We start from the raw sequence: 72,089 nt of genomic DNA on the forward strand, positions 1-72,089 counted from the left end.
AGACAGAGGTGGGGTTGTTGGGTGGGGTTGCGAGCAGTTCAAGGATTCAAGAGACAAAACAACAACATGGAAAGGTAAACAGTCCAAAAAGGAGGGAAGGGGCGGGGGGGAACCACACACCACAGGGAATCCAGTCAGGCCAGCAAGTGCCATCTGGTTAAGCTACCAGAGCTGAAGGAGCCAGTGAACGATAGCAACTTAGCAACACTGAGGAGGACAACAGGGAGCTATGGAGGCTGACCTTCGCCTTCCTGTCCGATACCTGCCCGGCCAGCAAAGACTGCTCAGGTGCCTCGTCGGGGTGGCAAGCACACCAACAGCCTGTGAAGTCATCGCTGTGTTGTGTGTGTGTTATTCAACAAATAATTGCTTTATACTTTTAGGTTCTGTACATCCCGCTTGCAAAGTGTCTTTGCACCTGGCTGAAGATACCCAAAGAAAGTGGCCCAGAAGAGAAGTGATGATCGCTTACCTGCAGCCTGCTGGTTAAAAAGGTCGCCTGCCCCAAGCCTGGAACTGGGTTTGGGCATGGGCTCGTCATTGTCTTTCAGCAGAAAACCTCTGCATCGTTCAGGTATGGGAGGCACAGCTGAAACCCTCCTGGGCCATCATGATATTTTCACTTCACCATTAGCCAGGCCCCGGCTATGTTTGTCCTGGCATTTCTTGCTGTGTGGAAACAGGGTGTGAGGTTCCTCCACGACTCAGCTGCCTGCCCAAATGCTGATGCTATTGCAGTGCAGGTCCATGAAGTGAAAGTCCTGTGGTTGCCTCGTGGTGCAAGCTGAGGCATTAGCTAAAGGTGGGTGGAGATGACAGGAGCCCCCACACAGCAACAGCACAAGGAGACTGAAGGGCCCCCCACCAGCCTGGGTGCAGTCCCAGATCCCTGTGCAGAAACTTCTGCAGGACAGTTGACCTTGATACTGCCATCAGAGGTGCTCTTAATAAAAACAATAGCAATAACTAATGTGAGCTGCTGGCTGCTTTATATTTTTTCTTAAAAAGGCATATTAAGTTTAACTGCTCATTCTTTTTTATTTTTTAGCATTGGCCAGTAACATTATTTAATTAAATGTGCCTTTAAAATACTGTTCATGAAAACTTATTAAACTTCTGTAGTACCTTGTGGGTGCCTTCCCATTAACATCCCTCAGACTTTCCATAAAGGTGTGATTTACAGCCCCATTCTGCAGCCACCTGTCTGAGGAATTTTGAGTTCGCTGAGACAATCGGCACAAGTAGATGTTACTCACGTATGTTACTGGTTACCAAGTCAGGCAATTAACTTACAGGCTCTTCTCATTTCTTTCATACCACAGCCAGGCACAGTACTAATATCCAGTACTGGGTCTAATAAGTTTTCCATTACGGGGTTAATAATGACCACAGCAGGGGCAAAATCAGAATCACTGTATTAACTATCATTAAATAGGATATCTCAGCATCAGGGTGAATGAAAAGCTAAGGATACATTAAAAAAAAAAAAAGTGTTTGCTTACCTATCTCATTCAAATTCTAACATTAAACCTTGTATTTTAAAATTAGTAGAATAGCAACATGTGAACATAGTGAATTAAACTGAATTCTACTATTTCATGCAATTGCAGAAACTGGCTATGATTGAAAACCATGAGAAAACTTCAGTTCAGAATTTCAAATGAATATTTTAGAATCAATTTTGGTCATTAATCCAAAAAGTTATCTGAATCAATTATTTTAAATCTTGAATCCTCTGAAGAATTTGACATATACCTATTTTGACTTAAACACTGAATCAATATTACATATTAAAATAGTTAAATAAAGTTTAACTGTACTCCTGTGTAATTAAAACATGAGCAGTTATTAAATCAGAGGCACATATTTGTCTGGTCTAGCACAGGGAAGAATGGTAAGCAGGTTCGAGACATGTTGGTTAACTTTAGACACTTAATTTAGGTATTTAGCTAGAGAAGTAGCCTCTTTGGAATCTGTCAAGTCAGCAGAGAGAGACAGATTCCCCAAAACCACCTCACACTGAAGTCACTTCTACAAATGATAAAATGGTAGCAGAATCACATTTGGGGGGAAGAAGAGAAAAAGAAAGAATGTGCCATTTTGTTTAAGAAGGAAAAAAGCATAGGGAAACAAAACAGGAAGGGGGTGAAGACACACAAGGGAATGAAGAAGTCAAGGTAAGGGGAAAAAGAGGAATCGGTGTGAAGTGAAGCTGAGATGCATCACTTTGAGAGCAGGAAGAGATAGAGAAAGGGTTAAAGCAAATCCCCAATCCATAGAGAGGCAATGCAGGCAGAAAGGTTCAATTAAGCTGTCTGGGCTGACGTGCGGTGAATTCTGTGGCATGCCTGGGGTCCTGGCTCCCCACGCACTGAAGCCAATGAGCTTGTCAGAGCATGCTGATAGTCCCACTCAAATTATACCAGGTGAAGTGCAGGAGGACAGAGGCTATCACCTATCAAAGTCTTGTCCCAGCACAGACTCAGGTTGCTAATAAAAGCATGAACTCACAGGTCCCACAGGGTGGACACAGCCCAAATTTCAGCAATTTCTGCATCTCCATATGGCTCTTCCCTGCACTCTTTTCCACGAAAGCTTGATGGTGAAAGAAGAGGCACCACATGAGCACCAATTAACCTCAAAAGGCACAAGCCTGCACAGTTCTGGTCTGAAAGACTTTATGGCTGACCCCAGCTTGGGAAGACCTACTACCTTGTCATGTTACTCTAACAAACCCTGCTCCTATGAATCTGCAGCTGCTCCAGTTCTGAAAGTAATCCTGCTGTTCTTAATTTGAACCACACACCAACACCATAATTAGTACTAGCTGGCATTTATTAGCAGGTCAAGATACAAAGCAGTCCATGTGCTTAGAAAACAAGGCCTCTTAAAGTAGGCCTCTTCAGAAAAAAATTGAAGTAACACAGCTGAGAAACATAATGAGACCTTGCTTGCAGCTTGGTAATCTGCTTTTTCAGGTTGGATCCTCAGGTGAAATAAACGGAGCAATAAAATAAATTTTCCAGGACTAACAATCCAGATGGTCCTTGAATGCTAAACATCTCCTAAAATACACAATTAAAATGAAATAGTTTCATAACTATCACAATTTATCTTCCCACATAAATGAGAGCAAAATTACTTCCAAATAGCTCACAAGCAAATTTTTTCCTCCTTCAGAAAAAAATAGGGCTGAAGACTTTTAAAACAAACAAAAGGAATGACAGCAAACACCTGCAAGTATCTGTAGCCACATGTATTTCTCATTTACATCTTTATTTTTCTCTTTCTTCAAAGTAATTAAAACCTTTCTTTTGGTGGAAGGCCTGCAGGGAATCATCATGGGGAAGCTGTTGTGGGGGATGACTAGGTCCTGAGAGGAATCAGCTTTTTCTGGGTCTTCTCAGTCTGCATCTCCCTCCGTGATACTACTCACCGTGTAACACTCTTGGTAAACCTTTCTTTCTGTGTTGTCCTGGCAGGCATTAGTGATGTGGAAGTGCTCTTTTCCTTGTTTTACATTGATAGGTTATATCTAGCTTTGTGTCTCTGTTCAAGGGTTGACTCATTTTACTTAGTTCCACCCTTGCTGACCTAGCCCTATTTTACCATAAGAGTCAAACTGCACTTTAGGTAAGTGCAGCTAAATTTGGGATGATGATAACTTTATTTCTGCATGTCCTCTCAATTAATATGTTCTTGGACTGTCAGTGATAATAATTCTCCAAGAATTACTGATTAAGTCATACACTTAAAATTGCTTTCTAAAACCTTCTACTTCCATCTGAGAACTTTGACAGTGTTTCTGTCACTACAGCTCGCTGCCCCTCGGCATCGTCATATCCAAAAAGATGGGTTATGCTTTTGCCTGGTTGTTCACAGGGCTATAAATGTAGCGGTACAATTACAACTGCATACTCTACTTCTTATTTGCTAGAACTTTCCTTACCTAATCTTCCCTCTGGAATTCTTGCAAATAAGTATTTCATTATCCTTTTGTGATATTTTCTGTAGTTCCTTCTCATCTCCATTATTACTACTGAAACCAGTCACTGTCTTTCTCCTTTTTCATAAAAAACTTAAATTCCCCAACTCCTCAAAAAATGTTTAAGAGCTTTCACTTCTGCTTTATATCAGATAGGATAAAGCTCTACAGTTTTCTGTTTTGCTTAATCTTAATTAAACTTCTAGCCCACATATTTGTGATGCCTATTACCTTGGCAGCAGCTTTTGCTTTCGACTCATCTAGAAATACTCATTTTCCTATATGTTTTGCACTGAAGGAAGTTGTCTTTAAAGATCAGCAACTTTTCTCTTCAAACACATAATCAGTGAATACCATGCGGGGATGTAATCTTCTTTCATACAGCTTTCAGTGTAACAATCCAGGATGATGCATTTTATACTACCTATGAACCAGGAGGCTATTTAAGACCATTTAACCATGATAAGACATAAATATTCAGATTACAAAATAAGTAAGTGAATTAAGAAGATTAGAAAAGAAAAAACAACAACAACTAGGGAGAAAATTAATCCTAAAGTAAAGCCAGCCAGTTAGACTATATTCTTGCTATACAGTCACCATTAGCCGAGCCCCGCAGTTTCCAGATGTTTATTACAGGATACGCCTGGACAAATCTTCTTTCACGAAAGCTCTTTGACACAGAGATGTTAAACTTTAAGTACTTTAATACAAAGGCAGGCTTTTTAAAGGGGATTTACTTGAACTTTTTATATACAAAAACAGCTGGAAAGGGAATAGAATGACAATGAAGTAAAACAATACTTACAGACAATCAGTTAGTAAATCTCCATCTTCTTCTCATTTAAACACAAAAGCAAACTCCGTACACTGTCAGCACCACACACACAATAGTCCTATTAAACCCAGCACTTCCCAGAAGATTAAGGACCTGATCAAAAGAACAGTGAAATCGCTGGAAATCTTGCCATTCACTCAAACAACTTTGGATCTGGTCCATAGTGACTCCATAAGAATAACAGCTCCTAACAACTCAGTTTAAAGCTATAAGAAACCACTCTGCCTATAACCTCCATAAAAAAGAAAAAGAAAATAAAAAGTAAAACATGCTTTATTTCTATCTGCTTTACTTTCTGCAATTTTTAAAATGGAAACTTCCAGCATTTTGCTCCACAACGTAATCCAATTCATTTGGGCTGAGGAAGCAAAAGGAAAATAAAATGAGACATAGAAGCATGGTTCCTTGTTTTAAGATGTATCACCATTCACAGCGAAACTGATTACTATTTTATCTAGCAGTCTGATTTTGAACCAAAATTTATTTCTCAAATTCCATGGAGTGGGACAACTTTTTCCCTTTAAAATATGCCCTGCATTTTGCTGGTTCTGGTGTCCTGATTCTGTTTTTCCTGCATGTAAGTACTACCTACTGCCTTTTCCTCAGAATTTCAGGTGTTCAGTAAATGCAGGGTCAGACTTCTGTAACTGTACTTCTGTTTGTATGCATGTCTGTGTGTACAGGTACATATATGATAGAGAGAGGCAGAAAAATGAAAATAGCATCAAATGATAAAAATAAGGTATATGATACCAAAACATGTTAACTAAAACATATACAAGTTGGATACCAAGCATTCCTTATTTCAGGCAAAGCTTCTACCATTTGCAGTGCATTTCTGGCCAGAGGGAATAAGTTCCTACTGTTCCTGAATGAGAAAAAAACATGATTAAAGAACTGATGTCCACTGGCTGACAAACACACACAAATTTTCAGGTCAAATGAAGCCCTATCTACAAGCACGATCTCATTGTCTCAAGTGAAAATCAGTGCCAAAAAAACCAGTGATTAAAATGGGAGTAGAACCGCTACCTAAGTTATGTTGTTCTCACAGACAGAAAGGTTAAACCATTTTGTTGATTTTTTTCTACCACTCTCACAAACTGAAGACTTTAATAGCCTAACGTCACATCTGGTGACCAGATGCTACAGAGGAAACCTCTATTCTAATTCTATAGGTGCTTTAATAAACTCAGACTAGGTTTTTTAGAACACTGATAAACAATTATCATCTTCTATACATGAGTGCATGGGTAATATATTTGATATCTGATCATCCAGCAGTAACAAGGTGGATCCAATTCAAGTTAATCATACAAGCACATTTCCAAAAATTAAACAAATCAAGCAATATTGAACATACAGTTCCAAGTCAAGACAGGTGATACTTATCCAGCATCCAGTTATATTGATGTGTACAAACAGTAAATCCTGCCACTACAAAATTAACTTATTTATATATTTTGAAAACATTGGAACAAGCCAAATGTGTTTATATCAGGCTGTATTTTAGCCATGACCACAGCATTTTTGATGTATCACTGAAGCTCTAACACTGAATTTTTTGTACTGCCAAACCATACCAAGTTTCTGTGATAAAGTTCCCAAACTTCTGCTGCTAGGATGCCCAGAGCAGACATCCCCACTTGGGTCTCATTTCACTGGGCGCACTTACGGAGAACACTTCTCAGATATGAATGAAGTCCAATTCCTGCCTAGGACCTTCTCACTCATGTATCTGAAGAAGTTTTTCATAGGGGAGGAATACTACTATCCTCATTATACATACGTAAAGACTGAGGCACAGAAAGATAAAACAGTTCTTCTAAATCACCACCACCACAAAGCAAGGGTACAAGCCTCAGTCTTTTAATTTTAGTAGTACATCAAATGGTTATTTTTGCCATTCCCTAAAAATACATAAACTCTGGAAACTGTTTTATTATAGCAGTAACTTCTAGAACTTTCCAAAGTCAGATTATTACCAAGAGAGGTCACTTCAGCAGGAAAGGGAAAAAAAAAAGGTTAGATGCATATATTTTTTCTAGCCACATTTTTTGTGTTTTTTCAGACTGGAATAACAATCAGGTATTATCCTCCCTCTTCCCACAGAGACCACTACGCAAGGTGGTTAAGAATATTTACTGCTTGCTGAAAATTCTAAAAAGCAGCGTTAAAACTTATCAGTTTTATACATACTGTTCTGTAGATAAAGGACTTTGGTGATGCTAAAGTTTTCTGAATTCTGGTCAAGGATTTTCAGTTAACATTCTAGAATATTGCCTCGTAAGCCTGTTATATTGCAAAATCAATGTATAAAATTATTTTTTTGGTGTTCCTACCTTTGCCTACAATAAGAATAGCATTTCTGAAGCTATTTATTGGCATTTTGGTGATTCCATAAAGGCTGTTTCTTCCCTCCTAATTGTGCCCTGGCTCCTCTCTGTGCTGAGCCAAACATGGCAAAGTGTCAAAAGTATATATACCTTTTTTTACAGCAAAATGAACATTCTAAACTAGTTTCTGACCAACTTTAAATTCTTTTCAGAGACTACAGAGCAGTGGAAACTGTGGGACACAAGTGCTCCCTGAATCCTCACTGCATAATGTTGCAGCATCATGGGAGAGCTGCGGAGGAGTGCTTCCAACGCGTCCTCCCAGAGGAGACTTTCCACTGCTAATGCCAATAGCAGACCACACAAAATGCTCCCACTCTGCTCTTCATCCTACTTTTTGCAGGAAGCACCTGTTCCCTTTCACCAAGTTTCCCCCAACTACAGGGAAATCTCTGATAATCACTGAAAATCAGCATACTCTTGAATGTTTTTCAAAGCTAGGAAAATCCAAGCCTACAAGATTTCTATCAACTTCCCACTCTACCCTAAATCGCATTTACATGACTCATTCTTTCATTTTACATTCTCCATAACTTAAGTCCTTCCTGTGTTATCTTCCTTTTCTCTCCTTTTTCTGAAAATCCCTTTACTTTCATGTTTGGCTCAAGCAGAGTTATCACAGCGCTTGTTTTACCTTTTTCCCCACTTAGGTGGTTACTTCGCTAAGTCAGCTCCCTGCGTCCTGTGGACGGACATTTCTCTTGTGACTGCGTATCAGTACTGACTATTTTGTGGCAATGCATCGCATCACTGCTTTTAATTGTAATAAGCAGAGCTCCTCTCCTTGCATGGGCATTACGTGGAGCTTTGGCGATCCAGCTGCTGCCTCCCCCAGCCGTAAGATAAGCCGGACCATCCATTAAAAGCAGCAGCTGCTATAGATCACAGCTCTGCTGGAGCGCCGAGCACGGCAGGGGTGCCGAGAGGCTGCCTCTCCTGAACGGGCACGCTCACCTCGCACAGTAGCGGGACCTCACGCCGGCGTTTCGTGGCCATGAGGGGCAGCCACCAAGGCCACAGGGCTCCTGTGCCGAGCTCCACCAGGGTGGCGTGTCCCTGCCATCCACAGCGGTAACGTTTTTCAGCCTCGAGTGGCAGAGTTGATTGGCCTCCCCTGAGCTTGGAGTTGCTTTGAATAGGACCTTGTTTCTCATGAGAGGCAGGATCAATCTTGTATTGGCCGTGGCTCCTGCTGGACTCGATTGCATCTGCACCACCCCCCCGCAAGCATGTATTGCAGTACTGTCATTTCTTTTCAAGTTCAACATCAAGGTTCATGTAATTACATATGTGCATATGTATACGATTGTATATGCATGTGTTACTTCAAAAGGATTTGCATCGTAAAGCCTGCAAAATGAGAAAACATGAGTATTAAAGTAAACAGGTGTGATTCAGCTGCTTGTTGTGGGCATGTTACGAGAAAGTCACATGTGACTGCAGACTTCTTTAATGTATATCATGCAAACTTTCAATAAAATTATACTCCTGGGCTCTCCCCATCATACCCAAGTGCTTTAAACGTATTCATCAATTCATGTCAAAATACATGTGGCAATATTATTATACCCCCTCTTAAAACTAAGGAACGGAGGCACATGTTACATACGTTAACACAATAATAGATGGCATTCAACATATTTGCTGTAAGATCATTCTTTGTCTGCCTGGTTTTACCTACCTCATGCAGTGTATACTGTAACAGAGGCTGATGTCCTGCAGGTACTGAACAGCTCTGATTCAACATTGTCAGCGCTGCTCATCGTGTACACTGATCAAGCAGCAAAAGTTTTCTTGGAAAAGATCTTGCCACAGAATAAAAATCTGTTACAGTCCCCCATTCCAACAAGCAAATTGCAGAACTTGGGGACAGAGAAGGATCTTTTAATACAAGATCACCATAAAGTATAGGCACATTAGAAGTAACATCATCAGTTAACTTTTAAATCTAACATTTATTAAGTCTGATTTTGCAGCTTTCATACTTTGTTAATGATTTCTCCACAGTTTTGCTGAGTGACGCATATCATCGCTGTCCCTCATAGCTGCAAGATATTGCTGATAAGAGCAACCTTGCAGCTGCGTGAGGCGCTGGCTGCCGGGCTGGTGCAGCCCCCAGAGAGCCCCGGCTTAGCATGGACAAAGCAACTGGACTGTGGAGACAATCTTTTGTTTTGATTTCTTAATTGAAAACCAGTAATTGTAGCAACACCAGGCCCCAGCTTGCATAATGAGTGGAGTGCGGACCATTGAGATCTATAGCTCCGACTACTGCTACTTCACGTAATTAATAGCCAGCAGTTGTGAGCCTTTTCCACATGCATATGTGAAGCCTGCTGATAAAAGGGTAAGAGGAAGCACTGAGACAGCTTTTTTTATGGGGCTGCAGAAATTTAGGAAGCTGCTGAAAAGTCTGGTAGGGTATTTATTTGTGCGGTTATAGACTGCTTGTGTATATATATATATGGAATCCTCTTTTTTTCATTTTTCTCTCATGCTGTTTTGCTGCACTTCCACATTCTTAGTCATTTCTTTGTACTTTTGTTCTTGTGACCTTCTTTCCTTGCTGTTATACGTTTCTGCATGCATGCTTTTCTTTCTCTCCTTTCTCCTGCTTTCCTACCAGCAGCATGTATACTAAGCGTATGGATAATATAGATTAGAATTTATATCCAGCTCTACAGGGGCCTGCAACACCCTGGAAATAATTATTCTGAGGAAAATAGTGTTCACCCTCCACAGAAATTGTGTGAAACATATGAACTTGTTTAGCTGCTGCCATGCCATCTTGTCACTAAGCAGGAGTTGTGAGAGGATATGCCTAACACAGGTCCTTGAAGGACCCAAATTACAAGTTTCTAAGAGTGTGTGTGCTGATGCTTTTCAGGAACTTATTGCTTTCGTATATCTTCCTGAGAATGGTAAAAAGCACTTTCGAGACCTCCATCTGCTATCTGCTAAAGTCACTCTTCCAAAATGTGGAGGTGGTAAAATTTCTGAATTGAATGTTGTAATATTTTTAGCATTGACAAAATACTTTATTTTCCTTGATTATTGCCCCATAAATAAGTAAGCCACTTTCCAGCTGGAACTTTCTCAAATATTCAAATCAAGATGGCTAACACTATGGAAAAGCTGGCACTTGCTGATTCAAGTTTGAGGGGGAGAAAAAAAACAAGTATCAGTGTATGGTCTTATCATGGGAAGATTCAAATAGGAAAATGCAGTCTGAACTATTGGCAATGAAAGTAGTTCCATCTAGAATAATTATAAAAATACAGATGTGTGCTCTCTTCTCAAGTGACTATATAACATCATTGTCCTCATCTTACTCCTTTTGCTTCCTAGCTATTGTTTCCTGCAATATAGTTAGTGAGATAACTTGTATGATAGAACTAGGCTGAGGATTAAATATGTGAAAAACATGCCCCAAACTACAAATTCTTCTGAGCAAAGAGTCTGGGTATTTTTTGTTGTTGTTGTTGTTCTGTCAAGCATAAATAAAAGTTTTATGTTTTTAACCACTACTTTCAAGCTGACCTCAAAACAAGCTATGCCTTAGTTCAAGGCTTGAACTTGCTGTTGAAAAGAAAATCAACAAAACAATTTTCTTTATCATAAGTAACTACATCTACCTATGGCTTTCAGTGCATAATAAGAAGCTTAACAGCATCTCAAGCAACTGGAGTTTTCCACTGCAGTTTTGTCCTCATTTGCACTAGTAATCATTCAAGCTTAGCAGCATTTGTTAAATTCAGATACAGGTCAATTGTACTTTAAATAAGTTCAAAAAAGTGGGTGCAGTTGGCTGAACCATATCATAAAAAAAAAAAAAAGAAAAAAAGAAAATCATGACTTCATGATGCCTGTCTTGATAAATGTGAAAATACTCTTGCTTCTCACCTGATGAGTACCAGTTTTCTAACTATGGAGTTAAAGATCTTTCTGAAAATTCTACTTACGTAAGTAATTTGCCTTACTAAAAAGCATTTTGTGAAGAAATATCTTGTATTAGGTAAGTGCCATACAGAGATGTCATCTCTCTTCTACAAGTAAACAGATGAACTAAAAGGAATATGTATTTTATTTTGGCTGATGACCTTGCGTAAAGCCATTTCCACTGGTACAGACTGCATCTGTAATGCCACCATAAACAAGTTCAATTTTGTCAGATTTGCCACTAATTAATGAATAGATAAAGATTACAAAGCATGAGGCAAGCTTATAGGAATCTGACCTAATGTACTTTGGTTAGCATTAGCCAGACATGCAGAAGTGAGGGGGGGGTTCTGAATGACTTGGTGCTCTGATGGAGGCACTTTAAAAAAAAAAAACCCAGTTGCTAGAAAATTCTAGTAACTGTGGAAAATCGGAGCTTTTATAATTATCTTGAGGCAGACACAAAAAGACTTGAATCAGCTAAAATCACAAGTCATCAAAATAGACTGGAATTAGGTTTTTTTCTTCTTTTTTTCATAAACATTATGATCAAATCTGCCTGAAAGCTGGAGAAAGTGGCATAACAGCGATGGACTGCGCTCTACTTTCTTTACACTCAGTGGCTTCTTATTGCTTGAGGTGTCTTGATGAAATCTGTGCTAATGTTTAGGGGGCAAGAGAAAGGAGGCATAAGCTGGCCTTCACAATTCCCTAAAGGGCTGTTATCTGCAGTGCGTCCACTGTAATTCTTATTTAGAAAGACTCCCAGCGCCTTCTGGAGAGGCTCCATTGTATTTGATCACTAGTGCAGTACAGGGCACATAACGAAGTAATACTTCATCTTCATTTATTAAAACAGCTGTCTAAGGCCATAAATACAACAAGTTGTTTTTATCACCTGGAATCCTCCCATAAGCATGAGGGTGATGATTAACATCGTATCTCCAACTCTGCTTGCATTTGCAAGCTTGCTGCAGATGCTTGGCTTTGGTGGTGCTTAGAAAGCCAGCAGAAACCGTCCTGGTCGCTGGTGACCTCTGCGAGAACTTTGGTGGCTGCAGTATTGATCCAGCCCGGGGAGCGCTCCTCAGACAAACACAAAGGCAGGCTCTTTTTTATTGATTAGCCAAACGGTCCGGTCTTCCTGTTCTGTCTCCTCATCGGCAATTAAGAACGAAACCCACTGAGGGAGTGGTGGCAGCAAACCTTTCCCTCTGACACAAATAACCTTAATCAGGCCTCTTAGCTAATTCCTGAAATTGTTCTGTTTCGACCTACGTTTGAAGCAGGATTTTCAGCCTATGGCCCTATGAGTAAAACATACCCATTTTCCTGTTAGCAAAGCGGGCTTTTTCTAATGGTGACATCTTTTAGTTCTTATTTACAATCCTAATCACATCATTGATTCCAGTAATCTTTCCTGCGCTAAGAGCTGTTATTAATTCTCTCAGAAGAGGACCTGGGTGGGTTTTGTTTTTGTTTTTAAATCCAGATAATTAAAATTATACCAAGTAATGACAATCTAAGACTTTCCGGGGGGGAGGGAGAGAGAACCAAATCCAAAAATCTAAGCACATTTTTAAAAGCCAAACAATAAAGAGGCTGACCAAGACTGATATCTAAAACAGAACCAGAAGATCATCTTGGCAATTGCATTGAACAATTGGTATTAGCTTTCTACTGCCATAACTATATTTGTCCAGGTTAGAAAAACAATTGTTCAGTCCAAAATGCAGCATTTGGGCATCTTTGACTTCTGTGACTCCTTTTGTGTCTGAACGATGGAAAAGCTTCATTTGGGTAATGAGAAATGAAGTGTTTCTTCACCCCTCGCCAATGCTCGCCAAATTAGCCCCCAGGTGAATACATTAATCCTCTGCCTCCAGCTTCCCCAGCTCTCTTCTGCAACTGTTCATGGAAGGGCTGGTCTTGCTTACCCTTGTTACTGTTCAGTGATAATTTACCCTAGGAACCTTTGAAATAACTGGGACTATTCATAGTTTATGTCACTGTTCTGTGGGCTGTAGGGCAAAACGAGACCGTGGGCACCCTACGCTTTGGGGCCTCCACACCGCACTCTAACACAGGCTGAATCTGGGGTTAAGCCACCTCCCTATCTGACAGCTCTCCCTCCCTTTACACGCACGTACTCACAGGGGGTTTTTTTGTCCTGATTCTCTCTTCTGGTGTGCATGAGTCAAATGCAAAGTCTTTAAGAAAATCAGTGCCATTCAGTAGATGGAAGTGAGAGGAAAGTTCTAGCCAAGCAAGAACATTATTTATCACATGTTCCCCTTGCTATAAAATGCCCGTTCTGGTGGTCACGGTATTTGGGGTGCCAAGGAGACATGTGAGGGTTGTGGCAGGGAGGAAAGGTTGGACTTACCAAGGTGCTACTCCTGTCCGCCTGGTGGATTTATCGAACCTGATGTCATTTATTTACATTTCTAAATCGCAGCATGGAGCGAAATGCAGCGATATGAAAGATTAGTCTTCATTTGGTGAAGCAACTGCCAAATTAAATGATGACAGATGGGAAAACTATGAGCCACGGTGTCAGGGGTCTGACAATTGCCCCTTGCTTTAGCAATAAGTAAATATATAAACCTCAGCTGGTGCCTGCAAAAGATACACGTCCAGTTTAAAGATAGCCCTTGGACTTTTTATTTAATCAATACCCCCTATCGAAGAAAGCCGCGTACAGCATCAGAACTGAAACAGTATTATTAGAAAGTGATATAGTGCACATTAGGATGTATAATTCACGTCGCCTTCATTTGCTCAGACCATCGTGAAAATCCATAAATCATTTTCTCGTTCATGTATTGCCTAAGTGCAATTTGTCACTCCGCATTAGAGGGCTGCCTCACATCGCCGCCGCTTTTAATTCACTGCGGCGGCTTTACCCCGACGCCGGCGCTGCGCGGCTGCGGGGCCGCTCGGGAGCCCGGCGCTGCGCGGGTGTATGCGTCGCGCCCCAGGGCCGCGGGGCTGCTTGCTGAACGCGGGGCAAAACCCGGCTGGCTGCGGCGGCGCCGGTGCCGGTGCCGCCCCCGGCGGGCCCGGGGGGCTCAGCGCCGCTCCCGTCCCACGGCCGCGCCGCAGCGCGCAGCCGCCGCGGCTGCCCGCTCCCGCTGCGCACGCATGTGTGTGTGTGCGTGTCCATACGTGTGTCCATAGGTGTGCGTGTCCATACGCGTGTGCGTAGCCGTGTGCGCACCCCGCGCCCCAGGCTGCCGGCGGGCCCGCGGCCCCCTTACCTGCGGGCGCGGCCCCTCGGCGCGGCGGGTCCCCGCTCCGCCCTGGCGCCCGCCGCTCTCCTCGGCGGCGTGGGCAGCCGCCCGTCCCGCAGCCCGGCGAGCAGGAGGGCTCAGCGCCCGGCTGCCCTGCGGCCGCGCTGCACCGCGGGGAGCGCCGCAGCCCCGAGCGGGGCCGCTTCCAGCCGGCGCGGCGGTAACTCGGCTGCGGCGGCCGCGGAGGGGGGAGGAAGAGCGATCGCGCCTCAAAACGCGAAGGGAACAGAACAAACTGCCGATCCAAATCCGGAAGGGAGAAGCAGCCAGGCTTTTCCGACGAAATCCGTTTTATTGGAAAACACCCGCCGAAATCGACCCGCCGGCTCTACTTAGATCTGCTGTAAGCGCCGGGGGGTGGGCAGGGGTGGGGGTGGCAGGAAAGAGAAAGACGTTATATATAGGGCTGCATTCCGCTGTCTTTAGCACCGAGGGGTGACACTGCCGGCTCGCCCCCTCCCCGAGCTGCCGCTTCCCCGCGACTCCCCCTGCCGCGGCGAGGCAGCGCCGGGCTGCAGCGCTGCCGGCTCCGCAGCGAGCGCCGCCGCTTGCGGACGCAAGCCCGGTTCCCGCGGAGCGGCGGGCGCTGCTGCTGCTGGAGGAAAACCAGCGGGGCGAGAAAGACGCACGCCGTGCGGCCCGCGATAAGCGCAGCACCGCGGCGGCGGGGGGGTGTCTCCCCGCGAGAGGGGCCGGGACGGCGCCTCCCGGGCAGCCCGGGGCGGCGCGGTGCCGCCGGCGGGGCGGGCGGGGGGGCCGCGCGGTGCCGGGGCGGGCGCAGTGCGCCGCTGCCGCCGCCGGGGGGCGCCCGCCGCCCGCGAGTGCTGCCGCCGCCGGGGCGGGCGCGGCGCCGCCCGCTGCTGCCGCCGCCGCGGGGGCGCGCAGCCCCCCTCGCCCCCGGGCGCGCCCCGGCTCGGCGGAGCCCCCGCTCCCGGGCGGGGAGGGAAGCGGGCGCATCGATCCGGTATTACTATTCAGCTAGGCCGTAATCCCTTTGCATCGATCCACAGGTCCTTTTATAAACTGTCGCTCCGGCTCCGGCCCCGGCCCCGGCCCCAGACGTGACGCCGAAATCGTTTTAGCTGCAGCGGCTTTCGCTTGGCTTCGCCCGCTCGTAAATTTACCGCAGCCGGAGCAGGATTAGCCATTTTTGCCGGCAACACGGCGCTCTAGCTGCTCAAAGACGGGACCGGTGCACGGGGAAGCGGCGGGCGGGGGGGAGGAGAGGACAAGAGCAGGCTGCGGCGAGCGGCGGAATGGCCAGACGGATGCAAACATGCATAAATACACAGGTGGTTTTGGTACACGAACAAGTTTAGAAACGGGAAACCCTGTGTTTCCACAGCAGAAAATGCGTCTGGGTATATACTTTGTCGAAATATACCAAAGGGAGCCGCTGTGCAGTGAATGATCAAAGGTGGGGTCACATACCGCTGATCTTTAAAGCAGAACCTGCGCCTACCTACTATGTGATGTTCTGAAGAAACAATAAAATAGCGTTTTGTAAAAAAGCAGAAGTTATGAATATTTCATCCTATTTGAGCCTTTTTTTCTCCTCGTTTTGAAAAGCTACGGACACAGACCTTCAGTTGTAAGAAGTCCAGAGCATAGTATGGGATACTAATATGACTATGGGTTAGACCCGTGAACAACTGTCTCAAAAATTACCCCTCATTTCTAAGCCTCCTAACTTCAGTGCCAGCGTAGGTGCACACTCCAATGCGTTGATCAAAAATGTGTCGAGCACCTGACGTGCTATAGAGGCTATTGGTAGAACTCACTTTGCCTAGCACGGGACTGCCTTTTCACTGTTTAGGGGCAAAGCGGGAGGAAAATGTCCTATTGCTGTATGAGGCATGAGGCTTTCCAACGTGTCTTGCTGAAATGTGCGAGTTTAGAAGTTGCACAGCAGTGTCTCCGTGACTGATACGAATGTCTGCTCTGAACCCTCAGTGTAGTTAAACAGCTGCTGAACGTTTATCAATGTTACCTACGTTGACAGCGTGGAAAACACCGATACAGCAAGCAATGATATTTTGTATCAGAGCATTTCACTTGAAAATAAACAAATCAATGGCTGTGAGCTTCTACTGATTCCGCCTACTTACCACCGCCCCGGTGATGCGCTTCCCTTCCCCCTTCCGCCACGCTAAGGAGTCCGTGACAGCATATACCACCAGTTTCCCTCTCGACTTATGCCTGTTACGTTATTGGAAATTCAAAGAGTGTAAATCAGGGGAAAATTTGGCACAGACTTTTGATACTTTAAATTGGCTGGAGCTGGAAACAATGTACAGGCGTATGGTGGAAAGTCGCACTTTCTCCACAGCCAAACAAACTAATTTGCTAAGGCAGCCCAAGGGGGGGGGGGGGGGGCTGGAAATCAAGTTTCCTTTTGTTTATGCTTTTTCCAAAAACGTCCGTTCCGCTGTGGTGCCAGGTATCGGATAGGAAAGTTAGTAGTGGTGGAAACTCCCTCTCCAAGGAGACGATTATTTATCATTACCCGCGTGCGCGCTGATGACGAGAGGTGCTCCCCCTCCCCAGCTGCGGCGGCAGGGGAATAGTCCCCATCGCAGAGAGGGAGGCAGGGAAGCAGGCGGGCGGGCAGACATCCCCAGCAGCGCCGCGGGAGCTGCAGCACTCGCCTCTCTCGTGCTGCTGCTGCTGCTGCTGCTGCTGCTGCTGCTGCCGCCGCCGCTCGCTAACCAGGCCCCGGCCCTGGCGCCGGCCCTGGCCCCGGAGCCAGCCGGCCGCCCGCCGCTCGCCCCTCTGTGATGCAGCCTGCTTGACGTGCGCCGTGGCCAATCGGGTGCCGCCCCTGGGGGCGTTGCTGCCAGCTGATTGGTTGGCAAGAGCAGAGCGCTGCGCAAAAACAGAAAAGCCGAGCGCTCCGCGGTCAGAAACTGCCGGCAGAGATCACAGGAGCTGGGGCTGGAGCGGGAGCGGGAGCGGGAGCAGGAGCCGGAGCGGGAGGAGAGCAGAGCAGCGGCAGCGGCAAGCAGCGGCAGCAGCAAGCAGAGACAGACAGACAGAGAGAGAGAGAGGGGTTAGACGCAAAAGCAGCGAGGGAGGAAAAAACATAAAACTGATCAGCACATCCACAAAAAGCAGAGTGATGATGATGAACGTAATAATAGCAATAACCGAAGAAAATGAGAGATAATATTAATAGAAGAGAGAAAATCTAAGATCTTTAAATAAAAAGAGGAAATCCCAGAGAAATCAGGGAATGAAAGTTTCGGGTAGCAGAGCTCTTCTCTCTTTTTTGATCTGAAATCTTTCTGCGGCTTTTTTTTTTTTAATTTTGCTGTTTCCTGCCTTTTTCTCGCATCTAAAGAGGGCATGTCCACCGGCTTTTCCAGCAGCATCTACCCCTCCAGCTCCCACCAGGAAGACAAACCGAGGACAATCCTGAAATACAAAAATTTCCTCCTTGGGATTTGCTGCCGCTGCTGCCTCCGCCGCCACTGCTGCTGCCGCGGTGCAGTGCCAAGACTCTCGGAATAAATAAAAGCGGGCTACTGTGTATCTATAGATACATCCAGCTAATAGCTATTATTAGTTGGCCATTTATTTCGAAGATCACAGATGAAGTGGAGACGCCTGTCTTCTTCATTTGGTCAGCGTGTGAAATAATAATACTCGTAACAAAAAGGGAGATGGGGGAGGAAAAAAATCCTAACATGAATCAGAAGAAATAATATCTAGCACCCCCCCAATCAAAACCCCTTCTCCTTCCCCCTCCCCCGATCCCTCTCTATCTGCACACTCGCAGGCGCACGCACACACAGACACACACACACGCACGCACACACTGTACCGTGTATTTTCGGAGGAGGAGGAGGTGGTGGCTTTTGGAAGAGGAGGAAGAGGTGGTGTTGGGGAGGGGGGGATCTCTTTCTCCATTTGGAGATGATTGTGCTATTCCTCTTTGCCTTGCTCTGGATGGTGGAGGGGGCCCTTTGCCAGCTCCATTACACGGTACAGGAAGAGCAGGAGCATGGCACGTTCGTGGGGAATATCGCCGAGGACCTCGGCTTGGACATTACAAAACTTTCGGCTCGCCGTTTCCAGACGGTGCCCAACTCCCGCAGCCCTTACCTGGAGCTCAACCTGGAGACCGGGGTGCTGTACGTGAACGAGAAGATCGACCGCGAGCAGATCTGCAAGCAGAGCCCCTCCTGCCTGCTGCACCTGGAGGTCTTCCTGGAGAACCCCCTGGAGCTGTTCCGGGTGGAGATCGAGGTGCTGGACATCAACGACAACCCGCCCTCCTTCCCGGAGCCCGACCTCACGGTGGAGATCTCGGAGAGCGCCACGCCGGGCACCCGCTTCCCCCTGGAGAGCGCCTTCGACCCCGACGTGGGCACCAACTCGCTGCGCACCTACGAGATCACCCCCAACAGTTACTTCTCGCTCGACGTGCAGACGCAGGGCGATGGCAACCGCTTCGCCGAGCTGGTGCTCGACAAGCCGCTGGACCGGGAGCAGCAGGCGGTGCACCGCTACGTGCTGACCGCGGTGGACGGCGGGCAGCCCCAGCAGCGCACCGGCACCGCCCTGCTCACCATCAGGGTGCTGGACTCCAACGACAACGTCCCCGCCTTCGAGCAACCCGTCTACACCGTGTCGCTGCCGGAGAACTCGCCGCCCGGCACGCTGGTGCTGCAGCTCAACGCCACCGACCCCGACGAGGGCCAGAACGGCGAGGTCATCTACTCCTTCAGCAGCCACATCTCGGCCCGCGCCCGGGAGCTCTTCGGCATCGCGCCGCGCACGGGGCGGCTGGAGGTGAGCGGCGAGCTGGACTACGAGGAGAGCAGCGTGTACCAGGTGTACGTGCAAGCCAAGGACCTGGGGCCCAACGCCGTGCCGGCGCACTGCAAGGTGCTGGTGCGGGTGCTGGACGCCAACGACAACGCGCCCGAGATCAGCTTCTCCACCGTGAAGGAGGCGGTAAGCGAGGCGGCGGCGCCGGGCACCGTGGTGGCCCTCTTCAGCGTCTCGGACCGCGACTCGGAGGAGAACGGGCAAGTGCAGTGCGAGCTGCTGCAGGGCGACGCGCCCTTCCGCCTCAAGAGCTCCTTCAAGAACTACTACACCATCGTCACCGAGGGGCCGCTGGACCGCGAGCAGCCCGGCGGCGACGCCTACACCCTCACCGTGGTGGCGCGGGACCGCGGCGAGCCGCCGCTCAGCACCAGCAAGTCCATCCAGGTGCGGGTGAGCGACGTGAACGACAACGCGCCGCGCTTCAGCCAGCCCGTCTACCAGGTCTACGTGAGCGAGAACAACGTGCCCGGCGCCTACATCTACGCCGTCAGCGCCACCGACCGGGACCAGGGCGCCAACGCCCAGCTCGCCTACTCCATCCTGGAGAGCCAGATCCAGGGCATGTCCGTCTTCACCTACGTCTCCATCAACTCCGAGAACGGCTTCCTCTACGCGCTCCGCTCCTTCGACTACGAGCAGCTCAAGGAGTTCAGCTTCCAGGTGGAGGCCCGCGACGCCGGCGAGGAGCCGCAGCCGCTGGCCGGCAACGCCACCGTCAACATCGTCGTGGTGGACCAGAACGACAACGCGCCCGCCATCGTCAGCCCGCTGCCCGGCCGCAACGGCACGCCGGCGCGGGAGGCGCTGCCGCGGGGCGCCGAGCCGGGCTACCTGGTGAGCCGCGTGGCGGCCGTGGACGCCGACGACGGCGAGAACGCCCGCCTCACCTACAGCATCGCCCGCGGCAACGAGGCCAGCCTCTTCCGCATGGACTGGCGCACCGGCGAGCTGCGCACGGCGCGCAGGGTGCCGGCCAAGCGCGACCCGCAGCGCCCCTACGAGCTGGTGATCGAGGTGCGCGACCACGGGCAGCCGCCGCTCTCCTCCACCGCCGCCATCCAGGTGGTGCTGGTGGACGGCGCGGCCGAGCGGCCCGGCGGCGGCGGCGGCGGCGGCGGCCTGGGCGCGGGGGCGGGCGCGGGGGGCGGCGGCGGCGGCGAGCATCGCCCCAGCCGCTCCGGGGGAGAGACCTCGCTCGACCTCACCCTCATCCTCATCATCGCCCTGGGCTCCGTGTCCTTCATCTTCCTGCTGGCCATGATCGTGCTGGCCGTGCGCTGCCAGAAGGAGAAGAAGCTCAACATCTACACCTGCCTGGCCAGCGACTGCTGCCTGGGCTGCTGCTGCTGCTGCCCCTGCTGCAGCCGCCAGGCGCGGGCCCGCAAGAAGAAGCTCAGCAAGTCGGACATCATGCTGGTGCAGAGCTCCAACGTGCCCAGCAACCCGGCGCAAGTGCCTGTGGAGGAGTCGGGCAGCTTCGGTTCCCACCACCACAACCAGAACTACTGCTACCAGGTCTGCCTCACGCCCGAGTCCGCCAAGACCGACCTGATGTTTCTCAAGCCCTGCAGCCCCTCCCGCAGCACCGACACCGAGCACAACCCCTGCGGGGCCATCGTGACCGGCTACGCCGACCAGCAGCCCGACATAATCTCCAACGGCAGCATTTTGTCCAGCGAGGTAAGCCCCAGCCGCCCCCTCCCCCCCCCGCCCCCGCGCGCGGCGGCCGTTGGGGACCGTTAGGCGACCGTTACCCGCCGGCCGCGCCCCGTCCCGCCCCCCCTCTCTCCCCCAGCGCCGCTCCGCTGCCGCGCCGGCGTCGCTTCTTTGTTTCTAAACTGCTTTTTTAAAACTTGCTTTTAAACAGCCTCCGCGCTGCCCGTTTCCCCCCCGCCAAACAGCGTCAGGGCGCGGAGATCCCCCGCGGCCGTGTGTGGCCTGCGCGTTGCGGGGCGGGGTGCTGCTTTTCGCGGCATGGCAGCAGCTGGCGGTAATGGAGGGACGCGAGGAGTAATCGTGGGGTCTCCCGAAGCTAAGTTTTAAGTCTGTGTGGTTTTCCTTCCTGAAGTCTTTGTGTGTGAAAATAAGGCCTGGGGGGGAGCCCCCCTCTGGGACTGTGAAAATCGCTACAGTTAGCAGGAACTTTAATTAATTTGTGAATTACAGTTTATTAATTGACTCTTTTACTCTGTCTGAACAGCTCTCTATAGCCTAAAGTTGAGTTCGCAAAGAAAAACATCAAGAAAGAATTTTCATGAAATTATATGCAGAGACTTAATGTCCCCTCTTGTTAAATGTGTTGTTTGTATCGTATTTTCTAGTGTGCAGAGAATCCCTGTCAAAGCATATACCATGTCATAATACTCCCCTGTTAATCATTTTCCACTGGGTTAGCTAATACATGCTCTTGGTACCTTTCTGCTTTTATGTACTAATGAAAAAAACCCACATTCTCTCTTTATGTTGAATGCTGAAATCTGAATGCTGTCCGGTCTGGCTGAGGTGGTTTGCATGGTATTTTCTAAAACAGTTTAAGTTTTACAGTAAGATTTTTGATACTGGCTTGTCATGTTGACCTTTCTTCTAGTTCTATGTAAAACTCTATCTTCTCTTGCCTTTTTGAGGGCTAGAGGGTGTCTCAGTGTATTTTTTTCCTTAGGGTTCAATAACTGTACTGTCTCCCCCATTTTATACACTGACTTTAAGAACAGATTGAACACCAGATTACACCAAGTTTTTCTGAGTCAGTAGTATGCAACTCCAGAAATAGTCCTGTTGACTTTTCTGGGTGTCCTTGTGGTGTTTGACAGCAAGCACTGTGAGGGGAAAAAAGTGTCAGAATCTCATCGCAGAGAACTCGGAAGAAATGCCTGATGATTTCACATATGTGTAAATAAGAGTAGATAAGTTTCTTTTTTTTTCCCTTCAAGTCCTAAAAAAAGGTTGTGTAGGCCTAGTTGTAACTAAACATTCCCATTTATAGTCAATCTGGTGAGCTGCTCTAGTGTGTCTTCAGGTGCTGGGTACAAAAATATCAAGAATTCAAATGTTTCCCCAAATTTTCTTTTTTACAGACAAAACATCAGCGTGCCGAACTCAGTTATCTAGTTGATAGACCCCGACGGGTTAACAGGTATGAGCTTCTTACTCTTGTTTTGCTAATGAGTGCTTTAGCAAGTGCGAATGTGATGCAAAAATATGTTTACTGCAGACATAAAATAGTAGCCAAGCAATGGGAAAAATGAATGTATGTAGACTTATTAAATAAAACACTGTCAACTAAGTAAGTTGGAATTATGACTTTTCTGAACCTGCTTCAAAGCCATCTAACAAGAGAGCAAAATCTCGTTTTGTATTACTCTAAAACATGCTTTAATATACTTAGGAATCCTTCTGTAGCCTCTGCCAGATAGTATTGACCTCTCTGAGTGAAAGTTTAGCTAGCCAGCTTAAGTAAGTACTACCAAATTATTCATAACAATTAGATGAAATCCAGGCAGAGTAATAATGGCTACTGCCTGCTTCAGCTGGATTACTAATGTCTGAAAATACAAGTTTTGTTTATGATGGACAGAGTGGCTCTGCAGAAGCAGTGCAGCATGCAGGAGTGGGTGAATGCAGCACCGTGTTTGGCCATGTGATGGCAGAAGAATGTTTTATGAGTTCCTCTTTCATGTTTATTCTAATGTAAAGATGTTTCTGTGTCTAGTTCTGCATTCCAGGAAGCAGACATAGTAAGCTCTAAGGACAGTGGTCATGGAGACAGTGAGCAAGGAGACAGTGATCATGATGCCACTAATCGAGGTCAATCCTCTGGTAAGTCTGATAAAAGAACGGAAATAGTAGATCTTTAAGTAAGGGAACTAGAAAGAGCAGTCACATATAGGAATATAATACAACAGTGGCATAAAATAATGTGAGCATGTTCTATGGAGGGTTGGTTTTTAGGTCAGCTTACTGCTACAGTAACCTGTGCAAGGAGATGATTTTGACCCCTTTTCAAGGGACAGAGTTGATTTTATTCTTTTGGTTTGGGAGTTTTTAGTATGTTATTCTGCATCTTTGGCTGTAGCAAAACTTCTTGCGCAGTGAAACAAAGTTCTTGGTACATTTTATGGTGCATTTTTTTCAACAGCAGATCTGCAGGATTTCAAAGCATTAGGCAACTTTGTTCAGTAGGGACTTTGGCTGGCATGGCAGTGGGGAGTGAAGGGGGAGTTCCCAAGGGAAAGAAAGAACCCAGTGGTTGAATGACAGCCAGACTGTGAGGATTTTTGCTGGGGATCAGTGGAGACTCATTGGGTGCTTTGAATGTGTAATACCTTAGCATTTTTCTGAGGATTGTTTTTTAATTCAAATTAAGGCACTATATGCTATAAGTGATCTCCATGTTAATGAGGGTAAGGTATTCTTAAGTACATTTCTTTCAGTCATAACAAAGGAAAGATACTTTCAAAGTTTTACTTTAAAATCATGATCTTATCACAATTTGAATCGTATAGAAGTGTATCATTTCCAGTGTTATTGCTGTGCGTGGCTTGCTGTCTTTGCTCTCATACTGTCAGTTTTCTTTTGAAAAGGACATTTGTTTAGCGTCCATGCATTACAATTCCTTCTCAATCTCACACTACGTTTTAGCCAGAAGTGCTTTTGTGTTCCTCCCTACCACAGTCTCTGAAGGTTTGGTATGTCTTGATTCAATACAGTGATTTCTTGCCCCGTGTTCTTTCTATGCTCGGTCACGTAGAAGGATTTGCTATGAGAATATGGCACAAAATGATGCCTGAATTTCTCCAGTCCTCCATCCTTTCTTTTCCTGATCCCATCTTAAAAGATGTCAGGGCAAGGGGCTCAGTACTGTCATACCAGAGCTGTCTCACCCACTTGCTCTGTTAATGTCCTCTATTTTCTTGCTGCTATAGTCACTGTCCCCTTAAGGATGGGAAACCCAGGCGGCAGGGGAAAAGGAGGCCGCTACAGGGCGCCTTTATATTGCTGCAAGTCATTAATATGCAGACCTAATGAGACTCGAGAAGAGCCAAGAGTCTCCGGAGCTCCCTGCTTCTTGCAGGGCTTCATGCTAAGTGAACAGAGTGTCTATTTTGTGTCTGGGAACCTGACAACAAACCAGGTCTTGCCAGAAGTTTACATCTGAACACAGAGCCCCTTTCATTTTTGGCCTATATATGGCGTATGATTTATTGTTGTCTTAAAAAGCCATGTATTTAGCCTCCTCCCCACCCATTCTTTTGCACTGTTTCTGATGCAGCAATCAGTGCTACTGAGTTATAAAAAGCTCCCTCTCCTCCTGCCCTCCCTGCATTACATTTTTTTTTCTTTTACACATTTTACTGCAGCAGTCATCTCAGTGAACATTTCAATCAGTTTAGTCCCTCAACATAATGAACCATAATAACCAAACAGGAGAGAAGAGAATAAACATCTGTAGAAGGGGCTGGATTTGACTGATAGTGGAAATATAATCATATAGTTGCACATCAACTGAAATCTATTTTATTTTAGAAGCATCCAGTGCTGTTACTGTTGTGTTTTTCCTTTTTACTCTTTCTCCCCATTTTAAAAGTAGTCTGTCTCAGATATGAACATTGGAACTATTCTCAGACTTAACACTAGTTCTTAGCCGGGTAAATTCTTCATTATTTCTATTTTCTTAAAATAGGAAAAAAAATGTATTCTATTCCATACTTTTAAATAATTTCAAATCATTTAAGAATCTGATGTGATTTATGGACTTCTGTATCTTAAATGGAAATTACATATGAATTAATGAAAGCTGACAGTTATATTTGGTGTACTCATAATTAACAGTTTGAACTGAAACCTCAAACACGCAGGTCTTCCAATTTAATGTACGGTTGCAGTGCTTTGAGAATAATTCGCATGAGCAATTTTTTAAATGCTAGTTTCAAATAGATAATTAAATAGAAATCTCTAAAGAAACTACTCTAATTTTTGGGATACATATAATACATTTTTCCGGTAATTTTTGTGCAGAACCCTGCTGTCATGATGCAAACAATGTGCCTTTTGACCTCAGTGATGACAAGAAAGTGATATTGGTATAAAAACTTCACCCTGTCTATTAGTATTTGGCGATGAATTTTATGAGAAGATGAGAGTAAATCTTGTTTGATCTTGAATGGCTAGAGGAAATGCCTGAGGGAGTGCCTTCTGAGTTTTTCAGTTGTTCCAGTGTTCCATAATCAATTCTATCTGAATAAAGGAAGACACTCTGGTTGATAACATGGCAGAATGCTGGGCTGTTTTTTTCAAGATGTCTCCTGACACCATGCAGCATCGTATTTGTTTTCAAAAGCATTGTATTTGTTTCTGGAATTGTTTAGTGGACAATTCACACTGCAAAATGAAACTTACCCCACACCGGTTATCATCAGCAACATGTTCTGCTTGCAAAACATCTTTTCACTGTTCTGTGCGTGCCTTCTTGTCACCAGCAAATAGTCCTATGGCACACAAATAGCTATTTTACAGTAGTCCATTGTTAGTCAAGCTGACTGTCAAAGTCATGGTGAATTATTAGCTGGGAAGGAAAACATGCAGGATGAAAATTTATTACCGTGTCATAGATTTATCCCGTGCAACCATTTAGGAAGAATTCAGAACTGAGCTGTTGTAGCTACCATAAAATGCATTACTCTGTTTTGAAATAAGAATCTGGTTCCCTTTTTTTTTCCTTTTTTTTTTTTTTTTTTTTTTTACAGAATATACTCAATAGTGATTTAATCAGAGCTTGATAAGTGGTTGAATGTACTGAATGCTTACATGTAAGTGATTCATATTGTTCCCATTAAGGTAGCACCTGAATTCCTCATAATTACCTACCTACTTACCTACCTTAGTATTTGTGAACTAGGAAAGGACTGTCATCTTCATTTGGTGGAGAATGGCAAATAGTGGGATTTCAAAAGTGTTCAGGAGCTTAATTTTCATGGAATGACTAGGCATTTCATTGACTGGGCTAGGAATCTGAACTTTCTGGAAAATGACTTTCCTAAGGTCATACGAGAAGTTTTTGGCAAACAGAGGAAGGGGTTTCTCAAACCCCAGGCGGGTGCCCTACTTACCAGTGCTCTTCTCTGTCTGAAGATTTTGGGGACGAAAGCTGGGGGTTTTTTGTTGTTGTTGTAGAACAGATGCAAATAATACAACTCTACTACCTATTATTAACACACTGTATTTCAACCATGTTCTGTAGAAGTCATTTCTAAGCATGAAGTTAGTTTATTTCCTATGGTTGATTAAATTCTTGGCCTCTCTTCTGAAATTGCCAGCTTGGGTGCCAATTAATACTCTGCATGCGTATATGTTTAAATCGTGTGATCAGACACCTGTCCTTTAAGATTTGGACTCATGCCATCAGCTTCTTTTGTATGGTTAGTCACTAGTTACTCTGCTTTCTCACTCCAAACATATAGAGTTCTCCACAATATTATCTTTGTTTCACCTTTTTCACTGAATTGGCATGATCCCTCAGATATGCTTGAGGAAGGAATATCTTGCACGTGAAGATAAATAAATGTACTGTAATGTATGTACTGTAAAATGCGCCAACCTGTATTACAACCCACTCAGCACAATACTGGGCAGTATGCATCCGTGATAGGCTAAGGTCTAAAATTAGACTTCCTCTCTCTAGTGGGCTTTATGAAGGGAGTTGCAGGGGCCTCATAAAGAGGCACGAGTTGAAACATTACTCCACACCTTTTCATTACAGCTGTAGTAAAAACCAAGACGGTTAGTATACATTAGTGCTGAGATGTATAAGGGCCACAATATTTCGGTGTTCATGAGAAGAAAAATCTGAGAAGTCAAAAGAAGAAATTTTAGTGATAAAGGGACAGAGAAAACCAGTATTCCTTCTGAGCCTGTGCGGAGTGACAGCTAAATCCTATTTTGAAGATCACTTGGGCTAAGAGTCTATCTCAGATAAAATGAGAGTGAACATAAAAATGGCTTAGAAAAGTGCTTTGACTCTAGCCGAGTATTTTTTTTTTCTTTCCTTGGGCTGCATGCTTAAGAATGTTCACATCTCAGTGATCCAGATAGGGCTTTGAAGTGAAGATTTGGAAGAGCTGAATATCGAAGATGTTTAAGTCTTTATTCATGTTCTCATGCAGATGAAGTCTGTTCTATCCGAGGCAGCACACCAATTACTTAGTAAGTAGGAATGATAATAACTCTGTTTCATAGAAAGTCCATTTTCTTCATTAGCTACAGTGTTCTGCAAAGGAGGTTAAAATCATTATCCTCATTTGTAGACAGAAAACATGAATCACAGGGAAATGAGTAACTTGCTCATAGGTAATCTAACCAAATGGATGGTCGATCGGGTAATGGAACTCTGAACAGGAGTCCTGGTTCCCTAAGTCACACTTGTCTCCCATCTAATCCTTAGAAAGCTACCACAGGAGAAATGACAAATGACATTTAATTCTAAACAAAAGTCAAAGTTATGAAGAAATGGCACACACTGGAAAAAAAAATCTCAGTAACAATACTACGGAAATATTTTGTCAACATTTTACTTGTATTTGCACTATTTATTACGTTATTTTTTCAGTAATACATCTGAACATGTTCACTTATTAGTCTAAAGGCTTGGTGTACAGCTCTTCTCCCATAATTAAGTTAAGAAAGAGTAAGTTATTTAAAAAATATTTTAGGCCTGTTTTTCTCTTTGACCCGAGTAGACTTTCAAATCAGTTCATGCACATAGAAATTTTGATATTTCTCCTTTTGAAATATAAAAAGGAAACAAATTAGGAATATGCTTTAGAAATGCAACACTATTAAGCATCTTGTTGAAAACACCTGAATTCAGGAAATTCAGATACAGACATAAAACTTAATCTTTAACTCCTTTCCTAGTTTTTGGTTGGTGGGAGGGAGCAAGGGCTTGTTTTTCTTAAAAATCTGCAAAGTCACATTGCCCACTCGCCTGTCTAGTAGTAAGACTTGAATGAAGCAGGATTAGTAATGTACTGATGGCCTTTGCCATGAGCTTTGGTATGTTTCCTGTGTTTAGAATAGTGCAGTGCTTATCATTCTTCAGCACTTCAGTGCTCTATGCTATCTATTTCTATCTGAGAAGGACATTTGAAATTCATAGTTCAGAGTCACCTTTAAAATCTCAGTTTTTCTGCATGCAAGGTCTAATATGATAACTAAATGAAAAATATAACGCATTTTTCTTTAATGTAGATTTGCAATTATGATGGATAGTTTAATTCAGAAAGACCATATATATAACCAGATTTATGAGGGAGATGAGATGGAAGTGTTATACTGCTGAACCTTTCTTCCGTTATAAATCAAGAATATGATTCTTGGCATATGAAGGAGTCCTGTGCTGGATGTCTTACTTCCTTTACCATCCTTCCTTCTTGGAAAATAGAAAATAGCTTTTTTCCGCTTTTTTGAATGTTCTTTCAATTAAAAACAGAGAATGATGTATCATCGCCCACAGTAAAGAGATGGAGGAGAATAGCCAGCATCTGTATTGTAGTCAATGAAAATACATGTAAGTGCCCAGGGATTCCAAAATCAGGGTGCTAATTTGAATTTATTCTTCTCTCAAGATACTAAGGCCAAGGGCTTGATTCAGCACCCATTAAACTCTTAGGGAATGTTGTGATTGACTCTAGTAGGAGAAAAATACAGCCCAGTCCTCTCTGAACATTCTGTTCTAATCCTAAACAGGCGTGTACATGCTAGCTGTGTGTTCCAGCAGCGGATATTATACTTCAGTTTTTTTAATCTTGTTTTAGAAGCTCCCCTATTTTTCAAAAGAGGAAAAAGTTTGTCATACAAGCTTACATTTTATATCCCCTACTTTCATTACTTTGTTTATGCAAAATCCTGATTTATGGTGGCTATAACTTCTCTTTTATAATAAGCTGTTATATAATACTATTCAATGCACTGCAGTAGAGAAGCAAAATTCAGAAGGGAACTAAAAAATAATATTTAGATAGAGACATTTTGCCGTTTAGCAGCTGATATGAAACCGAAATAGTAAAATAGAGGGTAATATTCCAGGGGAAATAAAAATCCATGAAAAAAAAAAGTTTATCCTTGAATAAATATCTTAAATTCTCCTTCCCCACCGACAAAAGAATACAATTTAATATTTATCTGCAAGTTTTTCTGTGTTTCTCCTGCTCTCTTTGAAGTCAGGAAATGTTAAATGAATATGGCCATTGAAACACTGTTAATGAAATGTAACTGTAATCATTTTCCTATTAAAGATAAGGCTATTGTTTGTTTACATGCAACTTTGCTAGGAAATCTGAGAAGGGTAAAAAATTGTTTTATGTTAACTGTCGCTTAAATTTTCTGAATGGCAAAAATGCTTGATTTATAAAATGTCTTTTCTTACATAAAAGATACTTCTATTCAGACAGTTTTGTACGTGTGACACGCATACGCACACACACGCACACACCATTTTATAGGCATTGCTCTATATTCATTTCATTCTTGGAAGCCTGCATGTAAATCTTTCTTTTCAGCATTTGATCTCCTTTCACCGATAGATACTACCATTGTGGAATTTAAAACTATGCCATTTGTATGTCTTGCATACCGTTCTTCATCTGATTCCTTCATCATATCTGCAGTTCACGTTTGCATTCTTCAACAGTTCACTGATCAGTAATTTATTTCCAGACTTCTGCATACCAATTATCAATGCAAGGTTATAATCGAAACTGGACCTAGCATTGTATATTACTTAATTTAAAATTAAAAAGTCATTATAAAGTGAGATTAATCTGAGATAAGCTTTTTTTTCTTTCATTTTTTTCCTTTTCTGTTTGCCTAAGTGACTGCCTTCAGTTCTTAAGCACTTGTTGATAACTCAGAGAGATTTTCTGCTTGCTGCAGAGATTGTTTTCTGTAGTGTGAGATGACACATAAATATTACTAACATAAATCAAATTATAATTCAGAACAGTGGTAGAATTCTTAATAGTAATCCGCACACTGGAGATCAAGCTAGTCAAGTTCTTTACAGAGTTGGCTGGTGAATGAGCTACATTACATGAATCTTATTACAGATGCTGGATTTTTTTTCTATTTCTCTTGCAAGTTGTGGCTTTTTTTTTTTTTTTTTTTTGTAATTTTAACGCAATGCTTGTGAATAACATAGTTGTAACAGGTTTAGTTCAGTTTTGACATATACCTATTCTAAGACATCCAGTTCTCTTCACAAATACAAGAAAAGGATATTTCTTTACTGTTCTGCTCTTCTGTACACTGTTGAATATCAACTTGGGGATGTTATTATTTATTTTACTCTATGCCAAAGATTTCATACACCATTTCTCTCAAAACAAGTCTAATCCAACGACTTAGTGAATCACAGTCAGGAAATACTCTGTTGGAACGCCGATCTGAAGGTCGTCAATGGAAGTATTGCTTGTCATTTGAAATCTTAATAGCATTAAAGGATTTGTAAGCAAACGGTTTTGTGTTGGCAGGGACAAGTGTGTGCTGATATAGGGGAAGCATTAACAATTTTGTCAATAGTATCCACAGCCATGTTACATCGGACTACAGCTACCTTTGTACCACTAATTACAGTAATTTACCGTAGGATTCTGTCCCATTGTTTGAGTGGCTTGATGATTGTAAGGACTGCTACGGTAGCAATGAAAACTATCTCTGAAAGAATGATGAAACGATTAATTTATTAAGTCATCCTGATCACTTAAAAGCTGTGTTTCTACTTTGTAAGACCTGCTTTTAATGTAGGCTTTATCTGTGTAATAATGTATGCACAGATAGTTCCTTTATAGGAATCACTAATGTTTCATTTTTCATAAATGAAATCTACAATTCCTCCATCAGGGCATTTCATTTCTTTGGTCAGAGATATGTTTAAAATAAAATTCCTTCATGATCTTAAACAATTATTTTCAACTGCTGAACCACAGCCATCACCTGCAAGTTGAATCAATCCTTATTTGAATGGGTTCTAAACAGTAAGCTCTGCAAGAGAGTTTGTGTGATAGAATTATTGATACCCTTCTTGTGATTTTTTTTTTGTATGACATTCAGGCATTTATATGTGTTTATTAGACGGTGTCATTGAATTACGAAGACTGGACAATCAGACATTTTATTGAGGAGATGAAGGTAGTGAAAAAAGTTCGTATGAGATTTCTCTTCCTACTTCTCTTTTCTCTCAGCACAGCCTTTCTTATCTGTCAGCAGCTGTTTATGATGCTGAAGCTTATATCTGTAGTTTCTTTTTTTCTCATGCTTGCAGGCATGGATCTGTTCTCCAATTGCACGGAGGAATGTAAAGCACTGGGCCACTCAGATCGGTGCTGGATGCCTTCCTTTGTTCCATCTGATGGACGCCAAGCTGCAGATTACCGCAGCAATCTGCACGTACCTGGCATGGACTCCGTTCCAGACACTGAAGTGTTTGAAACACCAGAAGCCCAGCCTGGGGCAGAAAGGTCCTTCTCCACCTTTGGCAAAGAGAAGGCCCTTCACAACACTCTGGAGAGGAAGGAGTTGGATGGACTGCTGTCTAATACACGAGCGCCTTACAAACCACCGTATTTGAGTAAGTACTATTCAAAAGGCTGTATGAAAGTGTTCCCTTTGTGGGAATAAAAGTTAGCTCTTTCTACTTTTCATAGCGGGAAAAATACAGACGCAATTTTAGAAGCAATAGGAAAAATGGCTTCCCTTGGATTCAGGCGCCAATGAAGAAGGCATTGTGCAGTGCTTTTAAAAAAAGACAAGACCTTAATTCTTGTTAGTGTGACATGATTGTCAACAAAAGCGTATCAGCTGATAGTATTGGGTGGGGAGGATTTGTTCAGTTTTTTTTCTGAAGCTGGGTTATTTTCAAAGTTTGTTTGGATAGACAGTGTAAACATACACATTGCCAGACTAACAATTTTAAGAATAAAATTAAGTCAAGAAAACTCTTTCTTTCAATTGTCCTAGAAGCTTCTTTATGTTACTGAGCAGCATCTCGTGAATAATCAGTATGTGTATTATATTAAAGTAACTATTTACATAGTTAACATTAAGGATCTGAAAGGAGGAAGAAACTTTTTGCCTTCAGCCTGATCATCTTTCAGTCAGCGCAGTATTGACTTTACTCAGTGCTACTCAGTGCCTTCTGTCTTGTTCCGAAATCTTACCTCTTTCTTTAGTCACCTTTTGACGGTGGCTGGGTGGCACGAAATAGTGTGACAGATCTCAAAAAGACCTTCATAATTCATTTTGCATTCTGAGACAGATGTGGAACCCTTGCATAATACTTCGAGCTAATATGTTTTTCATTCTATTTACTAGCCTTCTGTATTTTCTTAGAGACTTTAATCTCTTTGACTTCAAGAGTTTATGGTGCTTATCTCATCCAAATAAGCCAAGGATGTTAACATTGCAATACTGACCCTTTCTAAAGCAACAATAGTCTTGGGACTCTTAGGACAGAAGAGAAGGAAAAGAAATGAATCACTGTGGGTGATACTTATTTATTTATTTTTAATTTCCAAAACATTTAGTTGTTAAGAAAGGTGATTTTCAGTTATGTTATGAAAGATCATTTTCAGCACAGACCTCTCAGTTATTTCTTCTTAATTAGCTCCGTCCAGGTATTTCAGCCCTTCAGAGGGGTGGTCTTACCATGCCAATCTTTAGATTTGATTTACTGAAAGCTTGTAAATTTTGACAGCACTTATGAGATGTGGAAGCCATTCCTTAAAAAAAAAAAAAAAAAAAAAAAAAAAAGGCTTGAAACAAACAGCTATACTTTGTGTAGGCTAAAATGTCAGGTGTCAATCATCTGGTCATACTCTAAAGACCAAGGTGAAATTTTGATTAGCTAGGTCCTGATGGCTCATGGCTCTGTCTTTCCTTAACTTGTTTCCTATCATTCACCCCTGAGAAATATTCTTTGGTACTAACTCATAATCCAGCAGTACTAATTTCATCTTTGTAACTTCAGTTAAAATTTTTGGGTTTTCGAGTATTGGTGGTCTAGTCACAGGAGTGTTCTGATGCAGTATGTACATTACAATGATGATTATCTGTGGTGTCTAGAACTGCCATTGAAGTAGTTCTGTGGTTTTGTTCTAGGCCTGGCAGTTTTATTTCAAGTAACAAAGAAACATGTATTTATTTTATTTATAGCTTAGGGGTCTTAAATTTTCTTCAGCTAATAGTTTTGTTGAACAATCTCTTTACATATTGGTACCTATTTTATATTTTTCTGATCTAAGAGCATAAAATACTGGAGGTAAAACGCTGGCAGTAGACAAAGTAATATCAATGAGTGGTGTTACATAATCCACACTTGAGAATCCAGATTTAGTTTTGCTTTATTTCTTTGGACCTCAAAGCTAAAACTACCATGCAGCCAAGGGTAATATTTCATTCTTCTATTTTCTCTTACTTAATGTTTCCTTTAGTAAAATTTTAGATTAAATGATATAGTAAATAACAGGAACAAGGAAAAGAAATTGAACACAACACTTGCAGCAATGAGTAAATAATTCCTTATTAATAATGTATTCAGTGAATAGGGCAAGAGGAATACATAGGAGGAAGTGGACTCAGGAAGGGACTTCCGTTGAGCCGCTGAGTTGAGCAACTGTATTAAAATTACATTCAACATTTTAGCAAAAAAGATCTTATCAAAAATAGTATGTCAATAGAACAAAATTTTTGTCAGTGGTTCCAAAAATATGAAACTGAACCTTCATATTTAGCAGAAATGTTGTATAAAAATTGCAGCATGTATGAAAACTGCTGTATGAGAAAGAAAACAGAGTGGCAAAGAAAAGTGTATTGCAGGATGCAGAAGCTATTTGAATTTAGCAGTTCTCTGTTAGAAAAAAGAGAGAGAAAAGGATTTTTAAGTACAACCATCAGAAAAGAGCATAAGATCTAGCAAGTAAACTTCAGGATGGAAATTAAGAGAGATTAGAGGGACTTCTTGGAGCGAATAACCAAAGGCATGAGAATAAATATAGACGTTTTTTAAGCTATCAAATGTAGTAAGCCCCAGAGAGAATTGGTGGGTCTCTTGAGCTGCAATTAGTGAGGACAAGGACATTGCACAGAGGCTAAGCAGTTTCTGTGCATTGGTCTTTACCAAAGAGAGAGATGAGAGAGTGGGGGAAAGAAAGATTTATAGGAAGCTACCTATCCCAGGTGACCTTTTATAAACATGAGAAACTAAGTCACAGAAGAGGATGTTTTTGAATGACTGTCTAAAACAAATAGGACTAAGCCAAGGGACTATGTGTTTCTGTAATTTTTGGTTTTGAAGAAAAGCTAGTGAGCAAAGAACGCCAGAAGTTGTGTTTATCGTTAAAAAGGTACTTTTAGAGACCAGTGAGAGACTTCAGCACAAGGTTTAAAATTATCACTAAAAGGTTTTAGGAACATGCTAGCTGGCATTGGTACTGGAAAATTGAACAGATAGATCTTCAGTCTATTAGAATTCTGATAGAATGGGTAAGAATTAATAGATATTGTGTATTTGAACTGTCAAAAAAGCCTTTGAAGCCACCAACGTAAGCAAGTGTTGACATGGGGTAAAGCATTACCAGATTCTGAGTGTCTGAGACAGAAAAAATCATAAGGATAAATGTAGCATTTTAGCAGAAGCAGAGCTCCCTGAGATTCTATGTGAAGACCAACAGAGTTTAGAACATTAATTATCCAGAAAAGGAAATGAAAACAAAGGGGCAGTATTTGCAGATGACATAAAACTATTTAGCTCAATCAAGTCTGTAATAGACTATGTAGCTCCACATTGTGCAGTGAAGTATGGTCCTGAAAACCCAGTCCGCTTTTGACCTAGCTTATTCTGGAATTGCAAGCAGTGTCAACACAGTGAAATCGCTGGGAGAACTTCGTACTTCAAACAGTGCCATTGGAGTTGCAGTTATGAATGACATTGGTAGCTTTATGTGGAGCTTTTACTATGCTATGTGAGTGTATCTGCTCAAGTCTGTGCCTACTTGGTGATCCCTGCACTGTGTTCCAATGGGCTTGTTCAGTGGAGGACTTTAGAAAAGCTAAACTAGGAAGGTAATGCATATTATCATGAGAAATTGTAACAATTCCTGTATTCATGAGAAAAAAGACCATGGAACAATTCCTTGAAAAGTTTCCCCCAAAGTACAGAGTTAGCAAATAGGAAATGAAGTGTCAGGTTGTAAAAAGGAATGGAATACACTAAAAATAGTATTATAAAGTCATTACGCACATGGTATTACTATGTTGCTCAAGCCAGCCTATTCATGCCTGTTCGTTTCTTAGAAACGTATAGCATAACAACAGGAGTACTGAAAATACTTCTCTGCAAAGACGTATCAAATGCTTAGTCCTAATTAATTTGGAGAAGCTGTGATAGGGACATGCAGTAAACAGAAGAGCGAATGAAAGTAGAGAAGGTAAGCTGGGAACTTTTATTTGCCATTTTGAATAATAAGAGAGCAGCAAGGCAACAAAACAGTTGAAGGGCAACCAGCTCAGGAACTAATAAGGTAGTACACGTTTGGTATGGTTATATGCATTTGACAAGACAATACATTAACCTGTCAAACTCATGGTTATGGGATATGATTGAAATCAAGAGCTTAATAGTGGGGTTCTGGGGTTTTTGCTTGTTTAAAGATCAAGTCATTGTATGGATAAATGAAAACATCTCCAGGTACATTACAAAGTATGATAATGTAGAAGAAGATACAAATCCTCAAAACTGAATCAGTATATGTCCCATGATCAAATTTTTGCCTTACTTATCTAAACTGTTGGGCCAATTTCCATATTAATATACATATTCTGTATATTATTCTGAGGCCAAGCACAGATCTTTATGTATTCAAATAATATATTTTGATGAATATGTTTTTAAATGATCTAATGTACATTAAAAGTATTTATTGTGAATATAAGTTATACAGTAGTCATAAGATCGATAAATCATAGGATTTTTGAAAATCATTTTCTCATAGGATGACTACATGATTCTTCTAACTTGCATATTCTTCTAACTGCATATTTTACACTCATTTTCTTCTTATTCGTCCATGTGATTTGGACATTGAGTTTTTGCAAACAGTTAAGAAATTGATTTTTGTGATGACTTGAATGTTCACGAAACATAACAGGGATTCTGAACTTGACTGGAGCAGATAAGTGAAATAACCATGGTGAGAATTGCTTTTGAACAATTCTTACTTTTTTTTAATAGATTCTAACCATTTGTCACTCAGTGGAGGTTGTTTTCACTACTATTTTTATAAGTATTTTTACTTTAGTGACCGAAAACCATAATCCAAGATTCAAATTTTGTGACACTGCGTTCTGTAGGATATGTTATAGGGACAGGCTTCACAATGAATATCTGATCAGTCTGATACTTGTCTATTTCTAAGGTTTGGATCAGGTCTTCAGATGATAACAGTGGGAATAGCACCATTAAATCTGTCTTGGTACTGTATCAGTCTACAACTGATGATAAGACAGCTTAAAAATTCTTTTTCTTTTTTTCTGATTTTTTTCCCTGTAATTTTAGATCATTCTAGATGTGTATTTCTTTTTATAATATTTTTGCACTTTCCTAAAAATTATGCACTGACGTTACTGTAGAATTGTTTTTCTTCAGAGCAAGAGGTTAGAATTTGTTTTTATACGAAAACAGCCAGACATTGCCGTAGTACCTTAACTTTCTATGTGGAAATGTTTATTTTTCTCTAAAAAATGACTGGCATAGCTTAATCTACCTTGGAAGCAGGTTAAAACAAACTACATAAAGGCACAGTTTTCTACACAGAATAACAGTATCTATGCAAGAGGCTAATGAGGAATAACAATTGTGTTCTAAAGTAGCCCTCTCATGAACTCTGCTGTACCTTCTACATACAGATAGGCAAGCATTTAGCTGCATCCTCGCTGATGAGACTATATCATCATGGTGATTATTTGCCAGTACTATCAAGATGTTTTATGTATGAATCAGGATTTTATTATGTTAGGCATGATATAAATATAGAATAAAGAAAGTAGTCCCTTCCTCAAGGAGTAAGCAGTCTAAGCAAAGTAAATTTGAAGGTAAAAATAATTCTTTTCTTTGGCTGTTTTGATTTATGTGGCTTGTATGCTAAATATCTACACGACCTTTGACAGATGTACTTAGGTCTGGGTTTGGGTTGGCAGAGCCAGATGGCTTGAATGAGCCTTGTCTGTATCAGAGAGAAAGTTCAAACATAAGCTCGACTCCATCTTGTGCCCATTTCTTAGCCTGGGTATCCATCGGCTTGCTCCACAGTAGCGGTAGGATGAAGGTCTCTATGCGATCAGGGAGATCGGGCTTGGGTCTGAGCACAAAGCCCCCAAGGCAATGTTGAAAATACAGAGGTTCTCTATATTCATCTCTAGAGGAAACAGCCTGGAGATTCTGGTTCTACAAAATCTTTGGCACCTGCTCAACTTGACACACCTAAGCCAATTTGTTTTACAAAATAAAATTTAAAAGCTTTCAAAAGTCTTGGCACAGTTGAGTGTGTAGGAATTGGACCATCAATTTATTTCAAATAATCTACCACAGAGCTACCATAAAGAATAGTTTAACTTATGATTGTTATTGATCGCCTGAATTAGTTTAGAATAAATGATCTAGATGAGAAAAATGTTCCATGTCTTTATATCAAGACAAAAAGTCTCTCACAATCCTTTGATTGTTTTTCAGAGGAATAAAAAAAGTATATATAAAGATTTGGGGGGGTATTTTAATGTGTTTAGGATTATAAAGGCCTGTTTCTGTATGGCGGAATATATAACACTGAATATTTTCAGCTTATAATTAATGCAAATCTCTGAAAACATTTTTAAGCAAGAACTCTTTACTGTTTGGGGAAAGTTAAAAAAAAAAAATCTTGTACACCTAATATTATGGAAGAAAAATTTTTCCTTCTTCTTTTGTTTAGTTGTATCTCACTTCTGGAAATTATGGTTCTATCACACATGTGATAGATGTCATAGCATTATTTTTGCATAAACATGAGTAACAGTTATTTTGAAAGGGTCCTTGATTAATTTTTAAAAATAAGGCTGGTCTACATTTTTGCTTTTAAAATTCTCTCATCTGATTTCTAAAACAAATCAGGTAAAGCTGTGTGCTAGCTGGTCCTTTCATTAATCATTTTAAACTCAATCTGTGATTTTCACACATACTTGAAATAAATATGCACATAAACAAAAGCAAACACACTAGCAATAAGTTGCATGTACATCTTAGAATTCTTGGAGTCTGAAGAAAGGAAATAGTTTAATGCTGAATTGAAAAAAGTTGCACTGAAATGTGGTGTTTATTGGTATGAATAAACAAGTGATCCGTGCATAGTAAAAGCCTTTTTTCAGAAACAAGTTATGCAGTTGTGAATAGTAGAGTTTTGTGCTCACAAATAATCTTATAATAGTATCTTTCAAATTTAAATTTGATCTGCAAAGCTGAATATCCTGCCTGTCCTGTTAGACAGGGGAACTCAAACTTACATTCAAGAATTTATCTCTGTGACAGGGTACAGGTCTCATTTCTATACAAATGAGAATGACTTTGCACATACAAAATTGCTTACAAAAATGAAGGCTGAGTTGGAATCTAATGCTAAAAAACCTAACTGTGTAGTTGTCCTTTTCTGCAAAATCTGATTGAACGTTCCTGTTTTTGCAAATAACTGTACCTAAAATGATAGAGAGAGAGGTTCACTTATACTTCAAATTTGTCAGTCCAGATACTTTATCTCTATTAGGTAAATTAAGCTAAAAACTGAAAGAAAACTTGAACAGGTAATAGCAATTAAGATATAATAACGGTTGAGCAAGACTATGATGTATTTTTACTCATTATTGTAGGTAGGGTATGATCTTGAATAAACCATTCATGATGATTCATTGTTCAATGATTATTGCATAACTTCTGAAAAGTATTTTTATCTCACGTTCATGACTGGTATGCATTCTTCATCTGAAAGTATTCCTCTTGCAGCTATCACTCAAAGGGATGAATACTTAGAGTATTATTGCAATAATAGAAAGGATATGGTAAATTCAGAAGGCAAAATTAGAAAGCAACATATGAAAATGCAAAGATAGCCTGGCTGTAGTCCAGTAAAACCTGTAAATTAACACTATTTTTAATTGTTTTTTTTAAAGAAATTAGAATTCTTTTAAGTCAGAAGTGTTAGCTGCTATATTTAAATATTATTTGCTTGAATCTATTTGTGTAACTGTGATCTTAGATGGAACTCATAGTACCCAGTATTACACAAAACACCAATGGAAAAAATGTACCAGTTATGAGGTTTACATAGCATCTTTTGTCCAGGAAGACTCCAGCACTCTTTGCAACTGTAGTGAAAGAAAATAACTGAAAAGGTTAAATTTCAATAACTTTCAAATGAATTAAAATTATATTTTTATTTTATTATATTTTTAGTTTATTTTAAAAATATCATTTAAACTATTCCCCCCCCCCCAATAGCTGTAAAAGTCTGTATTTCCCCGTTCTGACTGGAACACGTAGAAGGTTTATATATCTAATTATCTCAAACTGGTTGTATATTTATTCATTTATGTCAATTTTGAGGATGACGATGTCTGCTCTGAGTATCCTGTTTATGGAAAATTTTCTTTAAAAGTGAAATAGTGTCTTCTGGATTCCTACCACTGGAATATTAAAGAAACCGGCAGAAAGATTGCTTGAAATTTTAGTAGTCATTTTTTGAGATTACTGTGTTAGGCTAGTTTAAAATTCCAGAATGCTTCTTGTCTTATAATTAAATACTACGTCAAAAGTATTTTAGTCACTTATGGACTTGTGTCTCTTCAGAAAGCAATGAGATGCTTGAATTTGAAAGGCACTGAAGTTACTTATTTTTGATAGGCAAGTCCTATTCATTATAAGTAAATGCTATTCTTACGTTACAAACCTCCTTAAACGAGACACTCGGGAGCTGGAGACTCAAATGCGTGCTTGATCTAGGGTCTCTGTCCACAAGGGCCTTTTCCTTTCTGCTGGCCTTTATCTTAGAAACTACTTGGTCTGCACAGCAGAGGAAATTATTCTTGTTTCTAGCTCTTTTACTTCACACAGTAACTCTGAATTTCTGTTTTCATTTCCCTCACTTTAATTTCTAAGGGCTTTACTTCCTATTTTTTTTCTCGAGCAAAGGAAAAATAGAGGAAGCCATTTAAAGAATGCGACAAATAGCCAATAAGAGAAGGAACTGCATTTATCTATCCATGTTTAGACAAGTGCACCATAGAAATCAGTGTTGCTCCTTATCTGGCAAGCCTGTAAACAGTTGTATTTGTACACTAGCCACTGAGAATTCAGTTTCATGCTAGCAGTAGGATCACTGCTGCTGGGAAGTAGCTGTCAATATATTTAATTTGTTTCAGAAACATGATACAGTGAAGTCAGAAGAGTGAAAAATGACGCATTTGGTACCTCCTTATATGAAAGGAAATAGGAGATGCAGGCAATTCGAATGCGAAATTTAACTTCAATACCTGCTAAATTGTTGGAGGGACTAAATATGATGAATACTAAGCAATGTGGATTCACTGAAAATCCAAACCATGCTAAGATAATTTAATCTCTTTCTTTGCTAGGATAACTCTCCTTATTGGTTGAAGAAAGTATTGTGGACATGGTGAAGCAAATCTTCAGAACTTGCTTCCTAAATTCTGCCTGAAAATTATGTGAATGTATGAGTTGCAAGAGTAAATCTGCCTTTCTTGCATACACGCAAATCTATTCATATGTGTAAATGTTGTTATTTACCTGTGAAAATGTCACATAAATCAGGATTAATGTGGATTAAAAAAAAATGGATGCAGGCTAGATGGATATCAGGAGCAGATTCACCGGAGAAGTTATGGTAGTGACAGACATATATAAGCCAATGACCTGAGTCCTGTGACTTGTCTTTTCACCTCCATAATCATGGCTGCATTCAGCACTGGAAAAGGATTCATTATGAAACTGCTTCAATGCAGCCTTTCTTTATTCATAAGGAATTTATAGATGCTGATATTGTGATTCATCTTGTCAGGAGTCAAATTCTGTCACTTTGTGGCTTTTTTAGTTATCTGTTGTGCTTTAATTTGACATCTGTCTATTCTCAAATTGGCATTTAGATGACAATTTAATGTAGCTGCACATAGCTGTGGGTATAGATAGGAAGTGAGATCTAAAAATTCTTGCTCACAAATGAAACACAGTAATAACTTTTTTTTCTGCTCTACTTGAGATCAAGTGTTACATGTTTTATATTTGCAATATGTTTTATGTCCGATATGGCTGCATTGCTTCTAATAAATTAAACAGAATCCTTCCCAGCACTGGAATACTATGGTCTGTACTCTTATACTCTTTGGCATGCCTTTGGCCTGTGTCAACTAGTTCTCTTCCCTGACAAGTCCCAGGCATGGTATGGATGTTAGAATATGGGCCAGGGACCATTCTTGAAGGCAGTTTCAATACAGGCGATGCTATATTGCACCCATATATGGCTGGATACAGCTAAGGAATTTTAATAATGTGAACATGAATCATTCCATTCTAGTTGCCTGAAGTGACAAAGAATTGTAATGGGCTCTTTTTATTTACAGATATAAACTGAGCTAATAATATGTATTTTTTGAAGAAGAGACGCTTTGAAAGGATTGCAAGAATTTTATATGATACACTTAAATATAACGTTATCTTGATAAACTAGAAAGGACTGTTTGAAATATGAATGTAGGCTACTCATGAAAAACAGTAAAGTGCTTTGCTTAAGAAAAGGAAAATAAAATGTTAACAAAAGGAAAGGGGAAATACCCGCCAGATCATAATGCCACCGGGAGAAGGGTGTGGTGAAAAAAACATCAGGGCTAAGATAAATTGAGTGGCAATACACTGCGTGATGCTGATATGATACTGTAATGCATGTTACTTAGTGTAAGGACAAGTACATTTAATCATTTCAGGCCCAACTTGGTGTGATTAATTTAGGCACCTCTGAAGGCCAGCAGACAGTGACCTGTATGTCTGCTTCTCCCTTGACTCTACAGGGAACTCAGGCACTTAGGAGCAATTTAGGAGGACTGGTTCATATCCCTTCCCTTCTCCCCAAGGCACAGACAATTTTAAGTCACAGTGTATCCAGCATTTAGTGTATTTTGCACTGGTTAGCTCTCAAACTGCCATGTTCATTTTCAGGCTTGTCAGCTTAAGGAGATATATATATTGTGTATATCAGAAGAGTGCAATAAAATGTTGAATTATTTTGAGAAAAGAATAAATGGAGGAAGAAGAAAAAAAGATTGAGGAGAAGAAATTATAGTTACCTACAAACACATAAGCAACTATTATAAGAAAGAAGAGAATCAAATAATGGTATTAGTAGGGATAGTATTGAAATTAGTCACTTAAGGTGAAGTGGGAAGAATGTGAATTTGCTATTCAAACAGGTATGCAATTAGAATAAGTTGCTGATGGAGATTTTGGAAAGATTCTTAGAGGACATGTTCTGTGCTCAGTCTGTGCATCAGGAATGATTTAGGAGTTATTTAATCAGTCCCAATACAGTATATAATCCTAAGAACTCTTCTAATGAGAAATATTCTGTGATTCTCTGTCTGTGATGATGTCATGTATTATCTTTAGTATTTTCAGGTAGGTAACAGGGTTATAATAACACAGAGAAGAAAATGCTTGCTTCTGCTTAGTATGTCTTGTGGGAAAACTGCCTTTCATATTTTTATGGTACTCTATCATATATAGCTTAGCACTTCCCATACTGAATAGTAGTAACTGAAAAGCATTCTTTGTGTAGTGAGTAATGGCAATCAAAGATAAATCAAAGCTGACATATACTATGCCACTGGGCTGTTCCTGGCAGCTTAACACAATTGTCGGCATTTAGTACAGAAAATCAGATACACATAGAAGTATCATACATACCACAGAACATTGATGGCAACGAACAACTACGACTTTTGATTCAAAAGAAGATTGCTCTTAATCACATGTTCCATCACATGTTGATTAAGGTCACTGCTTAAAATTAGCATATGCTTAACGATAGTCCTAAACAGAAAGAGATTCTGTTTTTGCTTACATAAATTGGGACTTGATTACTTACTCTTACGAACTGAAATTCATTTTTTGCAGAGGATCATTTAAGGTCATGTAGAATATAAATCTCAGAGCACCCAATAGCACCAAAGAGACATTGTTGCAGGTTGGCAGTTATACAGTGGCTGTTATGATGTGTCAACATTTGCATCACATAACCCACTTGTCATATGAAAATACCAACCAAGACATATTCAAAGAACTGGTTGGAAGCACTTGAGCCCGAAACATCAAAAACATCTTACAAATAGAAAAATAACTTTATGGAGCAAATATTTTCAGATCCTGAAATGAAGCTAATGTAAGTGGCAATATGTGTCGGTCAGAAATTTGATCAATAAACTCTTTTTTTCTAAAGACTGATAGTCTGTATAAGTTGTTGATATAGAATTCTACACTGTTCAAATTTGAAAAATGGCACTTTGCACTGACGGGTGTGCAAAGGGCAAAGCGCTTTTCCCCTTTTCACAGAGAAGGTAACACTGTTTGTGATGTTCAATAGCTTATGGTCAGTGCAGTTTCCACCACTATCAAATTTTGGTTTGCCTGGGAAGCAGTGACTCGGACTCATTTAAATGACTGTGGGCAGGGAAATGTATTATGCACTTAATGCAAGACAAAAGAGAAGGATGATGTGTGCGGTTATGTTGTTTATGTTACAGGAGAGATGACTGACATAATCACCTTTGTTCCAGAAGCAAAAATGAATTCTCAAAGGAAGGAACAGATTTTAGTGGTCTGTGTATTTATTTAGATAAAAGCAAGTCTATTTTCTAGAAAAAAATAATTGTGGCAGTTACTAAACTTTTGCATTTTGGCCTGCTCTATTTATTCACAGCCTGAAGAACAAATGCTCACATTCTATTTTGATTTTTAGGTTAAATCTGGGTAACTCTGCACAACCTGTCCAAATGTTGTTGGATTATTTTAGAAAAATATTTATATTTTGGATTTTGCAGATCCCAAAAAGAATTTTTCAGTCCTACTGAATTTCGTGTGTTTATTAGGGACAAATTCTGCCTCAGTGGGACTTGTGTGTGTATGTGTAGGAGCTTCTCCTGCCTTCTCCTTGTCTGATGCCAGGAATGACCAGGCAGGATGTGGCATAATTCTTATCTAACTCTCTTGGTGACAGAGCAAAGCCTTCAGACCCATCACATACTTTGCACTTGCACGTATATGTAGGCACCTAAACAGTGGCTGCCAGAACAAATAGACTCACTGACAGGCTGAGTTGGCCATTTTTTTTCTTTTGAGGCACAAAAGTAATCCCCATCTTCCTTTTTTAAAATATATGATATAATGCAGAGTTAATAAAACCACATACAATTTCTAAAATGTAACATGGGCATTTGGAACACAAACTATTTTGTCCAAGTGTGCTCTACTGAGTACACAGGCATGAAGCCCAAAATCTCTTAAGTAAAGTCTTGAAAGAAAAAAAAAAAAAGTAAGTGCCTCCTAAACTACTTCATGAGGAAAAGATACCTGAGAAAAATACCATTTTCATATTTGCTTATCAATGCTTATGGGACTAGATAAGACAATCTCCTATTAAAAGTATCTCATAGGCCTTTAATGGAGTTTTCATAAATATTATTAGCAATGCTTCTTTAAGTAATCGTTCATTAAAAAAAAAAAAGACTTTATGGATTGCAAAAATTACTGAGTTGGCACCTGCAGTGACTGGAATGCTTTTTTATCCACAGAACATGGGTGGCAGCAGTGTCATCTTCCCCATCCTATATCCCTCAGCCCCAGCAGTGCATCTTACCCTTTACCTGGATACACCACTACAAAGACTGAGGGCATTATGGTAGTTTACTCTGCGTTCCCATTCACTCGTTGCCCTCTTTCGAAAAATATAGTTGTTGATAACTGAATTAGAGCTGCATTGAAACAGCAAGGCTATTTCATGTCGGGTATCTTCTATCACTACTTAAATCATGGTCCCTAATCAATTGGGCTGAGTTAAAACAGTAATACTGAACTTGCAGTCTTTTGGTAGTCACTTGAATTATCTATTCCTGGCCTGTCAAGGCCAATGTGACTTAGATGAGGGCAATATTTCATCTGCTCTAGTTAACATATAGACTGTAAAGCAAACCACAGAAACATGAAAAGAATTAAAATTAACAATGAAAATTTAAAACCAACATTGGCATAATGTATATGCAGTAATTCCTTTTTAAATTATTGTTCACTTCAAGTGAAAGGCATTCACTGTAAAGCCTGCATAGCTGAGCTATTTCTGAGTGGAATGCAAGGAGATTGCAGCATTTTGTATTCTTGCATCAGTTGCAATGTTGCATGGAACCGCCTGATCTTCATAAACATGACACTGTGATGCACGATTTTTTTTAGAGAGAACACAAAAGAAAAAAGTCATAATCAATTGGATAGTTGCATAGTAGCATATCTGAAATTCCCATATAAAGACAAATATTACTTGGATCTTTGCACTAACTTACAGAATTGGATCTAAAATAGCAAAATGACAGTTTATGTACTCATTTTTTCCCCTATTCACTTGTTGCATAGCGCTCTCTGATTTAAAAATTTTTTTCATTTGAAGAGTCTTTTCTTTCTCCTAAATGAAGTGGGATCAGTAATATTTCTCTAACATCAGCAGTGTGCATGATATTGTACATTCTTGGGAGAGTTTATTATCTGGGGGTTCAGATGGATCTTCAGATTTCTGGCATTTAGGGGAATTCTGCAGCCAATCTGTTATGGCAGATACAATGCTAAGGGACTTTATGGTGCTCCTAGACACAGTACAGGGTAAAAGCAAGAGTCATACTCATTTAGGTACAGCATGTGTTATCTCTTGCTGCTTTGGTTGTGAGCTGTGAAGAGAAGCAGCGGGCCTTCTCTCTGTCATAGTTAGATGAGCTAGCTGTAGAAAGCAGGAGAATGTTTCTAATCAGAGAACTGGAAGGTCTTCAAGTATAGGTCTTCAAATATAGGCTTCTGGGGTTTGCCAGGAGAGGAAATGTATATGACTGCATTCATGGCTGTATGGTCAGACCTTAAGTTTGGATGCAAAAGAATGATTCAAAACAGGGTGAGAGGAAGATTTATTGCCTGTGCATGTATCAAAGAGACGATGGCTTTACACTGTTTTCAGTTTATTTCTGATTCATAGGCTAGCATCTTATTAATTACTGCTTGCTTTATTTTCTCTTTCTGTTTCTTATGTTAGTATTTTTCATTACTTTTTCTGGTACCACTGACCTATTTGTCTGTCTTCTGTCATCAGTTTACATAGAACGAGCTCACCACTATGCATGGGAGGCTTACTTATGTATACTGAGGGACAAATGAATCTTAATATATATTTGCTGTATTCTATTTCCATTTTTTTATTGAAATTCCTTATAAATTTTATACATTAAGTGCTCTCATTGTAACACTCAAAACCTTTGTCCAAGGTCTTTGGAGAAGGAGCAATAGCAAGTACATTATAAATTATGTACCCTAATAACTTAAACTGGAATACTTCACTTGTGGTGATTATTTAATCATCTTGATCACCTCAAAGACTATTAAAAATATATGTACAAATAGTATGATTATATTAATAGAATTATGAAACTGCTCATTATGAAAACCCATACTCACACAGACTTGAAGTTTCCCTGTGTACTTGGTTTGAGAATTTGGAACAGGGAATAAAATAGGGATGAAAAAAAAAAGAGAGCTGTGATCTGAGAGGAGAATTAGGCACCAGGAACTATGTTGGTTTTGTTCCAGCTCTTACACTGACTCTGATACTTCCATTTCTATAGCGCTTTCCATCTCTGGATCTCAAAGTGGATTATAAAGAATAGTGACTTAAACCTTCCTGCACCTCTAGGAGATAGGTAAGCAATATTATTCCCATTTTACAGATGGAGAAATTGTGATACAGAGAGGCTTAGTATTTCTTTTTCAAGTTTATTTAGAGGGCAGGAAATCAAGAGTTCTGACATCTATTCCTATTTTAGGCATAAGTCCATCCTCCTTTCCATTTAACCTCTCTGGCTTATATTCCCCATCTGTAAAAAGAGGGATACTGGTAAAGGCTTGGAGAGATTTCTTTGCACAGAAATTTCTGTGAACATACCAAAGGAAAAAGAAAAAAAAGAACAAGGAGGACAAAACTTGCCTCTGAAATCTGATGCATTTTGCCTATTGGCAGAGGCTATTTTAGGATTTGAGACAAGGATTTTTGTAGGTGGTGAGTTCCAGGTGTTCTGGACCCTAACATATAATACTTAATTATTGCTGTAACTGCTATAAGCCTGATTGTTTCATAATGTAAGCATGTTAAAGTTTAAAAATGAAAAAATGTACTAATTTGCTTGGCAAAAGACTAGATGCAGCCAGTTGCTCCATATCTGTTTTTATCTGAAAAAAATTAAAAACATTTTGTTGTGTACCTTGAGTGCCAAGTCAATAGCACAAATGCATAGTGTCAGACAAAAGTAGAAGGAAAGTAGTGCTGCATGAAAGCAACAGTTGCCTCCGCTGCATAACTGTATAGTTTTATCCCCGGCAAGTCCTACTATGTTTGTACTGTAGCATGAGTTCCTCAGTGACAGAGAGCAATCTGGACTACTGTACTTATTTACAAGAGAATTGCAATTATTAGTCACCGGGCACCACATTAAGGATCAAATACGGATCTTGTTGTTATTATTATTATCTGAATGATTGTTTCCTGTATTATTTAAAAAATCTGGAAATATGATTGGTGTGATCATGTACTGCATCAAAAGATCAGGAAGATTCTGATATTAAGCTTAACTACAATGTTATAAAAATAGCTTGCTGAAGTTTTAAAAAATCTTCTAAATCTATTAGTAATTTTCAAAACAACTAAAACATCAAAAACATAACATATTAGATGTAGTTTTATTTTTAATAAGAACTGGCAGTTGTATGTTGAACATACAATTCCAGTGTTAACATATTTTCCTATAATTCATCTAACTTCACTGTGCTACAGTAGAAATGCTTCATATGTTTACTAGTGAATATACACTAAGTATAGCTAATGTATATGCTTAGGTTAAATGGAATGGAGATTGGATATGTTTGTGTGTTGGCATGCAAACATCAACATGTGTATACGAATAGATTGGTTCAAGGGTTCATTATAAAGTTAGGAAGACTCCTTTTATTTCAGTTTTAACACTTCATGCCCAGCAATATACTGAAGTTCAGGTAGGGATTTATTTGATTTGAAGCTAAGGTAAAAACTTAATTTTATCCTTACAGTTTTAGTAAACAACAATAATTATAATACTTCAGCAAGTGAGCCATTTCCTTGTCTCATCTTCATGTGTTACTGAGGTCAGAATTTAACCCCGGCTCTTTCTGAATCCTGGTACAAATCATTTACCTGTGCTCCCAGTTACGGTTAAAATAGACAGTGGCTTGAGGTAATACAGCTACCACAGCTGGTGGATTAGGATATGGGGTTTGCTAATGCATTGACCGTCTTCATCTGTGTAACATGGGTTAATTTCCAGCACGACAGTAAATGCTGAAGTTTGAATTTTATGCACCATTTTTTCATCTCTCTGTCAAACCAGACTAAAGGGTCAGTTGGTGATGAGGATAATGGTTCACTTTGAAAGGGAAGGAAAACCGGCTTCTGAATCTTTGGGGAATTTTAGATCTTGCTTCAAATAACAAGATGAACTAGGAAAAAATAGGCTTGGAAATTCCCATAATATTGAACCTGCAAGTCTGACTATTTGCTGTTTTATACTGATTCTATATGTGCACACTGGAATACTTGCCATTACATGTTAGACAGAATAATAAAACAGCATGTGAAGTTTGGTTTTCAGACTATCAAACCTCAAAAAGACTTTTCTCTGAAAAGTGAATCAACATTAAACTCTTTGCTACAATGGGAATTTTAAGCGACAGTTTGTGACAAGTTTTGATTGTTTCTCTACACTCTAAGAAATACTAAACCTGCGAAGCATTCGAGACTGCTTTTTTTTTCTCTCTCAGAAGTGTCTTTCTTTCTTTCCTGCAGCACGGAAAAGGATATGCTAGTCACTTCTACAGGACTTACCTGAAGCAGCATGATTTGCACAAAAGTCGACCAACAAAAAGCATCAACTTTCAACTTCATTATCTTGGCCATTCAGTTCTGTGTAACTGAAGGATTTGTGTGCTGTTGGAGACATCATGGCCAACAATAGGACCTAATTGCTCTCAGCAGGCCTGAGAAATGAGTTGAAATGTGTAGAACTGTAGAAACTTCAGAGGCAACTGATCTTGCCTCTCTGATCAGTGTGTGCCTGTTTACAGCACTATATATCTTTCTCTCTCCAAAATGTCACTGAGCCCTTTAGATGTTTATATTCACCACAAGAAGCCAATCGTACAGATAAAAGAAATGTGCATTATAAATGCAATATCACTGTTTTAAACTTGACTGTTTTATATTATTTTTGTGTGATCAAGTGTTCCCCAGACTATTCCAACTTTACAAGAGAGATTGTGATCATGTTCTTTTCACCTGTGGGTCATAAAAATGCTGTTAATCTGAAGACCCACAAAATTATCAAAGACATTCTGTAGTTTATACACCGTGTTGCAAAGTGTTTACTGTACTATTTCAAAGCTTCTAAATAAATATAAAATATATATATATTATATTATATATAATTTTCCGAAAAATGTGGTACAACTTAGTTGATTTTTAAATGGATTCATACAGTCTACACCATACACTAAAGTGAGAAGGTAATTCAGGGTTCCTAAGCTATCCTTGCTAAAAAAAAACAAAAATAAAATAAACCTTTAATAGTACTTCCCAATATTCGTATTTTGGTCAATCCTGTTTTTCTTGTTTTGAAAAAAAAAAGCTGTAAGCAACAACGTTTTGTCTAAAAGTTGTAATGAATTTTCAATGCCAAAGATGCAGCTGTCAGTATTACCAGAATAAGCGCTATGTACTATCAAAAGTATAAATCACTCTCCATTATTTTGATTATATTTCTATGGTTTTTAATTTGGAATCACAAAATCTTTTATAAAGCTCTATAAACTCACCTGTATATGTTGTTAAAAAGAACACTGGGTGTCTGTACATTTTGCAATGTAAGATATAATGTAAGTGAAGTTAAGTATTTTAAGAAAATCATCCCAAACTCATAAATATGCATACATACACACAAAGACACGTATACACACACCTCTCTCTTCAACATAGTTTTGTGAAACTATACAAATATATTGCCTAAACAAATATTTCTCTTGTGGCTAGGAATAGTTATTGATAGAAGTCAAGTGATAAAGGCATAGTATATGCCAAACTACTGACTCTTTTATTACAAATGAGATTTGAAATTAGGAATATGGCACGTTCTCAGCTGACTCTTCTCTGACTGGAGTTAAAAAGTGGTTGGCTACCATCTTTACTGGGAAAAGCATTAAGCCCTTGCATATATCTTTACGTTCTGTGATAACTCTATCATCTGAAATGGTATCTTTGAGCATTTGTTTTTTATAAAATACTGGAAAAGGCAAACTTTCAAAGGTAAAGTTTAAAATTACTTTCACATCCATGGAGTTTAAGTGCCATCTACTAAATGTAAAAATCTAGTAAAATATTTTTTCTTTTTTTCTTTTTGTATTGTTTTTTTTCCCAGTGTTTATTAATATCTGTCAAATGTTGAAAACAAATGATAGAACACAGTGTTATGAACTGATATCTAGCCAGATTTGATCCAATGCTTAGGGACGATTCAACACTAAGTAAGACACTAGAAAGCCTCCCATGGATTGCAGTGGAATTTGGGTAGTGCTGTTATATAAGAATTCTGGTAGGCCCACCAGTGCTGTCACAGGGGGTGAGAGAGAGGCAGAATTTAGCCACTGGAATGTGCTAATAGAGTTAGTTTTTCTTCCTTTTATTATTTTTTTATAATGATAGTTCCTGTTAGATAGAAATATATAAATCATCTGTATGGAAACTATCCTGGATCCGAACAAGACTCCTAGTGAATTTGCAGGAGTTCTTTGTACAAACAGATACCTGGACTGTACCCTGAAGTTGCTAATTTCATTAGTCTGAACAAAATGTGCTTGTTCCACACTTCTAATGTGTATTTCTAGCATATTTGTAGAACTACAAAATATTTCTTGGGATCCTTTTTAAAATGTATGTATTATGTAAAACACAGCCAAAAAAAAAAAAAAAAAAAAAAAAAGCACAGGTAATAGCTATTGATTTGAGCAAACACAACAGTGAAATGTGTCTCTAGCTTTAGGTAGTGGGACTTTTAGTCACCTACATGCCTTCTTAGTTTTATGAAGAACAGCAATGAAATCTGTGATGTATATTTCATTTAAAGGAGTCTGTTAAATTGTTGCTTCTGCTTTTAAAGCAAGAAAGTCCTTGCCCTTCATGGAACTTTTTTCTTTATCTCCAAGTCCCATTAATATGAGACATATACTGTAAATTAGGGTTGTTTTCAGTCTCTCGGAGGAAAATTTTTTTTTCTTTTTCATAGACAGTTGAAGTGTTTTTATTTAATGAAACTGCCTTCACACTTTGAATGCCATTTTTTGAAAAGCTTAACCATATCATGCCATGTCATTCATTTCCATCATAGTACTTTTTCCGTGAACTGTGTATGTGATGGACACATGTCCATTTCTTTTTTTTTTTTTTATGTTAAATAACCTAGGCATTGGTCCTTGCACACAAGAAATCCTTCTGAGTTCATTGGGAGTGTCCCAAAGGGAATAACGATTGGATGCAGAACAGTTTAGGAGCAGGAACTTTTTAAGTACTACAGCCTGGGCTCTCAAAATGTTTAAAGACTTAACTTTGGTGATTTCCGTAGGTCACTGTGTATTTCAGTGTGGTAACATTTGATGACATGAGCTTTATGCCATATTAAAAGAGAGTACACAGCTGCTGTATCCGAAGAAGGGTGCTAAGAACCATATTTAGCAGTACAGAGGTTCAATTTGTTGGCTATTTCGCTGTTTTTACTGGGGATGCTACTCTTCGTATCCAGTCAACTCCCATTGAAATTGACTTGTTCAGCACCTACATGTTTTTCATTTCGCTTCTAGGTGCCTATTTGCAGTGATGGGTATGTAAATGCCTTTAAATATTAGCCTTCTGTATTAGCCTCTTCCTTGAAGCATGTGTGATGCAAATACCTAAGGACTAGATTTGCATATTGGACAAAAATAAACTGAAGTAGTGAGCAGAAAATATTTAGATGAGATATTAAGGAGAAATAGCTATAACCATAGGCTGGAACAGGCTACTTGAGAAGGTTCTGGAATCTCCTTCATTGAAGGTTTTTAAGAATAGTTCAAAAAATACCTGTCAGGGATGATCTAAGTGTACTTAAACTTGCCTCAGAGAAAAAGCATGGACTAGCTGAGATTGCTCCCAGCCCTGCTGTTCTGCAGGTTCTCCAGCGGGCATACCAAGTTTTGGAGAAGGTTATCTGTACACTGCTGTAGCGTTAAAATTGTTCTATCCTTCAGTTAGGTGTCAAAAGCAATACTTAATGTATAGAATTGCAATTTATGAGCATAATAGGGCAAACTGCCTGTGTCAAGAACTGTCTTTGGAGTCGAGTGGAGTTCCAGCACAGAAGAGAGGATCCTATAAAGGATAAGAAAATGGAATCAGATATGTAAACCTTTTCTTTTTTAATTCCTGGTTTAGATATAAAGCAATGGATTTCTAAGCAACTTGCCTATTCAATTTCTTCAAAACCAGTCTTTAGTTTCTTCCAGACTGATTTTCCAAAACTTAATAATTTCGCTACTCGAAGTAAAATTTGATTATTTAATGCAAGTTTTTACTAAACTGCCTATTGAGAGAAAAAAATGAGCTATTTCCATTAATATATTCTCAGCTGATTTGAACAAGATGTAGTAATTTTTCAACAGTATTGTTGCAAAAGTGGAATGACAGCGCACAGATAAATACAACTTATTTGTAATGATTATACTTCATGCATAATAGTCATTATGTGGGGGGTATGTGTGTGTGTATGTAATTATAGTTCAAAATCTGGTAAGTTGCCACTGAGTTTTTTCTTACAGGAGTACTCTCTTAACGGTAAACACAAACATAAGCACAGAAACATATTTGTGATATTAGAAAGTTAGACTTCTTCCTTACTGAGGAGTGGAGATTTGCATTCAACATTTGAATTCAACCCTTTCTTCATGCATTCTCCCAAAATCAAACACACATTTCAGTATTTGACTTGCAAAATTTTACTTACTCATAGGAGGCTTTCTTTTCTTTTTTTTTTTTTAAGTGTTATCGCTCCTCAGGGTAAAGGGCAGATAAATATATAGTCTTCCTAGGCTGATACATTGTCATTGCAATTTTGCAAGGCTCTTAAATATTTATATGTCTTATACAGAGAAAGCTGGTCATATCCTGCCACGGTTCCTTGTTCAAGTCTTGAGTTTTGTGGCACCAGGACTTCCTAATTAAAATTTAGAAGAAGACCTAGGGTCCAAAATAAGCATCTTTGATTAACATTTACTCATTGCAATTTGATTACAAAACATTGGCATCAGATGTCTCTATAGAACAGAAAGTTGTTTATTCTATTTGAAGTAAAGTAAAACCAGACAATAAGACTTTATTATAGTATTATGCTATGAGAAATTCTGAAACTGTCAGTTAAATCCATTGCACTGATCCCTAGAATCAGAACTCAAGTGCTTATTTAAGATTTCCTTCATTTTGTTTTCTCCCTAATCTGCTAATCTGTCTTGGTATGAACTGGATACATATCTATAAAAAAATACACATACACATATCCATTAAAAATCCATTGTTGAGCATCTGTGTTTTTGTAGATATCCTCATATGTAAGAAATGAGCAAGAACTAACTTGGACAGCTTTCTTGAATTGAAATTGTTTTGAATTTGTTAATAAAGTTCATGATATTGTATGTTGGCTGAGACATCAGGAAAAATTAAGTCTATATGGGTGTAGTTCTCCAGAAAGCAAATGCTTCACTTCAGAAGCATCCTGACAAAAATGTAACAAATGTGAGCGCTGGAAATCTTGCTGAGTCAAGATGAAACATGCTGTGCTAAACTTTCTTGTTCTCTGTGTCAGCACTGATTAAAATGTCTTTTGGATGTGAAACACTTTAGTGAATCAGAAGATATCAACAGTGTCAAACAGGATTCAGGTAACATGTTGACCGTTGAAAATGGTAAGAGCTGAAGACAAAAATGGTAAATATATATTAAAATAATTAAATTATACACTATGGAAAATGCAGTTAAACCCAGATATTAATGAAACATTATGCTTCTGAATACAAGCACTTCAAAGATTGAAGTTCATCTCATGATCAGCTTTAAAGCATATTTTCAGTAACTCATCTTTGGGTTGCAGTACCAGTGAAGAATAACACATTGTTTAACAAAGCCTTATGACAACACGATGAAGGGAATGTAACCAGACCAACCTTAAGTTTTAAAAGTATTGGATTCAAACATTCAGTTGTAAAACTGAGCTGTACTTCATAGGCGTCAGAGCCTAATTCCATTAAAGGGAATGGTCCAAGCCCTAGTGATTTGAAGGAGAACAAAAGGAAGTTTTCATTTCTTTCACACATACATTTTTAAACAAGAGCAGATTAAAATGAAGTTACTTGACACCAAAAAATGGGAAACTTCACTGGCTCTGCTTTTAACAAGCTGTGCAATCAAATTTTGAAATTTGGACAAGGCTTTGTGTGAGTTTCAAACAGCCTTGTTTCTGCTTATTTTAACTCAAGGCAAAATAACAAAAGAAATTAAATGATACCTGTTCAGGTTTCCTAAGAAGACTAGAATAGAAATACAGGCCTGAAAAGATATACTCTTTTTTTTTTTTTTTTTGAAGAGCAAAGAATTAAAAATTGATTGAAACAGTATTCTCTCACCATGGTTGAAAACATGAACAAAGCAAGCAAAGAAAGTACTGGCCACAATAATGAATGTTTTGGAAAGTTTTGCTTTGGAAGGTAAAAAACAGATCCCATGCACACAATATCCTTTCAGATCTAGACTGAAAGATGTTTCCAATCACCTTTTCTGGTCTACCTTTTACTCAGAGTATACAAGCAGAGTATAGAGGCAATCCTCTGAAGGGTTGCATGTGCACCTCAGTGCACAGGCTATTCCCAGTTGATCAGAATAAGAAAAGAAAAAAAGACCCAAATGAGGTCTGATGTCAAAATGTAATCCTAATTACATCCATAGTAATTCCAGCTCCATCCCTAGAGCTTTTCTAGATAGGTATCAGAATAATGTAGAGCAGAGTCAGCATGGGCTGCTGACAAAAAAACAGTGACGTGTCAGTCTTCTGCTGTGAAGAGGAAAAAAAGGAAGAGGGCTACTTTTCCTAGTCTCACAGATAACATTAATTGGTACTTAAATAGTGCTTTGTTCGGGAACATAAATATCACGAAAGAGAAGGATTTCACCATGAGAGCAATATATTTGTTGTGGCTTATGGTTTCTGCAAAAATGAATGCAAGCAAACATTATCCTGCTCAAGCCTCTGAAGATGAGGCTAAATGATGATGCCCTTGGAGCTCACAGCCATTCAGTTTTTGTAAGAGGCTTGGTTTGATTTATATTCTGACTGTCAACAAAGAGACAGGACAGAGAGAGAGAGTGCTGGAAGTAAAAGATAGTTAATTAATATAGTCTAGGGAGAAAACGCAGTATACCTTGTAATGATATCATTAAACCTCACTGAGCTTCTGGAAGAGAAAGATCAGTTAAAAAATAAATCAGCGCCTTGCCACTCCATGTACACATTTAAATTAGACAAATCACCGCGGAGCTGAGGAACAGTGGCATGTGAGGTACCATATTCTTTCTTACTTACCTATTGCCAAGGCCAGCCGTGGGGATCAGGGCTCCCTGGGGCTGGTGTCAGCAGCTCGCCGTGGGGCAGGGCCCGTCCCATCACCCCATGAGGGAGCAGGGCACCAGGGGCAGCCGGGGCAGCCCAGGCATCGGGCATCACCACGGGGATGGGGATGGGGACAGGGATGGGGACAGGGAGCCCTCGGTTGGGAGCAGCTCGCGGGGTCAGCTGCAGCCTCCCCGCAGCGCATCAGGGAGCCTCTCCCCACAGCGCTGCCGGGCTGGGGCTACCTCAGCCCCAGCAGCCAGACCTCATTGAGGGGCTTGTGCCCAGGGCCTACTGTGAAAACTTATAATTTACAATTTCCTTACCAGATGCATTATTACATTCTGCTTAAAATTGTGATTTTTAAAGGATATTAATTCACCGTGCTTTTCACCATTACGGCTAGTTGTTTCTTTTTGTGTTTCTGTCATTGTGTGTAGTTAAATAATAGATCTATCAGTTTAACTTTTAAATTATTCTAAACCCTTAGATTTACAGGTGGAGGTCAAGCAGTCCTCATCATATGGAAACTTATATTAAGACTAACGGTTTTAAATTTGCTACTTTAATCCCTGTTGTCAGTTGCTTTGTTTTAGTCCAAGGTTTATTTCATTTTATTTTGTAAATTCGATCCAAGAGATACCACTTACCCCAAAACAGTTCCAGTCATAATGAGGTAGTTTACCCTTCTTTCTTTTTTATATAAATATTTTCCAGACCTCCAGTATTCAGGGACAAGGAGATAAAATATAGTAACAGAAAATATTAGAAGGCTGCAAAGACATTTTACTGGACTGGGGAAAAGTCTTTCCTGATTTCCAGGACAAGGAGATAAAATATAGTAACAGAAAATATTAGAAGGCTGCAAAGACATTTTACTGGACTGGGGAAAAGTCTTTCCTGATTTCCATTTTATCTAGAGTAAAATGGAAACCACCATTTGCATGCAAACTTGTTAGGTGTTTAATCCTGTATTTGCAGAGCGAAGTCTACAGCTTCACTGAACATGCTGCTAATATTTACAGGTCTACAGCTTCAAGAAGAACAAAAACCAAAAATTTGTCTTACTATTCCCCTCCAAAAAATAACCTTTAGCAGTAGAGAATCTAGACATTCATTAATTTCAAATTTATATCTTCTCTTGACTGCCATTCTGTGTGCTTTATATACTTTACTAGTAAGCAAAATGCAGTGTTAGGACAGACGCTTGTATCACTGTCCTTATTTTATTGAAGGCATAATTGAGAAATTTCGTAATGCCGCTTATTGCAGAGGTGGGAATAGAACCTAGTTCCTAAATCAAAATAATAAGAAAGAACAACAACAACAGTGATTATAATATAAAATAATGTAAAACCACATGGGTGCTACAATACTGAGATCTCCCCACATGCAGGTTAATGAGCTAACTAGTAGTCTAGAGAGCAATATGTAATTTGGTGCCCTTGCTCTCTCTGTCAAAAGAATACGTAATTATTCTTTGCAAAATGGGCCAGCTTCCAAGGGAGAGATGAACAGCTCTTCATCTTTCTACTCAGAGCCTAAATCCTCTTGGATTTGGTGATTAGGGGGTCTTGGGAAAAGAATTGGGTTTAGATCCCATCATATAAAAGAAGGATTTGGCCTCAGGGGCCAACACCATGGGCAAATACTGTGATCAGTAAAACATGGTATAAAAAGAAGCCTCCATCAGCACTTCTTTGGTAATTTTCTGTTCATTACGTGTCTTCTCAGGACACCTGAAAAATAGGATCCTTCAGAAACCCCAAGATGTCAAAGACTAGCTACCTCAGCTCTCCAGAGCAGGCAGTATGACTTTTGGAGTATTTATTCAGAGAAATCTGAATTCTGTATTCAGGTCTCTCTCTGCCTGAGATGATTTCTGCAACTATATCCACTTTAGAAGAGTTTCTAAAAACCAAATTATAGAGTATGGTCTCCTATTTTGCTGTTCCATTTTCCAAAAGCACTTAAACATTTCTTGCTGCGGGAGCCAGGAGCATGTGCCACCTTCTACAGCTAACCACTGACTAAATGTCATTTGCTCACTCTCAAGTTCAGTGAGTATTTAGTATTTTACAAAAGTTTTTGCTCACTATGTATCAGTAGATGACATACAGAGTGATGCTAGGCATAACCGTTAGAGAGTTTGCCCTCTTGCCAAAGGGAGAGGGCAAGCGAACAAACCACATCTGACATGTTAATCATATAGATGAATGTATTACTAGAAAATACTCAGACATAATGGTAGTATGGGCAGCTTAAGAGTCTGATACTAACAGGATGCATTACCGGGAAGGCCTTATAGGTATTTACCCTGGCAGATGTTGAAAAGTTCGGAAATTCTGGACAATTTGATAAATTCCCAGAAGATAAATTTTTCCTAAGTCATCCTATTGATGACAACAGAATTACTGTACCAGTTTTGCTGGGATATAGCACTTCTTTGTTATTTCCTTAGCCTGACTAACTGCATTGTAAACCAGAAAGACAGCAGAAAAACAAAATAAGAATGTGACTTACAGAATCACTGGTATAAAAAGAGGATTTATCCATCCTCTCCAGCTCCCTTGAACTACTTTGATGATGCAATAATAAACCCATTTTAAATGGCATCAGTAGTATCAATTATATTCAGTTTTGCATATATCTCCTTTTCTGTGGGGAAAAAAAAGGACACAGCAGCAAGGCTACATAATGACAAAATTAACATAAAAATAGGTACCTAGAAAAAGAAGACTGGTGGTGGCCTAGTGCCCAGACGCTGAGTGCACTGACAGCCCTTAACGTCCCTGCCTGGCTCCCCCCAGGACTCCCGCCCACCCCGGCGTCGCAAGGTCAGTGGAGGCAGTTTCAGTGGCGTCCCCAGTACACATTCATCTAAGCTGTTCTCGCAGAAGGGCCTAACGCCAGACGCAACATGGAAAAAATCCTACCTCAATTCTAGTTTAGCCTAAATAAACCGAGGGGAATAAAAGTAGGTTCTCAAGACTAGTGTGCATTTGTCCAGTCTACTCCAGTCTACTACAGGTGAATATCTTGCCCTGCTGGGTCCATTGTAAAGAAGATAAACTGACCCAGTAAACAAAATAGCAAACATTTCTGTGTGTACAATTTTACAGTTGAGTGAATACACATAAATAAACAATGAATGCAGACTAAATTAAAAAATGAGATTCTCTGTTGTCCCTCTAAAGGTCACAGCACAGAACAGCTTGATGGAAAAAAGAACAAAATAATATAAAAAGAGTATTTTATTTAATCACTCTGAGCTCCTGATGTAAGCTGGTCATGCCAAAACATTATCAATTTTACAGCAGCCATCCCAGCTACATCCAGGCTAGAGGCGAGAACATCTCCCTGCTCCAGTCCTATTCCTGGGATTTGCATTCCCCCAGGGCTTTTGAAAAAAAAGGAAGGGGACAATAGAGCATGTTTATCCTGGTGCTGGTGAGATACCTCTCAGGGTGGGTCCCGTATTTTAAAACCCTGTTGTCTTCCCCTTGCACTTTTAGTCAACATAGAGAAGCTAGAGTGGGAGAAAATGTACACTTAAAAGAGCAAATCCTCAGAAGGCTTTGAATCCTTAAATAATATGGAAAATCACGAGAAGCCTGTTCAAGTTAGAAGCATCTGCTCATCACCTTGAACTATATCAGTGCTATCCTTCTCTTTGTTGCCCTTAGAGGGTGTATAGCCACAGACAAAATGGCAGAACAAACGACACCGTGGCCTGATGATTTCTGCCTGTCATTTGTATGTTAAATCACTAGCAGCTGTCATAACTTAAAGTGATCTTGTAACTTCACTTAATGAAAGCTTGGATTTGTACAGCCTGCCAAAAATGGGATGGAGAAAGTGATTCCTGCAAGACTGTGCAACTCAGGCTTTGGCCATGGCCAAGAAAGGGAGGCAAAGTCAGTAAAGGAGGGAAAAAAACACACATAGGAACGAGGGTTTGACTCCATAGGGGAAGAAAACAAAATGAAATACAAAGGGAGTGGTTTGGACAGTACAGGTCAAAAATGAATAACTCACAGTGTTGGAGAAGAAATATGGGGTAGTAAGCAACATTTACATGTCTCAAAATATCTTTCGGAATTTGTTTTGTGTGTTGCCTCTGAAAAAGTGGATGAAAAATGCTTTTAAATTTTTCAGGCATTATTATTTGGATTGTTTATTTGTGCTTATGTTGTACAATAGTTACAACAATAAGCAAATTAACACACTGGCATATGTTAAGTTTGGAGTTTCAAAATGTTACAGCTAACTGTGATGTTGACGGGATAATGCCACCTGCCTCCTAGTGCAGTGAACCCGCTTCACTTTAACTTCAGTATGAAGTTAAGCTACTTTTTGGCTACTTTTCTTTGGATGAACTGTGGACTCAGAGCTCTGGAGAAGAGATGATTCCCATGGAGCCCTCAGCAGGTCCTCAGTGAGGCTGAGGAAAGGTCTCTTCAGAACCTATGACCAAAAACGAATTAGTTTTTTAACATATCTTTTATCTAGAAAATACTTCCTATCTCCAAAGCCCAATTTTAAGAATTTCTGAACAACTCCTGTTTAGGTCAAAGTGTGCCAGATATATTCAGTGTCTTTCAAAAGTAAGTTCGTACCTCAAAAAAGAGGCAGACTTCCTTTCTCCCATAATTGTGGATATAGTATTTCCATCCTCTTTTTTTTCAGTGTAAGTTTTCTTTGTTCAACAAACACAAGATCAGTTTACAAATGTCTACTGGGATGGTATCATTAATTTTTCTTCCTCCCTTAACTGCATATTTATTCAGTCCATGCTGAGCACTGTTTTTCAGGTAGGACCTTATGCATGAAACAGTGTTAAATTCCTTTTGTTTGTAGATTGGGTACCTTTCAACTCATTGAGTCTCACCAGCTGCATCTGTTAGCACTTCACTGGAAAGTGTCTTTCCTTGATGGCCTGTCGCTGTTCAAGAGAGATCCTTCCCTTTTGTTTGTAATCTCTGCACAGCATTGCTTTCTCTCTGTTAGATAGATCACTTCTTCAGAATTTACTATCTTTAATAAACACATCATTGACAAAGTGCTTTCATCTATTCTTTAGATTTTGTAACGTCTCTAGGAATGATTTTTCTCCTTCTACATGTTTTGCATAAGCTTGTCAGCAAATGTTTACATCATTCTCAAGGAACTAAAGGGTTTTTTTCTTATCTTCATTCTTTTCCCAGCTCACTACCTATTCATTAGATGACTTGCACTCTTTGGCACTTTAGGTTTTTCTTTTTTTTTTTTTAGAAAAGTCTAAGATATGGATTTTTATTATATGCAAAAAACCTATTGCAGAATCTTGAATTTTTAAGTTCAGTCTTTAGTTTTACCTTGTGTTAAAAATTGACACAATCCAATGTCCCCACACATTCAGCTTCTAATTGTAAGTATGTTCAGGTTTGCTGAGGAATGTAACGGATTAGTACAAGGACAAAATACCCTTGCTTACTTATACTTCGTTTGGACATCAGATTCTTATTTATCTATTGGTATCAATAAAACAATAGTATGTAGGAGATCCATTTATGGACAGGGCTGCTTGTACTAGTTAATGCACAAACACACAAATAAAAGACAGCCTGCCCAAAGTGACCTTACAATCTAATTATTAGAGTCAGCAGCAGCATTTAGATGTACAAATAGAGGACCACAGGGAAAATAGCCAAGAGTGAGAAAAGGGAACCTAATCTATATGGTACTCCATAAAACATGTGTAGGAAAGCTAGACTAAAGATTGGCATAAGATGAGCAGAGGGTGCAAAAGGTTGAAGATTAGAGCTTTTCTCCAAAGAAATACTATGCCCAGAATTTCAGTACCTGTGTAAGAGGCAGAGATCTGCTTAGGGATTCAGAGCATTGAGAACCCATGGAGACAAAACCCCGAGTTTAAGCTGCAGCTGGACTTTTGGGAGCTCAGGAGTTTGAACGGGGGTTGCATGTTACAGCCCAGATCTGTCCCAGCCAAGTTTAGGCACTGACGTTCAGTGCCCCAGTTAGGATATAGGGCTAGAGGGCTAAACAGGACAGGGACCGAGAGAAGAGTGGCAGGGTGAGTTGGGGATTTAAGCAGCACTGAAATGACTTACTTACCTGACTATAGAGAGAGAGATGAGTATGCTCCAAATTTTGCTGCTTCATTTAGGTGCCAAAAATTCAGTAAAATAAGTCCAAGCCTAGGAGCCTCCATCCTCTTAAATTCCAGAGAGTCCTCTTCAGAGTACATTTTTTAAAACTTCGCTAAAAACAAGCAATTGTGTCAATACACATTGTTCATGTATCAGTACCGAGATTAGATCACCCATCCAAAAGCAACATGACTATGTTTTCCCCCAAAACCACAGCCCATGGTTCCTTTATATTAGCATCATGTGTGCAAGACGTGTGTGAGGTGAGCGTGAGTGCAAGCTGGCCCATTTTGGAGATGACTGTGATATATTTAATCACCCTTATCACACACAATCCACTACAGATCTGTCAGTTAGTAAATAGACAGCTGGTACGTGAAACTAATCCACTGTGGGATAAATATAAATAAATAAAGAAGATGGAGCTGTGTTACTAGTATTAAAAAATTCTTTTTTACATTTTAATTGCTGCTAACTATTATTTTAAAACAGCAGGTAGCAGGTAAAGTTTTAAATCAACAGTGCAGACTCAAATAGTTACTACAGTTCATTATTAGCCTGGAAGAAAACAGAGCAGCGATTATTTCTCTAATTGTCCTTAAAGTCATTATTACATATGCAAGTACAATTTGGTACTCTCCAGAGTCTTTCCCTCATTACACTGTGTGATTCACTAAATTACACGATTGTGATTAGTGCGGCAATCGGTGTCCAAGTGGTATCAGGCGACTACTGGGCTCCTTTTGCGGAGGTCAATTTAATTACATTGTGCATGACAGAAACCAGGCCAACTGAGTATTGCCTTTGCCACCAGCAATTGACACCTGAGTGTTAATGAGCTGGTAATTAAGAGTTGGCACAGACAGGCACATTTTAGTGTTTGGGACTGGGATTACCATATGCTTCAATGCTTCTGTGCTAAAAGCCTGAAGTTATTAATTTTCTAAAATATACAGGATTTTAAAATAAAAGCAAATTATGGCATTTCCAAATAATAAGCAAGAAACCACTTCTAATCAGGACCGAATGCTGCCTTTCACAAACTTCCGAGAAATCCTTTGTTGTCATTTGAAATCTTTTTTCCAGCATTTTTTTACTAGTGCATGTTTATCAATATACGCTCATGTTGGAAGTGTCAATAATAGACTGGATGTTTTAAAGTTTGTTTAAAAGTAGGTAATCATTATTACTAATTTTACTACTGTAGTTTGGCCTGAAAAATATAATCAGAGCTGAACCCATATTGAAAGAACTTCCTTACAGTTCAGAAATTAATACCATATCTTTCTCAACAAAGAGAATAAACAGAGTTGATAAGCATTAACAGATGTGCTTCTTTTAGTAAAAGGCTACAAATACTATTCTCATCTGCCATTTTTAAAATTAAATTTTGTGTTTCAGTCTCTTCACAGTATTAGCTTTATAGAAAAGTCCTGTAACCGTGCATTTCTAAATATCCAGGGTTTAAATTCTCTCATCTTTGGTATTATTAACAATATTAGTTTGACTTTTTGGGAGGGTTTTTGCAGCCAACTGATGGTTACCAATGTTTTAGGCTCTTCCTAGAGAAATAGAAAGGAGTGGGTTGGTTTGTGTGCAATATGTCACCTAAAGAGGACAAAATGAGTGACTGAGTTTGCAGAAGTTGGTTGCAGAGACTAAAAGCAGCTCAGCTGGAGCTGCTTTCCCGGTGCCTTTATGCTCCTGTGAAAACAACCCCTACATGCCGTCTAAATTTATGAAGAAGAAAGGAGAAACCGATGAAGGAGACTGAGCTTAAAGAGAAATGAAAACTGAGTGGCATGAAGGAGAGTATGACGCCAAGCGTGGGAGGAAGAGGAATGGAAAATTAGAAAGAGAGTGAAGGAAAAACTACATGGTAGGGAAACCACCTCTGAAACATAATCCCGGAAATTCAGTATGACCAGCACTCATGATTATGCTGCAGATATTCCTATTTTAATTTACTATGATGCTCTTCAAGTCCTGTGAATACATGTAACTCTTAACTTTAAATCAAGAAAAAATATTTCTAACTGTCATAGAGATTTGAAGCAAGGTGCTTAAAACAAGTAAGGTTATAATTAAAAACACTCTCATGATTTTTAGCCATTTTTATGATACTGATGAGGTTAACTGAGTATCTGTATGCTCAGGATGAGGAATATTATGAATCAGCTTATTTCTGGGAACCATATATAGCATTTGTGACTGTAATTTTTACATCTCAATTTTGTTGCATAATAGGATGGTAGGCAAAGCAAAACAAATTTATACCATGCAGTCTCAATATACAGTGAAAAAAAATTGTGAAGACCTCTTGATCTAGTTACCTATTTAAAAGTCCTCCTCTGTAGCCGTTCTTTGACATCTTAGATAAGTAGTGTTGCTAACTGCGTAGTGGACCACTCCTTCTTGGAGAGCGGGAAATAGCCTATGGCAAGAAACGTGTTTAGGCTTTCCACTCCCTCAAAGCTCATTTAGCCAAACAGGCCTTGCAGCATGCCTTGAGGTCAATACAGAGCTGTGTAGCCGACCAAGGAAGAGAGCAAGCTTTGAAGCTGTGGGCCCCTTGTAACAACTACATTTTTTTATATACGAAGACTGATTCAGTACAATGGCTTAGGCAATTTTCCAGTGGCTTTACAAATCCACAGACTGTTCACATCAGATGAAAAATGTATTAACTTTACTGAATCTTAGTTGTGGGATTTACTTCTAATTTTCTTCTTTCGAAGAGTTTTCTTTTTCCGCTGAACCCTTGGTAGGACATATAGCCTTTTATATGCAGATCGGTATAATTATGCTTTGAAATAGCTTTGAATTCCCAGTGGCTTAAACTGAGAACATGAAAGGGCAAATGTTATACTGAGCTGAAGGATATAAAAGTGGCACGTACATCAATCTAAAATGAGATATAGAAAGGAACAGCTCTTTACACAGCGATGTCAGTTTTTGACAGATTATTGAAGGATCTTTGCAGCCACAGAGACTGTCTTGGGTAGCGTGAAAACTCTGCCTAGGGATAGCTTATCAGTTTATATTTTTCTTTTTAATACCAAAAGGTGAGTGGATGTGAAGTGAAATAAGAGAAATGCACTGCAACAAAGGCTTAAATTCTCCTCCCCGGAGGACGACACCAGGCCGGGGGCCTTCTGCGGGCAGCATCCTCTGGCGTCCCCATCGCACGGCCGGATGTCTCTGTCTCTCCTGGAAGGGGATGAAAGAAAGACAGGGCAAACGCAGGTCAGTCGGAAACCATGCGGTCAGACCTTACGACTATTTGCGTTAGAGATGTCTAATGTCACACCTTCAAAAGAAAAAATAAGATTTTTTGTTATGAGATATCCGAGTGACATTACACACGTGTGCTGATCGAAAGCTGTTTAAGTGCCGCTTATTCACATGAGTAAATTCTCACCCGATATTTTGTTTTGTGCATATGTACATTGCACGCTATATATCAGCTTCTTAATCGCAGAAAACTACTTATTGCCACATGGTGAAAGATGTAAAAATGATTTACATGCGCTATTGGGAATACACTTTTTATTTGACTATTCATTAGGAAAGAAGCAGCGAGCAAGCAGCCGCTCTGGGGAGGAAGATGGCGCAAAGGCTGCAGAAACTGGCCTCCCCCGAGCCTCCGGTTCCCTCCCTCCCAACATTTTTAGCTCTTTTTCAGCCAATTTCCCTTTATGGCTCTTTCTCCCAATCGTGCATGACAAGTGCAAGCCATTAAATACAGCGGGGAGAGCAGGAGGCGAGACGGGACGTGGCGGCCCCGCGGCCGAGGGCCATCCCGGCGCTTGCCTCTGCCGCGGCCCCGGGATGGGCAGGACAGGGGGGAGCAAGAGGGGCCGCCCGCTGCCGGCCTCCGAAAGCTGGGGTCCCGCCGGGGGGCAGCGGCCGGGTTGCCTTCCCCACTGCCCATGTCTGGTGGCTGCAAAGCTATTTTCCTGTCTTAACCGTTTCTTACCGCGCTGTTATACTGTTATTTCCCAGTGTTTATTTGTTACCGTGAAACACGAGGATTACATTTTGTCTCCCATATACGATTGCCCGCATCGGTGTCTTGTCGCTATTTATTACTTCAGCAGAGGCAGACTGATACCACAAAGTTTTAAATCACAGGCTTAATTTAAAGCTCATATGTCATTTTGGTTACTTAGAGAGACTACTCATGCGCTTAAATGACAACAGATGCTTAAATTCATTCTGGTCTTCGACGGGGCCTAGCAGGCGACTAATTCAGTTTTGCATCTCCTAGAGAAGCTGTTATTATGTCTTCCTGACGTAGCCCTGGCTCGAGGTGCAGTAATGGGAGTAAGAAAGAGTTGGGAAACGTATAAGCAACTAGTCCAAATGACATTACTTTAGGAGCATTAAAATTACATTGCAAAAGTAGTTATGGAGCCTTTATTGAAAAGCCATGCAAATTTTTCCCATGAATGGAAATACACCACGTCCTTTTATATGTAAAATGTTTTCTCATGTGTATATTTTAATGCAGTCAGCTAAATTATGTGCATATATATAACACTTTTGTCTAAAATGCATTGTCTACAGAATTGTTCGGATTTTTCTTTTTTTCATCCAAGTTTGCGTGGGAAAGATTTGCAGTCAGGCCCTCTAAAACATTTGTGTGCTTTTTTAAAAAAATTAATCTGCCGGATCTTAAAAAAATATGGAGTTTTGGCTGTGGAATTTTGTTGTTGTTTGGTTGGGTTTTTTTTAAGGCTGTTTTTAGTTTTTCTGTTTGCACTAGCCAAGACCTCAAGCAAAGCCGGCATTGTGCTGCAGGTGGTGTTTGGCACAGGAAGGGTTAACTAAGGTGGTGGGAGTTTGATGTGCTGCATCTGGGGGCTGGGGATGGGAAGAGCTAGAGTGGGGCCGAGGAGAGGTGGTTTGGGATTTCTGCAGTGCTGGTGGCTCTGTTTTGGGGCATTTCCCTACTTCCTGCTCTGTCTGCTGCTGAAGTTTCGCCTCTTTGGTGAGGTGGTGAGTTCAAAGGTGACCAAACTGGCCTTTTCTGAGCTAAAATGGCTGTGAAAGCTGGGCCGGTGGGTGGTGGCTGAGGCGGGCTGGCTGGCTCCGTGATGTGGGGGGCTGCGGTGGCCGTGCTGGAAGCAGGAGCACCCTGCCCCCAAATGATTTATCTTTATTTATTTAATTATTTTTAAGAATAAGCAATGAGACACTGTAACCAAGGGGGTGGTGTAGTCTCGGAGCTATGTGCAAAAGCAGTCTGGATGCATTTCTTCTCCAAGGCTTGCTTGGCCCTCAGCACTTTTTTTTTTTTAAACTTTTATGGGTAGAAAGCAGCCTCTGTGCTCTTCTTATTGATGTTATTTATCACGTCTCTATTTTTAGAGTAATGGAATAGGTCCGACTGAAAAAGTAAGCGCTTTGGCGGTAATGCATAAATAGTGGCAGGAGCCGGCACGTTGATGAAAGCTGCTGCCGCCGCCCAGGTTGTGCCCCCAGGAGCTTTGCTTTTGGGCTAAGCGCTGAGTGAAGTCTCAGAAACCTGGTCTGTGATGGTCAAGTGGTGGTGGTTTAGCACAAACTTAGGAAATACCTTTTTTTTTTTTTTTTTCCCCTTCCCCCCTCCCCCCCCCCCCCTTTCTCATGCCACCTCCATTTAATTCTTCTGCTTTGATCTAGCCCATTTAAGACTTTAATGGCCAGGCCAGTTGAAAACCCTCATTTTCCTTCAGTACTTGAAAATGGGCTATACATGATCAGAGGTAGTAAAGGAACAAAGGGAGAGATGCGTTGTGTGCTAGGATTTGATTATGCGATAGCTGGGTGCACTTAACGGTCGCTATTATTGGATTGCCTGGCTCGGAGATTGGACAAAAGATTGCGGTAGTTAAGGACGTTTTAAAAGGGACTTAGATACTTTACAGATATTCAGTATGATGCCTTTAGATGGATATGCTGTTTAGAATATCCTTTATAACTGTCAAAGAAAACAGCTCTGGGAAGATGGTAGAAACCAACAAGCGGTACTGTCATTAGAGGCAGGACAATGAATGCTGCAGCAGTAAAAAGATTGATCTCCTTCTGCTTCCCCCTTTCTCTGTGTTTTTCATGCAGTTACCCACTTCATGAGAGCGGATCCTAATGCAAATTCACCCACAGTCAGACCTGAATTTGTCTCAGCTGTGCAAATACTTAACAAACTTACCAAAGTGATCACTGGCCTTGCAGCTGCCTCCACAGCTGAAGTTTTGCGAAGGCTGGGGAGGTTTTAATGATGTTCTTGGGCTGTAGCAGTAGCTGAAAACGTGAATCTTCACATTTTTGAAGGGATCTTGAGGTCCAGACCTATTAATTTCTAGTTAATCAGAGACAGCTTTGCACACTGATGTTCATACATGCATTCCACTTTGATTCTTATGTGCTGGTTTCTCTGCTGAAAACTGGTCTTCAAGAACATCGATATGAACAATCAATTTTCTTCTCTGTAACAGACCAATTTCAGGTAATAGGAAGAGAGAGGGAACTTAATCAAAAGTCTTTATTTACCTTGTAAGCTCTTTTATCTCAGAATTACCCGGTATAGGAGTGGGGGTTGTCTTTCCCTTCTAGTGAAGGAGATTATTTAAAAAAAAAAAATAGTAGTTGTCCTTGGCCTACAACTCCAGGAAATTATATGAAAATTCTCAAGAAAATGAGAAACAGTGGGAAATATGTTCTCATTCTGAAAGTGAATCCCTGCTCTCAACAGACAGCTGTGAAATAACTTCATTTGCCTATTGAATGAAAGATGACACATTTATGAATGCTTATTAGGCATAATAATAATAAACTGATAAGACTTATACTTGCTCTGTGAGGTGACGTGTGCAACAGCTCGTTGATGCTGCAAACCCACAGAGAACTGAACCGGTATTGGATCTGCCCTTTGAAGGGCTAAACTCGGAAAGGGGAGTTAAAGGATCTCCGCTCTGTAGTGCAGCACAGTGCACAGATCCTTGGGCTTGCTCAGGTGAGAGAGGTGCAGGTGTCTCCAGCATCAAGCCCTGCCTGAGGTTACTGAGATAACTAGTGCTTTTTTCTTTCTTTTTTTTTTTCCTCTCTCTTGTTTTTGGTTGTTTTTCAACAAGTAAGGCTAGACACAATGCTGTGATGCACTGTTTCACCTCGGGGCCTGAGCTGTACCTTTACATGGCACTACACTAGGCTGATTATTTTTTTATCAGCCTATTTGTTGAGATCTCTGAACCATAATGCACGTACTGGTATCCGTATGTGTTACAGCTCTTGAAAGGGGAGAGCTTCAGTTCAAGGGTGGAGAGCTTGCTCTCGGCCAGCCGGACGGCTGGACTACAAAAGTGATGAAAAAGACTTTTTGGGGACCCCAGACGAGGTTGTCTGATGTCTGCTCAGCTTGGGAAAGCACAGAAGGCTGCTGGGCTAGTAATTGGGGCTGGAGGGACCCCTTCTTTCCTTCCAAATGTATGAATGGTGGGAGCAGAGGTGTCTTCCCTTTAATCTGATCAGCCACTGAATGTGATATTTTTTCTTTTTTTTCCCCTGCTTATGTGCTATTTTGCAAAAAAAAAAAAATATATAGAGCATTGTAATAGAACACTATTTGAGTCCATAAGCCTGTTGCCTTTGAAGAAATGGCATAAAAAGATGAGGCAGTTACTCCTATAAGCCTTGCTGAGCTCGAGAAACAGTCTCAGTGTGGTTCTGGACTTTCTTTCAACCTGGGCTCTTTCCTTGCGAGTAGTAGCAGATTAGAAATAGGAACTGGGGAGAGAAGAGGCAGGTGATAATCTCTTTGAATAATAAAGATGCAAACTTTGAAATTTCAGAGTTACAGATGCCTGACCATTTAGTGCTTGATGTATAATTTTTGGTGTCTCCTTCTGATGCATGAAAGTCATGTTACTTTTCTTTAGCTTAAAAAGAATAATAGAAATTTGGAAAGGAGAAATCTGTAGGCAGTTTAATTCATAGAGGGTTAGGTTTCTGAGTTTGTCTGATCAAAGTAACCTCACTTAATTTGAAAGAAATTGCATTTCCTACTGCCATTTTTATAGTACCTGGTTATTGTTGCATAAAATACAACAGCTGCTTATAAAGTCTTTCTCTCTCTCTCTCTCTCTCTCTCTCTCTCCTCTCTCTCTCCTCTCTCTCTCTCTCTCTCTTTGTTGTGGAACTCAGTGAAAATTCCTTTAATCATGCTGCAGATAAAGTCATTGGAAGATTCAGTAAGTTATTAAATAATTACAATTCTTTTCTACCTTCTGATTTTTGTGTCTATTTTAAACTTATTTGGGGCACAATACACTAATGGTTGTGAGTGCTAGCATAAAACATTTTTTTCTAAATTGCATGACAGTCCTTCATATATTCGAAAATAGAATTTTGTCAGTGCATTTGATTTGTGCTTCACGCTCTCCAGTGGTGTATTTTTTTGAAAATTCTTGCTTAAGAACTGACTGAAGAAGAGAAGGTAGATGCTGAGATTATAAAATACTTTTTTTGCTTGCATTTTTACAAGAAACTATGATGTGTCTGTGTGTGAGCACCAGTGGTCCCAGTCCCACAGGATTCATTTCACAACAGGTCACTAAGCTATTGTCGGACCATGATTAGTCTCAAACATTCCTGAGACAGGATGTGGACCTGTAGCCTGTGCCACATTCTTCATCGCTTCAGCCTTTTTGTGTTTCTTGTAGACACTGTAGAATAGGTGAGAAAAGGTTTGCTGTTGAGAACCTAAGTGACACCCTGCTAACCTGGGTATTACTAGGCCAACTTATGCAGGCAGAAGAAATAGATATGCAGTCTCACAAACTAAACTCTCCTGCCCCCTGACCCTTTCTTACACTTCTTTAACAACAATAAGCTTATATCTAAATCTGAGGTCTTGATCCCTCCCCTTAAATCCCTTTCATCTCTCTTATCCTCTTTCTGCTATCAGCAAAACATCCTTCCTTTCACTTTGACAGTTAAGAAGTGATTATCTCTGATATGAGAGCAGTGTCTCTGTAGCAAGAGTTGGAAGGCAGCTCCATGCATCCATTGATCCAGAAACCAACCTTCCTCTTACTTGAATTTGCTCTTGAAATGCAACTGTGTAGGTTAACAAGCTACTCTGTGCAGCTTTGCTCAGCAGCATAGAAGGTTGTGGAAACCCTACAATTCACTTAGTTTCACCTTCTGCAGGTTGGAAAGCAATACAATTACTTTCCAAGTTCTTGTTTTCAGTATCTCCACAGGTGGACTGTGAGACTTAGTCTTGCTGATTCAGATCCTGAATATTTCCAGTGGAGTAAGACCCCATGAAACAGTGTGCATGCGTTTGTCTGGAAGTGCAAATTATGCACTTTATGGTTTTTCACTTGTAACTCTTCCCTGAAGAAGCCAGAATAACATGCTGTATAATAAAGTAGGAGATGCTCTTAAGAGGTATGCAGCTTTTGGAGCAGTAGAGGCTACAGATGTCTGGCTGCTATTAGGACCACTCCTTTTCATGCTGAACCT

At 40.4% G+C, this 72,089-nt stretch overlaps 1 protein-coding gene and 2 long non-coding RNA genes across 7 annotated transcripts; 2 read left to right on the plus strand and 1 right to left on the minus strand.

The window, feature by feature from the left end:
- Window positions 1-2,817: 2,817 nt before the first annotated feature.
- On the minus strand, window positions 2,818-14,289 carry LOC135328192 (uncharacterized). The gene is made up of 2 exons (XR_010388960.1): window positions 4,794-14,289; window positions 2,818-3,065 (listed from the first exon to the last, which is right to left on the minus strand). It is a non-coding gene; the product is annotated as an uncharacterized LOC135328192 (long non-coding RNA).
- Window positions 14,290-14,365: 76 nt separating this feature from the next.
- On the plus strand, window positions 14,366-16,534 carry LOC135328191 (uncharacterized). Its single transcript, XR_010388959.1, has 2 exons — window positions 14,366-14,794; window positions 15,462-16,534. It is a non-coding gene; the product is annotated as an uncharacterized LOC135328191 (long non-coding RNA).
- Window positions 16,535-18,281: 1,747 nt separating this feature from the next.
- Window positions 18,282-51,138, plus strand: PCDH10 (protocadherin 10). 5 transcript variants are annotated; one of them, XM_026106143.2, is made up of 6 exons: window positions 18,282-20,967; window positions 22,362-22,420; window positions 22,997-23,103; window positions 31,601-31,906; window positions 47,293-47,367; window positions 49,539-51,138. In XM_026106143.2, the coding sequence occupies exons 1-5, from the start codon at window positions 18,367-18,369 to the stop codon at window positions 47,325-47,327; spliced, it is 3,108 nt and encodes a 1,035-aa protein (XP_025961928.2). In that variant the 5' UTR covers window positions 18,282-18,366; the 3' UTR covers window positions 47,328-47,367; window positions 49,539-51,138. The 5 variants fall into 5 exon arrangements, with proteins under 5 accessions (XP_025961928.2, XP_064366782.1, XP_064366783.1 ...); XM_064510712.1 differs by lacking the exon at window positions 47,293-47,367; XM_064510713.1 differs by lacking the exons at window positions 47,293-47,367; window positions 49,539-51,138 and adding an exon at window positions 40,990-41,727.
- The last annotated feature ends 20,951 nt before the right edge of the window (window positions 51,139-72,089 follow it).

Source organism: Dromaius novaehollandiae, chromosome 4, assembly GCF_036370855.1.
Source record: "Dromaius novaehollandiae isolate bDroNov1 chromosome 4, bDroNov1.hap1, whole genome shotgun sequence".
Taxonomy (NCBI): Eukaryota; Metazoa; Chordata; class Aves; order Casuariiformes; family Dromaiidae; genus Dromaius; species Dromaius novaehollandiae.

Bases quoted from the DNA above. Each gene is read 5' to 3' on its own strand.
- PCDH10 (XM_026106143.2), top strand. From the start codon at position 18,367: ATGATTGTGCTATTCCTCTTTGCCTTGCTCTGGATGGTGGAGGGGGCC. The intron at 22,421-22,996 runs GTATGAGCTTCT...TTCTGTGTCTAG, and splicing joins AGACCCCGACGGGTTAACAG to TTCTGCATTCCAGGAAGCAG. The intron at 31,907-47,292 runs GTAAGTACTATT...CCATTTCTATAG, and splicing joins TTACAAACCACCGTATTTGA to CGCTTTCCATCTCTGGATCT.